Genomic DNA, 71,094 nt, shown 5'->3' with positions numbered 1-71,094 from the left:
CCGGGAGGGCCAGGCTGAGCCAGGACAGAGGCAGTCAGCTGGGGCTGAATAGTGCCTGTATGGGACACAGTGAAGAACCCACCTCTGCAACAACATATTCCACTGCGGGTTGTTATCTCTGGGAGGGGACCCGACTCCCCCACTTCCTAGCCGCGTGACCTTGGGAAGGCTCCTGGGCCTCTCTGTCCGTCGGCTTCCTCCTTTATAAACGGGGATGAGAAGTTTGATATCAAAGGGCTCTCATGAAGATGAAAAGAACCTGATACAGAGTAGACACTCAATAAATGTTAGTTCCTGGGGGCTGAGGGAGGGCAGGTCCTTCATCCCCTGAGAGGAGTGGAGGAGTCCGGGTGAGCCCAAGACCTGGGGCCCCCTCCCCGCTCACCCGTCACAGACAGACAGTGGCCCTCGCCCGGCTGCAGGGACCCGGCTGGGCCCTCCTATGGCAGGAGCGCTGAGCACCCCGCTGGCCACAGGGCCTGTGTCTGTGGGCCTCCCCCTCCTCCCTCTCCTGGCTGCACCCCAGCTCTTGCTCGTCTTGTCTGGGCTCCCAGCCCCTCTCTGGGGCAGAGAAGGTGAGAAAAGCTTAGGTTCTGTTACGCGGGCCAGTGGCTCTCTTAGCATCAGGCCCTTGGCTCAAACATGCGGTGTCTTCCTGTACCCTCAGCTTTCTTTTTCAAAGGCAAGGAAGGAAAGAGAAGAGGAAATGCAGGGAGGGGATGTCATATTTGATGAGCATCTTAAAGCAAGCTCACAGGCATCAGCACCGTGCTTGGCTTCCCTTAGCAAACTCGACGCACTGTAGCTCAAACAAGTGGAGCTTTCTTTTTCTAACAGATCAGAATTCTGGAAATGGGTGGTTGCTTGCTCAGCTGCTGGTGATGCCAACGAGGACTGGGCTCTTTCCAGCTTTCAGCTCATCATCCTCAGCATGGGCCTACTTTTTGCCTCGTGGTGGCAAAACGGCTGCCTAAACTCTATCAGGAATGTAGAGGGTCTCCCCGCATCCCCTGTTGGTGTCTCATTGGCCAGAAGTGGGTCACGTGGCCACTCCTGGCGGATGGTGGGAATGCAAACACCCGAATGTACTTCTCCAGCCTCCAGCAGGGCAGGCAAGGGTGGCATGAGGGAACCATTTCGAGTCATCCAGTCGGTCGCCTGCCAGAGGAGAGAGTGCCACTCACATCCCAGTCTTACAGATGAGAAGCTGGTGCCAAGGGCAGAGAAATACTTACTCAATATGCAGTTTGATTGATTTACTTTGACATTCTGGGCCAGCAACCAGAGATGCAGAGATAAAAGCCACTCCCTTGCCTTCCAGAACGGGGAGGAGGATAGTAATAATAATAATAACAATATAATAGCTGAAATTCACTGAGCATGCACCAAGTGCCAAGTGCTTGCTGGGTACTTTCTAGACTTTATCTTGTCTCTTGCTCACTCCAGCCTCAATCGATGGGCATGATTCTTTCTGCTATGGAGGAAGCCGAGGCTCAGTGACGCCCACAGCACACGGCCCTGCCCCACTGTGTTGCACCACGAAATGGATGTAAGGGCCCAAGTGTGAATGAACCAGGCTGTTGGGCAGCATGGGAAGAGGGTGCCACTATCCCTGGAGAAGACATGGAAGGTTTCTGGAGGCGGGGAGATGTGCGTAGGATCTGGAAGCACCAATTGGAATTTCCCAGGCAGACAAAGTAAGGGAGGTGCCCCAGGTGAGGAAAAACATTAGAAGTGATATCAGGAAACTCTGAGGCACCCCTAGGGTCTGTCCACCCACACTTCCCCAGAAATTTCTGTATTTAAAAGGAGCATTGAAGATAAAATCATACTTCTAACATCAGGGAGCAACATGAATAATAGAAAATGAAAAAATATTGAAAATAAAATCTTTTAGTTTATAGAACTGTCAAAAAATTTTTAAAACACATGAACGCTTTTTTAAAATTAATTTTTATTGGAGTACAGTTGCTTTACAATGTTGTGTTAGTTTCTGCTGTACAGCAAAGTGAATCAGCCGTATGTATACATACATCCCCTCTTTTTTAGATCTCCTTCCCATGTAGGTCACCACAGAGCACTGAGTAGAGTTCCCTGTGCTATACAGTAGGTTCTCATTAGTTATCTATTTTATACGTAGTAGTGAATATATGTCAATTCCAATCTCCCAATTCATCCCACTTCCCCTTCCCCTCTTGGAAACCATAAGTTTGTTCTTTACTTCTGTGACTCTATTTCTGCTTTGCAAATAAGTTCATCTCTACCATTTTTCTACATTCCACATATAAGCGATATTATATGATATTTGTTTTTCTCTTTCTGACTTACTTCACTCTGTATGACAGTCTCTAGGTCCATCCACGTCTCTGCAAATGGCACTATTTCGTTCCTTTTTATGGCTGAGTAATATTCCATTGTATATATGTACCACATCTTCTTTATCCATTCCTCTGTCGATGAACATTTAGGTTGCTTCCATGTCCTGGCTATTGTAAATAGTGCTGCAGTGAACAGTGGGGTGCATGCATCCTTTCGAATTATGGTTTTCTCTGGATATATGCCCAGGAGTGGGATTGCTGGGTCATATGGTAGCTCTATTTTTAGTTTTTTAAGGAACCTCCATACTGTTCGCCACAGTGGTTACACCAATTTACATTCCCATCAACCGTATAGGAGGATTCCCTTTTCTCCACACCCTCTCCAGCATCTATTGTTTGTAGAATTTTTGATGATGGCCATTCTGACCGGTGTGAGGTGATACATCACTGCAGTTTAAAAAAAAAAAAAAAAATCACCGCGACAAACTTTTAACTCTTTTTTTTCTTTTAATAAATTTATTTATTTATTTATTTATTGGCTGAGTTGGGTCTTCGTTGCTGTGTGTGCGGGCTTTCTCTAGTTGCGGCGAGCGGGGGCTACTCTTCGTTGCGGTGCGTGGGCTTCTCATTGCAGTGGCTTCTCTTGTTGCAGAGCACAGGCTCTAGCCGTGTGGGCTTCAGTAGTTGTGGCTCACAGGCTCTAGAGCACAGGCTCAGTAGTTGCGGTACGTGGACTTAGTTGCTCCGCAGCATGTGGGATCTTCCCGGACCAGGGCTCGAACCCGTGTCCCCTGAATTGGCAGGTGGATTCTTAACCACTGAGCCACCAGGGAAGCCCTCATTGTAGTTTTGATTTGCATTTCTCTAATAATTAGTGATGTTGAGTGTCTTTTCTTGTGTCTGTTGGCCACCTGTATGTCTTCTTTGGAGAAATGTCTATTTAGGTCTTCCACCCATTTTTTGATTGGGTAAAAGACACATGAACACTTGACGCTGGTGATGGTGTGGTGAAATTGACACTGTTAACACATTGCTGGTGAGAGGGGGAACTTGTATGAACCTTTAGACAAGCAACTTGAAAAATACTCTTTAAAATGTGCTGGTCTGGGCTTCCCTGGTGGCGCAGTGGTTGAGAATCTGCCTGCCAATGCAGGTGACACGGATTCGAGCCCTGGTCTGGGAAGATCCCACATGCCGCGGAGCAACTAGGCCCGTGAGCCACAACTACTGAGCCTGCGCGTCTGGAGCCTGTGCTCCGCAACAAGAGAGGCCGCGACAGTGAGAGGCCCGCACACCGCGATGAAGAGTGGCCCCCGCTTGCCGCAACTAGAGAAAGATCTCGCACAGAAACGAAGACCCAACACAGCCAAAACTAAATAAATAAAAAATAAATTAAAATGTGCTGGTCTTTCACCTGGACTTTTAGAAACATATCCGCAAGAAATGATAAATAAAAGTAGACAGAAAACTTTGTGCAAGACAGATAATTAACTGAACTATGAATCTGTGTTGGCTCCCTTGTATTTTTTTCCTCTCAGTGTCCCAGATTCGTAGCCAGACCCATTTCTACTCCTTAGTCCCAGGGGCACTTTTAGAACCCAACCAAACGCTACTTGAAGGCAACATCCTTTTCTGCCTTTCGTGAAAAAGGGAAATCAAGAAAGAAAACATGCAAGCAGTCCCAATAAAGGGTGGGAGGAGAGCTGTGAGAAGGCAGGAAGAAGGGGCCCTAAGTTCCAGAGGTGGGACCTGGGTCCCCTCCGCTGCAGCACCCCAGGACGTGGCATGATCTCCCAAAGCTCCCTGTCCAGGGAAACTGGAGTCATAGTCACTCCCCAGGGTCCCGAGACCCCAACCTGGCACATAGCAGCAGCCACTGGATACCAAGGAACATGCCCTCGGCCGGGGGCGGGGGGGCGGGGGTCTCCGGGGCATCCTCCGTGGTGCCTGGCAGACTGTCCAAACCCCAGGGCCTTTGCACGGCCCCAGGAGACAGGGAGTTCTGAAAATGTCTGAGGTTGATTTTCCAGGCCAGGAGTCCAGTGGAATTCAAAGGAAACTTTGAATGTGACACTCTCACATATCTACATTCTCGAGAAAAAAGGTTTTTAAAGGCAATGGAGTACAGAGTGATAATCTTGTTTTGATTTCTTTTTTAGCTAGTAGCTAAATATTTTCCATAGGAAGATACCAAAGTCCCTGCCCTGTGTGTCCTGAACTCTGGGCACATATGTCTACCCTTGTACAGACCCTGCTGGGAGGGTCATTTTCTATATTTAGTGCTCACTGTTCTTCGAGGTTCTTGGGCCCCGGAGACTCATCAGAACACTGTCTTGTTTAACTCCCTCTCCCCAGGACCTTGCACAAGTCCTGGCAAACACTCAGGGGATGAATGAGGGAAGGATCGAGTACACAAATGAATGAACGAATGAATGGATGAACTCACAGGTGTCTGGTGTCTGAGATAAAGGGCCCGGTGAGGCCTGCCCCTGTCGTTCTCACACAGCTGCTCCTGGCAGCCCTAAGGGCTGTGCCCTCGGCCAATGGAACAAACTGCAAACACACATTTGGGAGTGTAAACAGCCCTCCTCCGGGCCAGGGCCGGCTGGCAGCCTCGCGGGTAGCTTGCACAACCCTGTGGGCTGCTGTGCTTCTCATTTTTGGGGCGTGGAGTCATCTCTGCCTTGGGCCTCTCCCTCCTTGCCTTGGGTTGTCTCTTGGCAACATAAAAGGAACTGCGTGCCTGTTGGCAGTGGGAAGAAGTTCAGACCCCCAGCCCCTCCCGGAAGCCCGTCCTGATTTCCTAGATCTGCCCAAGGACCCGGAGAGGTTGGAGCTGAAAGGGAACCCTGAGATGACCCAGCACCCTCCCTCCCCCTTTCCAGATAAAGGACCCGAGAACTTAAGAGGTGGGGACGCTGAGCCCACTGCCAGGGTGACCAGGCTTGGCAGGAGCTGAGTGTCCTGGGATGGCAGCTGCTTTTGGAACCAGCCAAACAGGGCTGTAAATTCCTTCCTGCCCAGCCACCGTCCAGCCGTGTGAACTTGGATCAGGGCCGTGTCCATCCTGAGCCCCAGTCCTTCGGTCTGCATTGTGCTGCATGCAAGGTTGATGCGGAGACTTAAAAAGATGCTGTCCGTAAAGCGTCAGCACAGCGCCTGGTCCGGACGAGGACTCCCGTCTCCTGCTTCTCCGCGCTTTCTTTCTCGGCACGAGGTGCCGGGGCTTCGTTCTGAGCTCTCCACTGCAGGGAACGTCCCCTCCGTGCTGGACCATGCGTGCTGTGATTGCCTCTGAGATTCCCAAGTATCTGCCTACTTTCTCTCACGCTTTTTCTGTCCTCACACACCTCTTGGTCTTGCCAAATTTGTTCAGATTTCCCTTCCTCCTTCCCTTCCCGCAGACTTTCCCAGGCCCCTGCTGCATGCCGGGCACCTGCTGGGCAGAGATGATCGTGGCCAGCGCCCGCCCTTACAGACCTCATCCACTGCTTGAGAGGCCATGCGGGCCATGACCGGAGAGGACAGCCGAGTGGCAGAGGCAGTGCTGTGTGTCCACGAAACCCTGGGTCCCAGCTCTGGTTTCTGGAACTCCGTGGCGGGCAGAAGAACAGCCCCTTAAAGACAGCCACGTCCTAATCCCCCGAATCTGTGAATGTTGTCTTATAGGACAAAAGGATGTGACTGAGTTAAGGATTCTGAGATGGGGAGATCATCCTCTATTTTCCATGCGGACACAAGGGTCCTTATAAGAGGGAGGAAGGAGGTCGGAGAGGAGAGGGTATTTGCTGGCTTTGAAGAGAGAATGAAGGGACCCCGAGCGTGTAGGTGCCCCCAGAGCCTTCAGCAGGACCCAGCCCTGCTGACACCTTGATTTCAGCCCCTAAGACTCATTTTAGACTTCTAAGCTCCAGAACTGTAAGAGAATAAATGTGTGTTATTTTAAGCCACTAAGTTTGTGTTAACTTGTTACCACAGCAATAGGAAATGAATACATACACAGGAGACCCTGTCCTCCCTGTAGTTAGGTGGCCGTGTGACTCTAATCCTGGCCAATGCAACGTGAGTGCAGGTGACGCCTTTCTTTACCCTGAGGCTTGACCCTCTGGCTTCCCTCTTCCCCTGTCACCAGCTGTTGAGCATATTACAGCCGGTCACAGTACAAAACAGTGATGCTGCTGGCAGCCTGGGTCCCCGAGCAGACGCCCAGCTGACTGTCCCCACCTGTCAGGACTGGGGGTTATTCATTACAGCAACCAACTCAGGCTTTCCTTACCCTGGGAGCCCTGATAAGGCTCCTGCTTCACAGGGGAGGTGACAGTGGCGCCTCAAGGAGACTCCAGGCAAAGGCAACAGTGCCAACAGGGGCCTGGGGGATGGGTTGGAGTCTGTTGGGCGGCCAGGGTGGTGATGGGCGTGGAGGCTGGCTGCAAAGCTTGGGGCCACCGGGCACAGGAGACTCTCAGGCGAGGAGGATGGTGTGTGAGCACGGATCTGGGTGAGCGCAGAGCCTTTTAAAGTCACCAGTGCTGGAACAGCTCTGGGCACGGTGGTAGCTCGGAACATGAGGCTTACCGCCCGGTGGCAGCCTTCAGAGCTGGGTGATGATTCGTTACACTGTGCCCTCCCCGGAGGTGACTAGCTGCTGTGTGAGCCTGGCTCCTCCTTCAGGGCCGGCGTGGGGCAGAGGACGCCCCATCCCGTGTGTCCCTCCACCGGTCGGGTTTGCATGATGTAGTTACTGCCCTCGTTACTATTTTGTTACCTGCAATACATGTAATTCCTATAATAAAGAGCACTCTAGGGCATAGACTTCATCATTCGTGCTCAATGACTTTATCGCAGGTTACAAAGGAGCTGCCCCGGACAGATGACGCGGCCTCTTGAGCCAGGCCCGCATGCCCGAGCCGCTCTCCCTCGTGTGGAGGTTGTGCGGGGCAGTGTGTGGCCAGAGGCAAACATGTTTTCTTGCACGCTTACAGCAGCTGTGAAGGTAACCTTTTGTTTTCTCGGCCCATCTGTGGGATGTTGGAGGGCTGCTGTGCCCCCAACCGGTGTGATGCCCTAGACCTGAGACGGGTGCCTGCTTTACAGAGAGTCCGCTACAGGCCAGGGCGTGGCTGAGGCCTTTCAAGGCTCTTCTCTCTTTTTTTCTAAATTCTTTTTCATGTTCTTTCCCAGTATGGTTTATCACAGGATACTGAATGTAGTTCCCTGTGCTCTACAGTAGGACCTTGTTGGTTATCCATCCTATATGTAAGAGTTTGCATCTGTGGATCCCAAACTCCCAATCCATCCCTTCCCCACTCCTCCCCCTCGGCAACCACCAGTCTGTTCTCTACGTCTGCGAGTCTGTTTCTGTTTCGAAGGTAAGTTCATTTGTGTCATATTTTAGATTCCACATATAAGTGATATCATATGGTGTTTGTCTTTCTCTGTCTGGCTTACTTCACTTAGTATGAGAATCTCTAGGTCCATCCATGTTGTTGCAAATGGTATTATTTCATTCTTTTTTATGGCTGAGTAGTATTCCTTTGTATGTATGTGCCACATCTTTATCCATTCCTCTATCGATGGACATTTAGGTTGCTTCCACGTCTTGGCTATTGTGAATAGTGTTGCTATGAACACTGGGGTGCATGTGTATTTTTGAACTATAGTTTTGTCCAGCTGTATGCCCAGGAGTGGGATTGCTGGATCATATGGCAGCTCTATTTTTATAGTTTTTTGAGGAACCTCTATGCTGTTTTCCATAGTGGCTGCTCCAGGCTCTTGTCTCAAAGCAGCCCCCGGTCCCCCGAGGGTGAGGGCTGCCATCCTCATTTTCCTATGGGGAGATGGCGGCTTCCAGAGACCAGAGGAGCTGCCCGTCCCACCGTCCACCCAGCCAGGCCTGACTCCAAAGCCCAGACTTTTTTTGCTTTCATGCCGCCTTGCACCTTCCTTACGGGCCTGCCCCTCAGTTTTCCCATCCCTCCTCTCCCCACGCAGCCTCACAGGGCCCTTCAGGATCAAGTGAGACGATCTTAAAGCGTTGGCCACGCTGGCAGGCTGCAGGAAGATTACTCATTCTTCTTCTTTGTTTTTCCCATAACTTTTGCATCTTTCATGAATGGCTGTGAGAGTCTCCCCTCCCCCCTCCTCCCCTGCCCCCAGCCCACTCAGCGCAGGGCTGGTGAGAACAGATGTCAGAGCCCGGGTGGGGAGAGTGGTCCAGGGGCTTGGTGGAACTTCTCTCCCGCCCACCCAGCACACACACTGCCTTTGCAAAACACGATTCCCTATCTGGCAGAGGGCAGTGTTTGCCCTGGGATAGGACCTTGCAGCCCTGTGCCAGGCCCTGTTTGTTCTGGCATGAGCCGTGGTGATGCCCAGGCCCTCCAAGTGTGTTGAACTTCCTGGATTTCTTATCGTGCAGCCGGCCCCGCCGGGGAGCAGGTGAGACGCTGCTATGTGCCCAAGAGAAGATATTAAGAAGTTCCACAAACACCACTCTGGCCCCCCCAGCTCCGAAGGGGCGAGCAGCACCGGGCAGGGCTGCCGAGGGCGGGTGGGGGCGAGGCCGCGGGAGCAGCTCGGATACACAGATAAAGCCCGCCCTCTCCTGCACCGGGCCCGAGCACCCCCTTTCCCGTCGCCGAGCTCCCGCCCCCGAATCCTCTGCTATGGTCAGGCTGGTCTCTTCACTCTTTCCAGAGCAGATCCTGCCCCGTCCGGCCTGCACACCTTTGCCTGGGCCTGCCCACCATCTAGAATCTCCTTCCCAGCCGGCTCCCCCGTTGTTGAAATCCGACTTGTTGGGTAGAAGGAACGAATGGCTGGATGGTTTGAGGGTGGGCCTGGGTAAGGACAGTCCATGCCCCGCACCCCTTGTCTGTCCAGCTCCCTCTCCTAGGTGCCCAGGGCCTCAAGGGCACATCAGGATGTCAGGGTGAACCCCCAGAGAGCCCCACAGAGACGCAAGAGAACTTGTCTCTGTCCCATCAGGCTGGCCTGGGGTGGGGGGGGGCTTCCAGGCTCAAGTGTCAACCGGGGTCAAGGCCAACTCGCAGCCTTCTAGCTCCTGAACCTCCGGAGGGAGCTCCAGCTTCCTGGGCCTGAGTATCATGAACGTAAGGGCAGGGCCTTCCTGCGGGGGACCTCCGCTCACCTGGCCCTCCTGTGTCAGGGGCCGGGGCAGGAGCGGCAGCTGCCAATGGGGAGGGTCCCCTCATCAGACCCCCTCGTCTGCCGCGCTCCCTAAACTCCTATCGGTACTCCTGCTGCTGTGGCTCCCACAGCGTGTGGGCAAGACCCCGGGGCAGTGCAACCTTCTATCTGCCTCTGGTGGCGGCTGGCCAGGCTGTCGATGGACACAGCGGCCCCTGGTACCCGAGGAAGGGGTCCCCTGACCAGGGACATTCTGCCGGGGGCAGTGTCCCCGCACTGGGAACGTGGCTGGGGAAGGGATTTCCGCCTTCAGGCGGAGCTGGCTGGCCCGCGTGGAGCAGAGCTTTCCAGAGAGGAAGCGCTGGCCCATGAGTCAGGGGTACGGCCAGCGGCCCCGGGGTGCTTCAGGGGGGTTAGTCATCCCGGCGAGCGGCAGACAGGCACCCATCGAGAGGGCTGCTCCACCCCCCGCGCTTCAGATGGGAAAACAACGGTGCCCAGGGTGCATGACTCACTTCCTCCCTGAGACGCACCCCCTCCGCGGGAGGGGCGCCAGCTCCTGCTAGCCCTGGGGGCCGCGTGTCTCCACGGGGGTGTGCAGTTGGGCTGCGCTGAATCACTCACATCCCCTCACTGGACCCCACGGGGCACCTGGGGGCTCCGTGACATCAGGCTGAGTAGGTGATGCCTCCACCAAAAATAGATGTGAAGCAAGAATAAAGTTATTTGGGTTCACTTTAAAAGTAAACTAGGATCTTTAGAGAAAATTGAGATAAAATAGTGAAATGAAGGAAAGAGAAATAATTGACCCAGAGACAACCACTTCTGCCCAGCCCTCCATACGCGTGTATTTGACGTTTCTCTGTGGCCGCTGTCATCGCCACCTTGACCGTGTTCCGAGCGCCCCCAAGCTTCCCCGCATCTTTCCTTTACGGGCTCCAGCCTTTGGAGGCAGGCACTGTAGCTTCCTTTTATAGATGGACAAGCGGGAGCTTCGAGAGGTTGACAAACCCAGGCCCACACGTAGTAAGAAAAAGGCAGAGAAGGGGTTAAGCTCGAAATCAATCTGAGCACCGAGTCCAAGTTCTTCATTTGCTCTGTAGTCACCGCTGGGTTCCAGCTCTCGGACCTCACATCTCACCTGAAGTGTTTCCCCCTCAGATGAGAAATTCAGTGCAAACACCAGGTTTGATACCTGCACATTATTCCCGCCGGGGGCCGTTCCACAATGCTCACCGTCTCCTGGGGCTGGACCCCTGTTATTTCTAATTTCTCACCATTATTCTGCGAGGAATTGCTTCGGGCCATTCCCTGGGGCAGTGCTCACAGTGGTGTTGCGAGGTCAGAGGGTGGGGACACTTTGATAAGCTTCTGGAAGCACCGCGCCTGCTGAGGCTGAGCAGCCCGGCCCTGCCGGATGGATGAGAAGCCTGCTGCTTCAGAGGCCCCTGGCCCAGCACGGAGCCCCCAGGCTCAGACTCACCAGGAGGCTGAGCTTTCCCTGGGGGGCAGGTGTCGGGTCCTCTATCACACCTCTGGCCTGTTTAAAGGTGAGAAAACTGAGTCTCAGAGAGGCAAAGTCACTGACCCAAGGTCACACAGCTGGGACCAGAACCCACAGAACACAGCATCTCTCGCAGGGTTTGCAAAGCGCCTAGCTCCAACTCTTCAGAAGCTCTAGTTAACTCTCCCGGCAGGCTCCAGGTCCCCGAGCACCTCTTATTTCCTGCAGCATCCTGGGGAGACTGTCACAGAGGCTGGGTTTTGGCTGGGTCCCCGCCTCCTGCCCGCCTCCCTCGGAACTATGTTTTAGACTCTGCCTGCTTGTCCCCACCCCCTCTGCCCGGGACACTGCCGTAGCCTCGGATGTCTCACCTGAGCCCACTCAGCAGGCAGGGTGGTCTTTTAAAGACCCCAGTCCCACCCTGCGGCTCCCCTGCTCCAGCCTCCGAGGGAGTCCTGGCTGGGTGTGAGCTAACTCACCTGCAAGCATGCAGAGATGGGCGGATTCCACACCTGCTCCAGGCCGAGCACAGCTCGGGCGCTGCGGGGGTAATTCACCAAAGACGGGACTTAGAAGGAAAACCAGATTCCTTAGCCTGACCTTCCAGGACCTGCCGCCCCTGCCCCCGGCCTCCCTCCCTGACCTCCGCCCACCCCTTCCCGGGCGCCCCATGGCCTCCAGTTCTCAGCCTCCCTCTGCACAGACAGGCTGAGCTTCCCAGAACAACCTCGCTTGTACACTCCAAGTTCTGGCTGCCTCAGTTCACACACTATTATCTTTTTTAGACGCAGCCCCCGCCAAGAAAAAACACCACACACACACTCACCACAGCTTCCCCAGGAAAATTCTCAACTCAGGAGTTTTAGAGGAACAAAGGTTTGGGGGGAATACACCTATAGCTCCACCCTGATCATTTTTTGCATGATGCATGTTCTTACATTCATTAAAAGAAAGAAATCCAGCAAAGGCATCACGCTGAATGAGTTGACGTAGGGGCTAGCGGACACATCCTGAGTCAGCAGTAGCCGTTCATTTCCGTGGATCTCCCCTCTGGCTGGAAACTCTTCCACACCCACGCTTTCAACAGGATCCTTGTCAATTACCTGGTGAGCTGGGCGGCCTTTTCCTCTTGTGTTTGGTCTTCTACGAATCGGCCTCGCTAACCCTGCTTCCAGACCCTCTGTGGTCCCAGAGACACAGCTCAGGAAAATCTCCTGGCAGAAGTGTGACCTGAAGGCCCCTAGCTGGAGACAGGGCCTGGCGCCCTGGGTGCGGGGGCAGTGCAGCCGGCCACGTCTCTTCCTTCGCCAGCCTCTGCCCCCTTCCGACCCCTGTGCGGGGCAGTTATAAGGCCCCGACTGGTGTCTCCGTTTTCACTGGGCTTCTCAAGGCATCAGTGCAAAGAGCCCTTTTCCTGGGCCGTCCACTGGTCCTCTCTGCTAACATGCCCACCCTCCAGTTTCCTCCCTTCCTTATCCTCCTCAATAAGAAAGTACAGAAGAGCCAGGCAGACGTTCAGTCACGTGCGCTGAACTGTGATGGTGCCATGGGGACATGTGACGGGGAGGGACAGGCCTGCCCGGAATCCTGTGGGACAGAAAGAAACCAGCCCAATCACAGAAACACAATCTTAACTGAGGTGAAAACCATGAATTCCAAAATACTGCAGTCAATGAAGAGGTTGCCTGGGTGAGTGAGCTACAGACGCTTCAGTGGGCTGGCCCTTCGTTCCCGCAAGGTGTCCCGATGGCGAGCCAGCCCTGGGCTCTGTGAGAACCAGACCCGGATTCTGGTAGGTCCTAGAGGCAAGGCAAGCGCGGGTCTGGACTGAGCCCTTGTTCTCAGCGCTCTGCTGGATGCTCCCTGTGGGGAGCTGCTGTCTCGCCCCAGCTGAGAGGGGGGACTCTCTTTGGAGGAGCCTGGCCTCCCTCCGTGAAGCCATCTGTCCTCTTGCCAAGGGCACAGGTGAGGTCTCTCTGCCCTCTCCCATCCTGAAACTCCGTGCAGGACCCCAGGAAGGGCCCCGGGCATTCCAGCTGGGCCCTGAGTTCTGCCTGAGCTGGGGCCCCCCATCTGCCCCGGGGTCTGGGTCCCCCTCACCCACGTTCCAGGTGGCAGGACCGGGGCCTACCTGGAGGATGGAGGGGTGCTTGTGAACAAGTCCAGTGTTCCACGGTGACCCCAACCAAGACCAGGCTTCAGGGCAGGGCAGTGAGGCCCTCGAGGGCAGCTGGGGACGGGGGTGTGAGGGCAGGGGGCGCTGGAGTCACCCCCAGGGCCCAGGGCCAGCAGTGCTGGGTTCCGCCCAGCGCGTGGGTGAAAGAGAGATGCTTTCAGAGCCAGCTCCGCAGGGGCGAGGGGGCTGCTTCAGGGAAAAGGTGCATGGGGGCGTGTGTGTGTGCCTGTGCGCGTGCGTGTGCGCGTGTGTGTGTATGTGCACGCGCGTGTGTCTCTGAACCACTGAGACTTTCACTTCGGAGCCCGGGAGATGCTGCTGAGGGGCCCCTCTGGAGGCCCAGCCGCCAACACAGCACGCGCGCACCCGCCGCAGAGCAGGTACACAGCCACGTTTGTCCTCTGACGGCCCGGGCCAAGGCCGGGGGCCGTGCGGCAGCTGCTGGGATTCTGGGGTCACTCTTAGCGGCAGAGGCCCTGAAGCCTCGTGACCATGGGGCTGTGGGGTGATGGCCTCAGGCAGGTGGGACCCGCTCCCGCCGCTGCAGGACAGGTGGGCCGCGAGCCGGGCGTGGATGGAGCTCTGGCCCTAGGTGGGCCCCCCGGGAGGTCTGATATGTGTGGAAGGACACCCTCCAAGTCCAGCAGAGTGTGGGTTGAAGCCTTCGTGGGCAGGTACCCTTGGTGGTGACTCCGTTCATTTAACGAGTATTTATCGAGCTCCGGCCAGATGCCACGTGCTGGCCTGCAGAGCCGGTGTGAGGCTCGCGGGAGGTGACGCAGTGGCAGCAAGGGCTCGGTGCGTGTCTGCAGGGGAGCGATGCTGCCTGCGGGCCCCGCCCCTCGTGGGAGCCCTGGAGCGGGGTCTCTGCGCCGTCAGAGGAGCTCTGCCTGCCTCTCTGCTCTTCTTGGACCCACGTGGCTACGGGGCTGACAGACCCGAGCTGCCCACGTGGGTGCTCTGGTGAGAAAGACCAACGGCAAAGGGCCAGACGTCTACCCTGAGGCCTTCCTGCTGTCGACAGCCTGTGCGAGGCTGGAACTGACCGCTAATTCTTCCTTTCTCCTTAAATTGCAGCCGGCTTCTCGGGCAAGTGGTAGATTAAACCTCCGGGCCCCCTCAGGGAGCATCAGAGTCGTGAACGACCTTGCCCTGAGCTCAGTGTCTCGTTTCCCCCTGTTCCACTGGCCACTGAGGTTCTCTCTCCCACATTTCTGCCAGGGGACAATCCGTATTTGAAGACCCCCAATGACAGGGAACACCAAGGTGGGCTTAGTAGGGTGGCCGTCCTGCGGCCGGGAGGCTGGGGCATGAGGAGCCCGTGGGGACTCAGGAGATGCTGGTGCCCCCCGAGAGGCCGCAGGAGGCAAGGGGAGGGAGGCCCAGGGCTGAACCTCGGGCTCAGCCGCTCGCCTGACCAGCCTGAGGGCCAGGGCGCAGGACAGACGGACTCACCATAGACCACCTGCTGCCTTGCGCCGTCCACGACGGGACCCCTGGCGTGGGGAGGGGGAGGACAGACTCTCCACGACCCCCGGCACAGCACACGAGTGGGAGCCTGCTCGGACACGCAGGAGCCACGCAGAAGGCAGAAGGACAAACAGCCGTCATGCCCACCGTGCAAAAAAGGCCAGAGAAATGTCGAGGGTCCATCCGAGACCCTGGTGCCCACGTGGGCCCGTGTTGACCGAGCCATGGAGCAGATTATCAGCTCCTGAGCGCCTCTGATGAGGAATGAAAGTGACTAAATTGAGTTTCAACAAACAAGCCATTGACCTTAAGAGCAGCAGGGCAAACAGGACCCAGAGGAGGAATTTGCTCTTTGTTCTGCCGGAAGGGACCGACAGAGCTGCTACGGGGGAGCGCGATTAAGCGTTTCTTTCTCACGTTCCTGCCCTGTCTTCTACTGGCAAATCCGGTAGGACGAGGGCCAGTTTTCTCAGGTAACCAGATTTGCTCCGTGGCTGCTAGAGCCTGCTCCTGCCGATGGCTTCTAAGACTTTTGAGGTCAGTGACGCTCTCGGGGACTTGTGAGCGGCTTCCTGGCATACACACGAGGCATGTCTGGTTCAGGAGTACCAGTTTGCTTTCCAAAGTCACCTTAAAAATGTCCTTTCTGGCCCCCCCTTCCCCGGCCCTGCCCCATGAGGCTCTGTCTCTGTCCCAGGCCATCTGTACGGTGGGGAACCAGGAACTGCAGGGTCTCAGGAACGGGGCTCAGATGGAGGTCCCCTCACTTACTAGTTGTTTGCTATCAGGCAAGAAAATGTTTGCAGACATTGTGTTTGTAAACGGGGATAATAAAAATGGCCGGGCTGTGGGCTGAAAAGGGGGCCGAATGGGCTAAGACGTGAGAGCCTTCACCCGGCTCGGGGTCTGGACTGCACAGGTGCTGGTTCCCTGCATGCGCCCCGCCACTGGACCACGCCAAAGCCCCAGTGTGTCAGGCACCCACCTGGCCACGGACCAGGTGTGCCCACACCTGGTGCCCCCATTCTAGGTCTGCAGTCAGCCGGAACCAGACATGGGCACCACACCCCACTGCCGAGCTTCCCCTGGAGATGCTATCGCCCGGGCCGCCGGAGGTCCCTAGGGCAGCTTCAGAGCAGACCTGGAGCATGTCCACCCACCGTGCTCCACCCGCTGGGCAGGAGATCACAATTTGCCTGAGCCGGGCAGACGCTGGTCCCGGCACTCTGGTTCCCTTCATGTCAGTGTAACCAAGAATTCTGGCCAAGTCTGACTGGGGCCCAGAGGAGCCCAGAGGAAGAGGGAGTAGGGAGTCGGCCTCCACTTTGCCACTTCCTGATCGGCTTAGCACCCGGGAAGCAAGGAGGGACCCAGATCATCTTCCATCACAAACTTCATGTGCTTCTGAGCCGCAAATCGAGGGTCTTGGCTTGCTCAGCTATTAAAGGGCCGAAGTAGTTCAGTCGTTTCCAGGCCTCACTTCCCAGAGCCTGGGAGCTCAGCGGGGTAGGCCTCGGGGTGGGGGAGGGAAAGGGCCAGTGGGCAGCAACCCAAGAGCCCCCCATGGCTTAACTCTTCAACCGGAATGGATTAGCATTATGTTTCCTTTATTGGGATATTACGTTTAATTTGGAGCAGATTCATAACCACTGGATTATTTGAAATCTCAAGTCTCCAAGCTATTCAGAGGAGTAACATTGAACGTGCTTTGAACGTAAGAAAGGTGATGCGTGGGGTCAGGAGACTCAACCTGCCCCAGACGGGCGGCTTGCTCTTCCCACCGTCTGTCCATCTGTCGGTCCCCACTTGCTCCTCCAGGGGGTCTCCAGGCTCGTGCGTCTCTCAGTTCGAGGCGCAGGTCTCTGTGTGTCCTGTCCCCCGACTGCAGGCTGCCTGTTCACCTGCTGCGCCTCGGAAGGTCCGGCCATGGTTCTCCTGCTGAAGCAAGGCTGACAGGATGGCACCGAGGCCACCCGCCCAAGCTTGAAGGCCCATTTTGACTAAGGGTGTCTTTACTTCTAGTTCATTGTAGCAAAGAACAGCCAAAGATGGTGCGGAGACCATGCTGCATAAAATCTGTGACACATCGTTCCGTGGTGAATATGGCACACGGAGCTGTGCACGGCCTGGGCGCCTGATAGACGCAGGCACGCACCCTCTCTTTGTCCCCTTGGGGTGGGGGGCGGTCTCAACCATCTCAGCCATCTTCCTGCAGCCCCGTGAGGCAGGAACTGCCGCTCTGAGAGAGCGAGTGGCCTGCTGAGGGTGTCAGAACCTGTCTTGGACCCAGGACGGAGCCCAAGCCCTTCTCTTTCTAATCACCACCCTGCTTCTCTCCACACAGCAGCCCCCGAGCTGAGGCTGGGAGTAGGAAGGAGCTGGGCAAATGGGGAGGTGGGGGCCAGCACCCCCTGATTTGCATTCTGAGGATCAAAATTCCAGACGCTTGGGGTGAGGGCAGGGTAGAGCCACGCTCTGGAATCCAGGAAGTGGCTGCAGGGTTTGGAAAACCCTGGCAGTGGCGACTTAGCCAAAGAGGGGCAGAGGAACAGGTCCAAGGGATCTGGACAGCCCAGGGTCAGGCGAGGCAGGTCAATACCACCTGGAAGAGCTGACTCAGGGTGAGAGTAACATCGATCAGCTGGAGTCCCGACTTCCACAGTGAGAAGCACAGAACGAAGTACAGAGAAAATGTGAGATGCCCAAGGTCGCCGTCTCCTGCCCGTCTGCCCCTCTCTCCCCAGATCCCGAGTCCCTTTGTGCCGTGCATTGAGCTCTTGTGTCCACTGACGGATTGCGCCCTGTCCTGGCGTCGATCTTTTGTACATTCCGTGTCTCATTTCTCCAGCTTGAAGCCTGTTGAAAGCAGGCCTGGGGGCACTCTTTTCCCGATCCCCTTCCTGCAGCTCCCAGTCCCAACTTGACCCACGGAAGCTGCTCAGTAAACACTTGTCAGTTGTGTCCAGGAGAGCTTGTACAGTGTCACCTGGTCCATTGACATCAGGTCCCCAGAGCCAGGTCGAGATTCCCAAGGCATCCTGGGAGACGGTGGGAGAGACAAGGCCCCTAAGGCAGGTTCTGGGGAACTGAATCCCAGCACGGACACTTGCTCCAGATGTGAGCCTGGATCTGACTTCTTCGGGGAACCTGTTTTCCACGTGCCGAGGGGGCGGGATGGTGAACACCACGTGACCCAGGGAGGGGCCTCCGGATGGCTCTGGCTCCCTGGACGTGAGAGCCACTTCTGTGGCCTTGGACACACTGAGCCCTCACACAGTCGCCTACAGACAAGGGGCTCGCTCTTCCTTGTTCTCAGAGCAGCCTTTTAAAAGCCCAAATCAGCGGGCATCCCTCCCCACGGGCCTGCACTTCCCTCTCCTGCTTCCTCGCCGGCCTTGAGCTCACCAGCCGTTCCGCCCCTCCCCTCCTGTGGACCTGCCTCTTCGCCTGCAAACTCCGAGGGAGCCCTGCTGATCCCGCCTGAGGAGGCCTCCTGACCTCAGCATCTCCCACCAGAGGAACAGCGGCTGGAGCGGGGTTGTGGCGTGTGCAGGCACGTGGGACGGGGCGCCGGGCGGTGCCCTCATCCCCTCCCCTGCTGACTTTATTCTGGCCTTTGGCTTGAGTCCTCAATGGGGGCTTCCATCCCCCTTCAGGCCCTCTCACCTCCCCGGACAGTTTTCTTCCCAGCCAGAAGGTCGGGAACTGAGCCAGCTCCTGGAGCCCAGAGTGAGGCCCTGGCCACCCCCTGGCTCTCCTGCTCTGGGCCTGGTGGGAGCCAGGGACCCAGAGGGCTTGGGGGGCAGTCCCCTCCCATTCCCCAGGCTTGGCCCGGGACCCCTTCCAGGCCACTCCCTGAACTGTGCGTGGAGAAGGCTGTCTTGAGGGCTTGGCCCTGCTGCCTGTCAGGTGGGGAGGGGTTCCTCTCCAAGACCACTGGCAGGGAGCCCAGGGAACCCCCCATCGCTAAGGTGCAGCGCTCAGGGGCGCCGCCTGGTGGAAGAGGGTCCCATTTCTCCCTGATTCCCACCCCCACGCCCGCCAACCCCGCAGCCGCCACCCTCCGGCTCCAGGCTGTGAAGCCCAAGCCCAGGGCCCTGGATGGCTCTCGGCGTACACCAGTGCCCTTGGCCTTCTGCCCCCCGATGCTCTGTGCTGCTCCTTCAGGTCAGCTGACTCTGTGATAAGCCCTTTCTAGTGCTGGGAGCTGATGAGCTTTTAAATCTTGGATATAATGGTGAAAACCTGGAGTCAAGCTGTTGGTTCTGGCTCTGACACTCAACAATTAAGTCTATGTAGGCAAATCTCTTCATCCCCCCGGGCCTCTATCTTCTCATCGGGGAAAGGGGTGACCACAAGGCTGCCACTCCCACAGCAGGGGTTCTGGTGAATGCCAAATGAGATGCAATAATATGCTACACGAAGGCCCTTAGAAAGGTTTTAAAAAGTACAGTGAGAGATCCCACCCTCCTCCTCCTCTTCATCATCACCCACAGCATCCACGGCCAGAGCCCAAGGACCGGAAGTGAAATTAGCAAAGGTGTGAAGGCTCTGGTGCAGCCAGGCTCACGGCCGGGCCTCAGAACACATTGCTTCTTGGGGCTTCCCTGGTGGTGCAGTGGTTAAGACTCCGCGCTCCCAATGCAGGGGGCCCACGTTCGATCCCTGGTCGGGGAACTAGATCCCACATGCATGCCGCAACTAAGAGTCTGCATGCCACAGCTGAGGAGCCCACGTGCCGCAACTAAGGAGCCCGCCGGCCTCAACTAAGGAGCCCACGTGCCACAACTAAGCAGCCCGACTGCTGCAACTAAGACCTGGCACAGCCAAATAAATAAATAAATAAATAAAAGTTCAAAAAAGAAAGCATTGGTTCTCTTCCCTTCTTACCCATTCAAAACCTTCTCAAGCCGGTGGGTAAACAAATACTTGCCCGGTGACCCCCGAAAGAGAAATCAATACATAACATGATGTTCCTGGGCTTGGAGATCCAGCTGGACTTCCAGAAACATTCCTACTCATCAGCCAGGTTCGTATACCGAGTCGTGATCCACCAGGGCGTCGTCTACCAGGGCACGCACTGCCGGGTCCGGAGGTGAGCTCAGGTCACCGTGTTGGTCACCAGGCCCAGTTCTGCCCCTGGGGCCTCTGGCGCAATGATGCCTGCTGACACACAGTGTCACCCTAGGGGACGAACCCCGGGTCCCCAAACAAATGGGCACGCCTGGCAAGCCTGTTGTTTGCTCTCCACATCGTTCTGAAGACTTATGTTTTTATTTCCCTTTCTTTTTCTCTGACTCCTCATACAAATATCATCATGAACCATGACATGAGCTAAATTGAAATTCAGGTTCCGGCTGTGTGTGTTTGTGTGTGTGTGTGTGTGTGTGTGTGTGTGTGTGTGTGTGTAGCTTTCTTGTAAGATCAAGAATCCCTTCTAAGATGGAAAGATAGAAGTTTACACACAGGCACCCTGGACTGCTGGCTGTTTGGTTTGCATGTGTGTGTGCCATGGCCAGCACATGCCTTCCTGTTCTTGGAACCTGTGTGTTTGCAAGTCCCCGAGCACTGTTTTTGGAATTGTCGTTAATTTTGCCCTTAACGGGAAGGAGGTGCTCTAAGTCACCTGAGTGCCATTGCTCTCGATACCATGTGAGCCCCTGCACCTGTGAGGTCAGCAGCCTGGGCGGGGCCCCTGGAGGGAGCAAAGGCAAGGTCTCCATCCAGGGAGCATCTCCCGGGTCTGCCGAGTCAGCCACATGCAGAGGGGCCGTACCTTCATTCGGAGGCCATAGTGCCAGCCAGAGGGGTTGTATACATCTCTGCCTCTCATACACGAGGGATGAGCAGGGACTTCAGGTGTTTTCTCTGGGACTCGAGGCTTCACGTTCGAGGGGAGTTGGTAGGGGAGGGTCAGGAGGACACACCTGCGTGTATCAGGAGGAGACACTTGGCTTGGATTTGTGGAGAGACTTGTAATGGAAGAGAATTTGCAGAGGTGCCACTGAGGTCAGGGAATGAAAGGGACGTAAGGCACCCTGGCCACCACGGGAGCTGTTCCCACCCTAGGACCTCAAGGGGCAGGGGAGGAAGCTGGCTTCAGAGCTGGAGATACGGGAGGACGAAGAGCTCAGAAGGGCACAGCCAGTCCCAGAACAAGACAAAGGAGGGCACGCAGGACCCCCTGACCTCTCTCTCCTCCACCATCCGGTGTCCTGCCAGGGCTTCCCATCCAGCAGGCTTAGGCTTAGGGTTAGGGTTAGGGTTAGATGTGTAGATAGAGAGTGTCCTCCTGGAGCACAGAGCAGGGCAAGAAAGGCAAACAGGGATCCAAGGAACACACAAAGCTCTGGGCCAGACTGGGGGACAGGGTTCCAGCTCCCGCTCAGCCACAGATTCCCCTCGTGATTTTGGCAGTTGCTTTGCCATGCTCTGTCTCGGCTTCCTCCTCGGGGGCATGGAGATGGCGGAGCAGTCAGCGTTTCTCGGAGCTCGTCTCACCTATTGCTTGTGTCCACGGGATAATTTTTGCAGCACACGACTTCTGCCTGGATAGCCAGCCCTCCCTTCTGCGTGAGTGCCAACACCATCAGCAGATGGGAGCTCTCTCTCCACCGTGTGGTCCAGCCCATGGCACACTTGAAGCTGGACCTGACAGCTGATGGGGACGGAGGGTCCTCTGTGGGTCCAAGGCCCAGGGAACTTGGGTCTGGGGTGAAGCAGCTCTAACTGATGCTCTTGGTCTGTCAGGGTGAGAGGTGCAAATGCCACTGGCTTCTATTTATGGTGGGGATGTAAAGTTTCCTCACACCTCTATTGGAGTGTTTAAATAGTGAGTCTATTTAAAGAAAAACACGTGGATGTGGATAGAGGATGTGAACTTGGCAAAAGCCGTGGTGGTCGTAGTAGTGGTGAGCAAGTGATCAGTGACTGAAATTTAGGGAAGAAATAATGCCAGTTCTATGCAAACTCTTCCAGAAAAGTGAAGAACCCATTCTGCAACTCATTCTAGGAGGCCAGCATTACTCTGATATCAAAACTAGACAGAAATATTCCAAGAAAAGAAGACTTCTCCCTCAAGAACATCAATGCAAAAATTCTTAAAATTTTTGAATCAAATTGAATCCAACAATATAGAAAAAGAGCAAATGGGCTTGATCACAGGAATGTGTGGTGGTTTAACCTTAGAAAAATCAATCAAGGAAATTCACCATATTAGCTGACGAAACAAGAAAATCATACGATCATCTTGATAGATGCAGAACACACGTGATGAAATCCAACACCCATTTACGACAAAGACTCAGCAGTCTAGGAACAGAAGGAGATGTCCTCAATCTGACATAAAGGCGTCTGCAGAAAACCTACGGCTAACATCATACTCAAAGGCAAAAGACTAAATGCTGTTGCCCCCTAAGATAAAAAATAAGGAAACAAATGAATAAGGAATAATAAGGAAACAAATCTTTTGTCAAATGGGCAAAAGATTCCAACAAACATGTCACCAAAGGAGGTCTGTATATGGGAAATCAACATGTGAAAAGATGTGTAATTTCATTAGTCACTAAGGAAACACACACCTAAACCACAGGATACAATGTATATACACCTTTTAGAATGGCCCTTTCTTCAGGCAGGTTCTATTTTATTTTAAAATATCTGCCTCAGAGGAGACACTTGGGTACCTCTGATTTAACCTGGAAGACACATCCTACCCCTCCAGATGCACTCGTTTAGTTTCCCTCGGAAAGCTCCACATCATGCTTCACTTTTTTCTTCGGCATCTTTAGGAGTGAAAGAGTTATCTTCAATGTGTATAAGCAGTGGGCTCTATATAACAAGGCAGGGCAGAGTGTGGTGGGGGGAAGGTCCAGGAGAAGTTGCTGGGAGGCTGGGCTTCAGCCCCATCTCTCTGCCCTGACTTCCGGGGATACCTGGTCTGACCCTGGTATTGTCCCTCATGTGACCCTCTACCCCGACCCCCGCCCATGAGCACTCCAGCTCCCATCTGCCTGTCCAGCTCCCTGGGGCCTCCCAGACCCGTCCTTCCTCATCCCACCGCATCCCTCTGAGCAGACACTCAGGACTTCCTGCAGCATCTTGAAGATACAAACACTCCGTCCTCAGGACTCTGTATTTGCAGACCTGCCTCCTGAAACGCTCTTTCCCCAGAAAACTGCACGATGGACCCATTCCTTTATTTGTTTGTGGCCCGTTTCCACTGAAATATGAACTCCGGGGAGGAGCCCCCAGCAGCGGGCGCCACGTGCTCGGCGGCATCCCAGGCCGTACGTACTGTCACTCGCGGCCCGAGCCTGGCCCAGGGCTGGGTCCCCGAGCCCGCTGTGCTCTCCGGACCCCACCTGGAGCCCCGCGCACGGGACAGATGACGGGCACGTCTCCTCGGGTGCCACGGACCGGCCCTGGAGGATCCCACATTGTTCCCGGAAATTGGCAGCGGTCGCTGCCGTCAGGGGAAGCGCTCCACCCCGCGGGCTGCGGCACCGGGGCGGGGGGGGGAGGAGCGGGGAGAGAAAAGAAAAGCAAGATCCCCGGGCAGGCCAGGGCCGGTGCCTTTTCCCTGCCCGCGACGCACACTTCATTTAATTTTCATAGTGCAGGGAGACGCGGGGTCTTTTGAGCGTAGCTGTCCTCGTGGGCGCGTCTGAGTGTCACACAATACGCGGAGGGGCGAGCGCAGAGCTGTCAGTCTTGCCGGATTAACGACTTCATCCGAGCCTTTGTTGATATTGACACTCGGTTGCTAGGTAACATGTTTACTGCCCGGTGAATAGGGACTTGAGGGCCAGGGGGCACAGTCAACAGATTGGCAAATCAGGCGGACGTGCTGGGACTTGATGGGGCCTCCGTGGTGCCCGGAGCCGTGCGGGGACCAGATCTTCCTCTGCCAGCGGCCGGGGGTCAGAGTGGCCTGGCCCGCGGAGGGCTTTCTCCCGGAGTCCGTCCCCATGGTGACGTCGGTGCTCCGGCCCTCTTGACCTGGACTGTTGCTATCCAGCAATCCCGTCCGACCATCTCCCAGCAGTAATCTCGGGCTCTGGGCAGCCCCTCCCCCACTTCACCCCGTTGGCGGCGGGGAGGGGTGCCGCCCTGATGAGGACCCGCTGCTGGGACTCGGAAGGCCATGGGTCATGCTTTAACCCCTGGGCCTGTAACCTGAGAACCTAATGCCCGCCTGCCCACACCACCAGGGTGTTCAAAGGACGGGGCAGGGGCAGGACCACCTGCCTCTTGTGAAGTGCCAGGCACTTGCTAGGGGCTCCCTTTAGGTCTTATGACCGCCCCCAGAAGTGGCTGTTCTTGTCACCTCCTTTGGAATAGATACAGGGGCTGTGGCCCCATTGAGTGATCGGCCTGCGGGTCCTCAGTGAGCATTCAGGCTGCAGAGGTTGGAAGACACTTTTCCCACCTCCCTGCTCTCAGGACACGGTGATCAGGGCCTCCCATCCAGACCCCAGGCAGGATGTTGACCCACTGGCCCCTCCTGGAACTACCGAGTGACTCAAGGATATGCAAGGAAAGGTCTAGGTGGTGCACAGACAGCAGAGCCGTCGTGGGTGCAGGGCTACACCGTCGTGCTGAACAGGTTGGGAAAGCAGAGCTGCTCAAGGAGATGGGGTGAGAAACCCAACAAAGGGAGATGAGAACAAGCTCAGAGACAGACTCTGCAATCGTGACCTTCCAGGCCATGGGGGGAGGGGGACGAAACTTAGCAGTGGGTGTGGGAAGACGAGGAGGAGGGAAACCTGGACCAGCGGAGGCTGGGGGCTAAGGGCTCTCACATCCTGGAGCGAGAAGAATCCAGGCACGTCTACGCCAGACTTGGAGATCCGCATGGTGTGCGGCCAGGCCTGAGCCAGTGGAAGTCCAGCCATGCTCTTCCTTCACCTCTGCGGCCTCCAGAGGGTCTTGATGAAAGAGCCTTCATTTATTCACACATTCATTCACTTGTCAATGAAAAAATGTTGCTGCCATATCAGTAAACAAAGGATGTTGCAGCCATCAAGCCATCACATTAAAGCCTCCCCAACGGTGGGCCCTGAGGGAACTCAGGATGGAAACAGGGTGCCCCCCACTCCCAGCAGTCAGCCGCTGCAGCCACCCCGTCCGTGCACCCCGAGGGGCCTCAGGATGAGAAAGCACAGGATGCTGGCCCCAGAGAGCTGAGGTGCAGATCGGAGGAATGATTTCAGTGAGCCCAGACGCTTGCCTCTTCCCATACATAGAAAAGTGCTAAATTCCTTAACCTGAGATGTCTGGTTTTCTTTGATTAAAACAGTAATCTTTTGATATTCTGACCACCTGGTCTTTGTTGCAAAAGCTCCTATAGATCCTGGCCCCTCCCTTGCCTCTTCGGAGCTGTCCCTCCAAGCGACCTGAGATGCTGTCTCCTGGGCTTAAGTCTTTAGTTTTGTCCGCTAAACAAAGCATAATTCTCAGCTTTTAGTTTGTGCATATTTTTTGGCCGACACCTCCACAAGTATTGGTGCCTTCTCTTTGCCAGGCTGTGTGGTTATCGAGGCTGGAGCTGCAAAGGAGACATTGGGCCTGTTCCCTACGTTCACGGGGCCTTCAGTTTGGCGGAGGATGTAGAAATGAGACCTAGGGCTACACACCTGATTACACCTGATGACAATCGTGCCAAGTGCTGCGAAGAGGTTGGGGGTACAGTGTGCATGGTAAGGCGAGGGGTGGCTCACGTCACCCAGGGGGCCCAGGAGGCTTGCTGGGGAAGACAAGATGCAGCTGAGATGGGAAGGATGACCTGGAGGTGGAGGTGATGGTGGGGGGGATGGTGACTCTCAGGCCAGAGAGAGATCAGAATGTCGGGGGAACTGGAAAAATCCAGTTGGACCAGAGCTGAACTTGAGGGAGAGATTGGGTTAGAAGAGATTGGTTGGGGGCTTGTCAACTCTGATAGGCACTTGGGTTTTGTTCCAGGAATAAAGTAGTAACAGGGCACCACTGCAGGGAAGTGACATGGTCAGGTCTCGGTACTTTTACAGACACCGACTGATGAGGTTCATCACGGCCGGGATCCCAGCACCAGGATGGGCTGACCAGGTGGGAAGCCCCCTTCCACAGGCCTATTTTGGGGAGCTCCTCCGGACAGGGGACCCCCAGCCTTGGTTAGGTCTCTGTTTATTCCCAGTGTCTGGCTCAGAACCTGGAACAGAGAAGGCACTCCATCCATGCTTGCTGAGTTGAAGGGAACTGTTTTGGAGACCCCTGCACTTTCCACACACCATGCAGCTGTATGATCTCTGAGGACATTGCTTTCTCTCCTCTCCTGTCTTCCAATCCATGCTCCTGGCCACTGTTAAAACCTGCCAGACTCCCTATCTCTGGGACCCCTCCGCGATTCTCCTGACATCTTCACTCAGGGAGCTGTAGCACCCCAACCTCCCGGGACGCTTGGAGGGTAAAGTGTTCTGGGTAACTGACATTTATATATAATGGATAATTGACCCTCTAAAGCCAGAAGTTTTTCTCGTATCTGTTTTGCGCCAAACACTTTCTAAAATATACAATTTCCTGACCTAAAGGTAATTGAACCGGACCTATGAACTGTATGTCATTTTAATATCAATTATTGAACTGAACAAAGACTTCATTGCTGAGAGTCAAGGAAGCTGTTGAACTGAACCTGAAGTGAATAAACCCCTTAGAGTCACAGTGTTCCTGTTGCAACTCAGCAAAAATATGGCATAGACGCCCCCATGCCTCAGTCCCTCACCAGTGGCAGACATTGCTAATCAATGACCGGCCTCTTTCCTGCTGAGTCTGGGCCCGGCTTCACACCTTAGGCAGCCACAGCTAATGGGTGGGTGCTGAGGTTTGAGATGCACCTAAATTAGTTGTGCAAGTGATTATGTTTGAGGTTCTTCTTTGCAGTCATCTCCGCCCTGCCCCTGCCCTGGTTTGGTCTTATGCTACTGCTTACTCCCCTTTCTACCCTCTCCCACGCCTCCTCCTTCTCCCTCTGGTCCTCTTTCACCTACTTCTTCTTTACACACTTCTTAGTCTCTGCCTCTAGAACCACCAACAACCTTGAGAGATGGCAAATCACCCTATGTCTCCCTGGACCATCCAGGGTTCGGACCCTTGGGTTGGATCAGGGCTTCTTGTAAGAGGACATCCAACAGCTGAGCACTAGCTCAGAGGCTTACTTTCCTGGGAATTTACTCAGTAGAAATGTTTCTAGTGCTTTCACATCCTGCCTCTTGCTTCCTTAGTTGGTCTATATCCTCTCCGAGGAGAGGAAGGAAAAGTAAAAGGAATTCACAACTATTGAGGGTGTACTTTCCCGTTTCATTTACTGCTCAAAGCAACTTTTCCAGATGGCGCTATTTGACAGATGAGAAAGCTGAGGCTTGGAGAAGTCAAGTGATACTAAAGGATACTTACGTCGCACATCATCGCTGGAAAAGATGTGCAGCCAGTCGCAGCCCACATGCCCGCCTACCGTCTTTCTGGCCCTCCTCTGGCTGCTTCCACCGTCTCTGACTCACTGGCTCCCAGCCTCATCCCCCAATCCCATCAGGGCAAAGAGGCTCGGCTCCTGTTGTGGCTATTTGAGCCCTGGGAATTTTTCCAAAGGCAGAGGTTTTAAACTTTGACGAAATCCAATGTGTCGGGTTTTTTTCTTTTATGGACTGTGCTCTTGTGTTATATCTAAGAAATGACAAAGATTTTCTCTTATGTTTTCTTCTGGAAGTCTTATGGGCTTAGGTTTTACATTTAGACCTGTGATCTATTTTCAGCTAATTTTTGTGTAAGATGTGAATAAAGATTTCTTTGAATGTGGACATCCAATTGTCTCAACACCGTTTGTTGAAGATTGAATTGCCTACGCTTCGTCAAAAAACAATTGACCATATCTCTGTGTTACTATCTCTGAACTACTTTTCTCTTTCAATTGATATGTGTCTATCATTTTATCAAGAACATCCTGTCTTTTCTCCCCAGTTTTATTGAAGAATAATTGACATACATCTATGTATAAATTTAAAGCATACAGCATGATAGTTTGATTTACATATATTGTGGAATTATTAACACAAGTTCGGCTAAAACCCAGCTTCTCATATAGATACAATAAAGAAAAGAAAGAAAAAAGGAAAAAAATTTTCTCCTTGTGATGAGAACTCAGGATTTACACTTAGCTTTCCTATATATCATCCAGAAGTGTTAGCTATAGCCACCATGCTGTACAGTACATCCTGAGGACTTATTAAGTTGCCTATTTATCTTGTAACTGGACGTTTGTACCTTTTGACCACCTTCATCCAGTTCTCCCTCCCCCACCCGATACCTCTGGTAACCACAAATCTAATCGTTTTTGTCTGAGTTTGGGGTTTTTCTGTTTGGGTTGTTGTTGTTTAAATTCCACATATAAGTGATATTATATGGTATTTGTCTTTCTCTCTCTGCCTTAATTCACTTAGTCTGATATTCTCTAGGTCCATCCATGTTGATGCAAATGGCGTTATTTCATTCTTTTTTATGGCTGAGTAATATTCCATTGTATATATGTACCGCATCTTCTTTATCCATTCATCTGTTGATCGACACTTAGGTTGCTTCCATGTCTTGGCCATTGTAAATAGAGCTGCAATGAAGATGGACGTGCAGGTATCTTTTTGAGTTAATGTTGTCGTTTCCTTTGGATATATTACCAGCAGTGGAATTGCTGGATCATACTGTAGTTCTATTTTTGATTTTTTGAAGACCCTCAATACTGTCTTCCATAGTTGTTGTACCAATTTACTTTCCCACCAACAGTGCACGAGGGTTCCCTTGTCTCCACACCTTTGCCTTCACCTATTATCTCTTGTCTCTTTGATGACGGCTAGTCTAACAGGTGTGAGGTGCTAGCTCATTGTGGTTTTAATTTGCATTTCCCTTAGTGACTAGTAATTTTAAGCATCTCTTCATGTACCTGTAGGTCACTTGTATATCTTCTTTGGAGAAATGTCTATTCAGGTCCTTTGCCCATTTTTATTTTTATTTTTTGATTTATTTTTTTAAATTTATTTTATTGAAGTCTAGTTGATTTACAATGTTGTGTTAATTTCTACTGTACAGCACAGCACAGTGATTCAGTTATACATTTATATACATTCTTTTTTATATTCTTTTCCATTATGGTTTATCACAGGATATTGAGTATAGGTCCCTGTGCTATACAGTAGGACCTTGTGTTTATCCATTCTGTATGTAACAGTTAGCATCTGCTAAACCCAAACTCCCAATCCATCCCTCCTCCACGCCCCCCCAACCCCCGGCAACCACAAGTCTGTTCTCTATGTCTGTGAGTGTTTCTGTTTCGTAGATAAGTTCATTTGTGTCATATTTTAGATTCCACATTTAAGTGCTGTTATATGGTATTTGTCTTTCTCTTTCTGACTTACTTCACTTAGTATGATAATCTCTAGGTCCATCCATGTTGCTGCAAATGGCATTATTCCATTTTTTTTTTATGGCTGAGTGGTATTCCACTGTATATATGTACCACATCTTCTTTATCCATTCATCTGTCGATGGACATTTAAGTTGTTTCCATGTCTTGGCTATTGTGAATAGTGCCGCTATGAACATTGGGGTGCATGTATCTGGTTGAATTAGAGTTTTGTCTGGATATATGCCCAGGAGTAGGATTGCTGGATCATATGGCAACTCTATTTTTAGTCTTTTGAGGAACCTCCATACTGTTTTTCTTAGTCCTTTGCCCATGTTATTTTGCAATTGAGTTGTATGAGTTCTTTACATATTTTAGATATTAACTCCTTGTCAGATATATGGTTTGCAAAGATTTTTTTCCCATTCTGTAGGTTTTTTCACTTTGTTGATGGTTTCTTTTGCAGAAGCTTTTCAGTTTACCGTAGCCCCATTTGTTCATTTTTTATTTTGTTGCTTGTGCTTCAGGTGTCATTTCAAAAAATTCATTACCAAAACCCATGTCAAGGGGTTTTTTTTTACTCCTGTGGGTTTTTTTAGGTGTTTCACGGTATCAGGTCTTAATTTAAGTCATTAATACATTTTAAGTTAATTTTTGTGAGTGGTGTAAGATATGGGTCCAGTCTCATGCTTTTACAAGTGACTACTTTATCCCAACACCTTGTATTGAAGAGACTGTCTTTTCTCCATTGAGTATTCTTGGCTCCCTTGTCAAATATTAGCTGACTATATTTGCTTGGGTTTACTTCTGGGCTCTTGGTTCTGTTCGATTGGTCTATTTGTCTGTTTTTATGCCAGTACCAAACTGTTTTGATAACTGTAGCTTTATAGTATAGCTTGAAATCAAGATGTGTGATGCCTCCTGCTTTGTTCTTCTTTCTCAAGATTGTTTTGGCTATTCAGGGTGTTCTGTGGTTCCAAATACATTTTAGGAGTTGTTTTTCTATTTCTGTTAAAAATGCAATTGGAATCTTGATAGGGATTGCATTGAATCTATAGATGGCTTTGGTAGTATTGATATTTTAACAGTGTTAATTCTTCCAGTCCATGAACATGAGATACTCTTCCATTTCTTTGATTTCTTTCATCAGTGTCTTGTAGTTTTCAAAGTAGAGATCTTTCATTTCCTTAGTTAAAGTTATTCCTAAGTATTTTATTGGTTTTGATGCTATTAAAAATCAATTTATTTTTTAAAAAAATTGTTGTTAGTGTGTAGATATGCTACTGATTTTTGGATGTTAATTTTGTATCCTGCAACTTTACTGTATTCATTGATAAGATCTAACAGTCCTTTCATTGAGTCTTTAGGATTTTCTATATATAAAATCCTGTCATCTGCAAACAGAGACAATTTTGTCTCTTCCTTTCCAATTCTGATGCCCTTTGCTTCTTTTTCTTGCCTGATTGCTCTAGCTGGGACTTCTAGTACTATGTTGTATTGGAGTGGTGAGAATGGACACCCTTGTCTTGTTCCTGATCATAAAGGAAAAGTTTTCAACCTTTCACCACGGAGTGTGATGTGAGCTTGTCATATATGGCCTTTATTATGTTGAGATATGTTCCTTCTATGCCTTATTTGTTAAGAGTTTTTATCGTGAATGGATGTTGAATTTTGGAAATTGCTTTTTCTGTGTCTATTGAAATGATCATATAATTCTTTTCTTTTATTCTATTAATGTGGTGTATCACACTGATTGATTTGTGTATGTGGAACCATCCTTGCATCCCAGGGATAAATTCCACCTGATTATGGTGAACGATCCTTTTAATGTGCTGCTGATTTTAGTTTGCTAGTATTTTGTTAAGAATTTTTGCATCTATACTCATCAGGCATATTGGCGTGTAGTTTCCTTTTCTAGTTGTGTCCTTTTCTGGTTTTGGTATTAGTATAATGCTGGCCTCATCAAATGAGTTTGCGAGTACTCCCTCATCTTCGATTTGTTGGAAAGGGTTTGAGAAGAATTGGTGTTAATTCTTTTTTAAAATGTTTGGTAAAATTCCCAGTGAAGCCACCCAGTCCCGGGCCGTTCTTCTTCGGGAGACGTTTGGTTACTGATTCAATGTTATTACTAGTAACTGGCCTATTCAGATTTTCTATTTCTTCCTGATTCAGCCTTGGTAAGTTGTACATTTCTAAAAATTTTTCCATTTCTTCTAGGTTGTCCAGTTTGTTGATATATTTACCAGTGCCAAGGGGAAAGGACCACGCAGCAAATTCTTTCCTAGCTTTTAGCAACTCAGCCACCTCCATGCCTCTAAGCAGCTCCCTAGCAGGGCTCGGAGGAGAGCAGGTGTTGGTTGGGGCAGGACCATGGGTTTTGGATCCTGCAGGTCTGGGCTCAGATCCCAGCTTGGCCTCTATTCACTGTGTGACCCCAGGCAGGGCATCGCATATCTTTGAGCCTCGGTTCACTCAGCTATACACTGAGCTGCAACAATCTTGGAGGATTATTATGATGACAGGCTTGGGACACAGAGATCTGAAAAAAAAGGAGCTTGGGGTGTATGGGCCTAGGCAGGTCCACTCTGCTGGGGTGAGGCCACAGAGCAGCAGGAGGGCCCTGGTGAGTCATGGCTCCTTGGATGAAGCTTTTAAATGTTTTGTTCAAGGGTACTTGAAAGAAGAGAGCAGGGGGCTTATGGGGTCAGGATGCTGGCTTTGACCTCCCAAGCCTTCATTCAACTCCCATCTACTGAGCACCCATTACCTGCCAAGCCCTGGGGCTTCTCTGGGGGCCCAACATGGCCGAGAGGCAGGCCCTGCCCTTCAAGGCCCCCTCGGCCCAGTAAGCAGTGCTCCTATGGAGAGGGGCCTGAATGCTGTAAGACCCAAGTGGACTGACCGAGGCTGTGTCCTTGGGGACGGCTTGTGCGACGGCTGTCACACACAGGGGTTGTTTCGCTGTAGTCACAAAGGGCCATCAGTTCATCCAGGAGGCAAGTGGAGGAGGTTCCCCCAGGTGGCAGGAATGGCAGGTGCGGGGCTTGGGGTCCCACATGGGCTTGGAGGGCTGGAGCTCAGCCTGGGTGATGACATGGCCTGAGGTGTGCATGGCCAGAGAAGAGGGTCCAGGGTACCGGCTGAGGGGTCTGATCACCTGGACTATGGGAGGTCATGGAAGAGGCTGACACAGGAACGGACAGGGTGAGATCCTTGTGACGGAAACATCAGCCCGGGGACTATGTCAGGGGAGAAATTAGAAGGGCCCAGAGAATGGATGCCCAGGTTCCCAGCCCAAGAAGGCCACCACCTGGCTGTGTGTCCTGGCCTGAGTTTTTCATCTGCAAAGAAGAGAGATTGCGCCGAAGGATGCTAATGGTGACTTCTTGCTCTGAGACTCCGTGAAGCTTCTCCCTGGCCCTCAGAGCTTTGTGTGCCAGGCCAGGCCTGTGGCAGCCCAAGTCAGCAATGGCAGAATGGAATCCTCAGAGGCTTTCAGGAGGAAGGGTTCCTGCGTGTCCCTGCCAGCCCCTGGCATGGCTGGAAAGGCTAAAACTGAGGTGCCGTAGAATCCGGGCTTCTGTGAGCCACCCCATTAATATTCCCTCCAGAAAGCCTTGCCAGACAGGGGGGAGCCAGGGGGCAGATGGGGCACTGAGAGGCCAAGTAATCTGCTTAAGGTCACCCAGCAAAGCAGCAGCAAGCTGGACCAGGCCCCAAGCCTCCAGATGTCCAGTCTGATGCCCTGCCCACTGGACCATGAGGCCTTTAATGAGGCCACCTCCGCAGGGGCTGTGAGCTGGCCCACCGCCCAGGGCCGGTGACTTGCCAGGCGTCCCAATCAGCCGTTCTGAAAGGCCCTGCCCTTGGCCGCCAGGCTCACCGAGACCGGCAGTGAGCGCGTCAGCCGAGACTGGCGTTTCTGCGCGGCGGCCCCTGGGTCCAAGCACGCCCGGCCCTCTGGCCAGGATCCCCAAGGAAGAGGGCGCTGTCCAGACACCCGCCTGTCTCAGAGGTTGGCGGGGTCACCTGCAGGCTCTCTCTCCTTCTAGACCCCCCAAGGGCCCCCTTCTCCTGAGCTGCGGAGTCCACAGTCAATGTCAGCGGCATCTCTGGGCAGCACAGCCTTGATGCCTTCCTCCGTCCTGGAGCCCATGGCCCTTCAGGTACAGAAGGGAGCACAGAGGTTGGGTGGGGAGACCAGGCCTGGGTCACACGGGGAGATAGTGGCAAAGGCAAGATTCCCGTGGGGTCTCCCGACTTCCAGGACAGCCCTCCTGTCCTGCCCCGTAAGATCTGAGCTTTGTCCCCACCGGGGTGACCCCTGCAAAAGCCACCCAAAGCGGGCAGAGGGGCATGGACCCTGGGCTCCTGGGCGGGCGTTGGCGGGAGAAGAGAGAACACCTCCCCAGCTGCCGGGGCAGAGGCCTGGGTCTGAGTCCCGGCCCTGCCACCTCTTCAGCTCTTAGGGGCCCTGGGCCTTGAGGAATTACTGGGTAACCCACGACAGGAGCGCCCTGAGGACCCCTCTGTCTGAAGCTGAGTCTCCCGGGGGCTCCAGGGCAGCCGCGAGTACGGCTGGCAGCCGGGCCCAGCCGGGGAGGGGCGGAGGGGTGCCACTTTCTTCCCAGGGCTTAACCTCCCCCTCCCTCCCCTCCCCTCCCCTCCCTGGGGCTTCCACACCCTCCCCCCACACACACCCCTCAAAGAGGCTCAATTCATGTGGGCCCCTCCCCCAGCCCAGCCCAGCCCTTCCCAGAAAGTGCCCGGCTCTGTCCCCCACTTCCCCCGGGCCAGCCATTTGTAGGGGTGTCACAGAAGGAGGGGGCCGGGAGGGGCAAAGTAGAAAAGCACATGCCCGACGAGAACAAAACCTCCGACACCCCACATTGCGTTCCACAAAGCTGCAAACACACAACAGCGAGCGGCATCTGTGCGGAATAATAAAGCGGGTGTGGACGTGTGGTTCTCACAGGGCATTGGGCCGAGCCCGGGCAACGCGAAAGCATGCATAGCTAACGCTCCTGTCTGTGTGAAAGCCTTTGTCGCGCCCCGCTCCGCCAGGGACCCAGGGCCCACGGCTTGGCAAGGGCCCGAGACATTTCTTGGAATGGGTTCCTGTTCATCACTGACACTGGTAATGAGAAATTTATACACCATCCTAAGCGGATAAATTAATTTCAAACACTTTAGACTTTGGAAGACAATGCTTCCTGGCAGGACCCTTTATCACCCCTTTTATTAAAAAAAAAAAAAAAAAAAAAAGGAGAGAAAGAAAGGAAGGAAGGAGAAACTCCCCACCCCGTCCTGGGACCATCCAAACACAACCTGTGCGCCTGGCCCTGGCGCTGCTTCCCTCGCTGGGGGAGCCCGTTCAGCCCCCTGTGGGCCGGGGCCCTGGGTCGCTTTTTCGACTTGGTTTTGGTGTGTGCTGTCTCCCTGCCCGGGCGGAGCATGACTTCCGCTCACCCCTGGCTCCATGCGAGGTTGGCATCGGGGCTGAGGACTGGGGTTTCTCAGGCTGCGTCGCTGAAAGGTAATTCAATTGTGATAATGTTTCCATTCAGACCCGGCTCCGGAGGAGGCTGGGGACTCATCCCACGGGCGTGTCCTTGCTGTCCAGCCTGGCGAGAGCCCCTGCCGGGGGCCACCGCGTCCTGAGCCATCCCCACCGGCGGGGGCTGGCCGTGCCCTCAAGGTCCTTGTCACCCCCTCAAGATGACACCGTCTGCAGCCGGGGCTGTGGCAGTGGATCGGCGTGGGTGTCAGAGGCAAGGAGGTGGGATGCTGGGCCCCAGACCCCACAGACCCTACCCCGGGGAGCTGGGCACATTTGTCCAGGCAGGAAAGCCTTTCCTTCTTGGCTGGAGACCTCTTTTTTTGGCCAAGGCACTTCGCTGGTCAGAGGAGTGTCCAAGGGCTCCTCCGACGTGCAGCCCCCTGGCCAAGCTCGCCTTCTTGCTGCTGCCAGCGGCACATCTTTCCTCCTGGTGGCACCACCCCACCCCATGACTATATGTTCTCAGTGTTACCCAAATGCCACCCACCTTTCACGTCCAGGCCCACTGAGCCCCTCCTCTGCAGGCTGCCCCGCCCTTGGGCTCCTTGGAACCCCTGCCGGGAGCCTCCGAGAGGTCCTGTCATCCCCTGACCTGGCTGAGGGCTCCCCGAGTCGAAATAGTCCCACCTCCCAGACAGCGACTCCCACCCTTTTCCAAGTTGGAGCCCATGTAGAAAGTTAGCAATTCACTGAATGCACTTTGGAGCAAAGGGACGTTAAGTACAGTAGAGTTAAAAAAAAAAAATTACATTTTCACTCTATTTGATAAAATTATGCTAAGAAAATAAAAATAAAACTTGTAAGGTAGTGTACTAAATTTAAATAAGCATCCGAAAAGCAATCTTTAAAAAATTAATTAAATGAGAAACAGCTGCTCCCATAACAAAATTTGTTTCTGTGTCAGATTTAATGCTCGAGGTGGCTGTGCGCAATTCCAGAACAAGAGGGTTTTTGTTTGTTTTTTAATTTTTATTTTGAAATCGTTGTGACTCACATAATGTTGGGAAAATAGCAGGGAGCGGTCCTGTCCACCCGTCACCCAGCTTCGAGCCATGGTGAAGGCTTATACAACCACAGCGCACCTTCCAAACCAGGAAACCAGGTCTTCACGACAACGATCGATATCCTCAAACTCGCGATAGCCCCCTTGACAAGAAACTCTTCACACAAATAGGAGATGAAAGTTTAAAACTACCTTACAGGGGGCTTCCCTGGTGGTGCAGTGGTTGAGAATCTGCCTGCCAATGCAGGGGACACGGGTTCGAGCCCTGGTCTGGGAGGATCCCACATGCCGCGGAGCGACTAGGCCCGTGAGCCACAGTTACTGAGCCTGTGCGTCTGGAGCCTGTGCTCCGCCTCTCACAGCTACTGAGCCTGCGTGTCTGGAGCCTGTGCTCCGCAACAGGAGAGGCCGCGACAGTGAGAGGCCCGCGCACCGCGATGAAGAGTGGCCCCTGCTCGCCACAACTGGAGAGGGCCCTCGCGCAGAAGCGAAGACCCAACACAGCCAAAAATAGATAAATAAATAAATAAATAAATAAATAAACATTGCCGTCTTTGCAATGCTTGATGCCAAACTAAAGGAAAATGCAAATTAAAAAAAAAAAAAAAAAAAGAGTGGCCCCCGCTCGCCGCAACTAGAGAAAGCCCTCGCACAGAAACGAAGACCCAACACAGCCAAAAATAAATAAATAAATAAATAAATAAATAAAATAAAATAAATGCATTGTTCCAACATCATCTTAAAAAAAAAAAAAAAAAACTACCTTACAACAATTGAAACTATATTTTAAAAATCTAACAACTGTTTTTCTCTTTCTTTCATGGACAAATGTGACGTTGAAATGCCTTGTGATTATACAAGCAGAGGTCGTACCCTATTGAATTTTTTTCCTGCAAAGGGTCTTTCCGTCTTGATTAAGCAGCTCTGGCTTTTGTGGTTGGCTCAGTCACCAGTGGTGGGGATCGACAGAGAGGCCCCCTACTTGAGGCGTGCGAAATGGGGTCTGAGGGCTGCTGCGGGGCTGTGCGCCTACGCCCGCATTCCTGCCTGTGTCTGAAGCAGCAGGAGCCCGAGCCCCTCCGGCCATGCCTTCTGCAGCTGCCGGGCAGCTCCTACTGTTTCTCGACACCTCCTTCAGGAAGCCCTCTGTGATTTGGCCCATCTCTTCCCCAACGCTGGGAGCACAGATCACACTCCATGACGTTTCCCGTGTCCTGGTCTCTGTCTGCCATGGAAGCTCAGCATCCTGAGGGCAGGGCTGGCTCTGATTCCTCTTGGTGCTCTGGGCACCCTGCCCCGTCCGGCCCACGGTTGGGGCTCAGTGTTTGAAGAAGGCGGAAAGCTCCTGCCCGGGCTGTCTGTGATCTCTCCTCCTCCACCCCAGCAGCCCCAGCGCACAGGCTCCCTGCTTCGCCAGCCAGCCTGTTGCGATGTGCATGACTGTCAGAGTATGCTGCCCCCTGCCCTCTGCCCGCGTCCTGCCCCAGCGCTGCCCGCTGGAGCTCCTGCCCTGCAGCTCCCCCGGCAGACGTCCTGAGCCTCAGCCTTGCTCAGCCCAGAGCCCTCGGACGCCACCCTCGGGATGCTGCTCCTGGGGGAGCTGCCCCCGCCTCCTCGGGGACCAGGTGGGAGCCGAGCGCAGCGGGACATCGGCTCCGCCAGCTAACACGCATCTGCACCGGGTCCGGGCCGGGCTCCTTGAGGCCGCGGGGCGGGAAGGCCAGCTGAGCCCCAGGTCGTGGGGACAATCGGGAACAGGCAGTAGCCCGGCCTGGCCACCCTGTCGCCCCTCCTACCTCCTCAGGCCTTTTCCTTGAACTGCGTTGCTGGGCCAGCCCCCTCGCCTCTGCTCACCCACCTTCCTGGCTCCCCCTTCCCTGCCCCTGCTCTCTGGTTCCCAACCCTCCCTGGGCCACCCCCTCTTTCCTCTCCCCACTCCCTGCCCCTCTGACTCTTCTGACTACTTTTCGGAATCCAAGGGCAGTGCCTCACATTTTGTTGGGAAATCCCATCTTGCTGGGTCTGACTCCTTGTGCCGATGGGTCCAGCAAGGCCTCTGGGTCTTGACTGGTGTCCCTGACTGTGTGTCCCCCGGCCACCCCGCCCCGGCATCAGGGAGAGTCCCCAGTACACCCTGAGCTCGGGGAGGACCAGGCTCGGCCCTGGCCTGTCCCCACCTGGGCACTCAGCTCGGGTCTCGGAACCCAGCAGGCTTGGGTAGGGTTCTGAGCTTCGGAAAGCTGAGTAGGAAGAGCAGAGAAGGGCCAGGGAGATGCAGCAGCTCTGGGCTGTGGGCTGGCCCAAGGCTGTGCTCAAGTCCCGTGGCACCGTTTCCAAGCCATGTGGCCCAGGACTCCCTGGGAGATGGACCCCGATCGCTTTCCTCTCCTGCATAAACACCCACTTGGACTTTTCTTCACAGTAGGGAAAAGAATCCAAGCTCTTTGCCACGACCTACAAACCCTGCACGTCCACCTGCCCTTCGCGTCCCTGGGACCACTGGCCCCTCAGGGTGGGCCAGCCGGGCGTCTTTCTGTGCCTCACCCTGCAGATTCCTGCCTCTTGCTGCACCCCTGCGGGTCCCCCTGAGCCTCACATGGCTCTGGGCTCCTCCTTCTGGCTCTGACGTCACCCCCACTTAACGGCCTTCCCTGATCACCCTGCTAGCGTTATCTGTGTCTCCCCGACATCCCTCCAGCCGGCGTCCTCGGCCCTGCCGTGTGGTGGGATGGCCGAGCAGCGCTCTGTGCAGGCTCCAAAGGTGAGAGCCCTGTGACCTCAGGCACTTGAGCTCTCTGTGCCTCAGTTTTCCTCATCCGTAAAGTGGGAACAATGACAGCCCAGACCTCATAGGGTCATTGAGTTTAGAACACTGCCTGGCATTTAATAAAAGTTTTGGCTCTATGATCATCTTCTACAATTGCCTAATTCATCTTCGTGTGTATTTTTTAACGGCTCTCCTCCGCCAGCCCCCTCCTCTCCCTGGACTGTGAGGGCAGGATGCCTCTGGATGCTCTTGCTTCCGCTGTACCAGCAGGACCCAGAACGCGCCTGGTGCATACTAGGCGTTCGCTGAATATCGTTTGGACAAAAGGATGAACAAAGCCTGAATACGACCCCTGCCTTGCCTTCTTCTCCACGTCCCTGAGTTTCAGACGCACCCAGAGGGGCTGATGTTTCACGGGTGGTTTGAGGATGAGCTCCGTGGGGCCTCTGTTCAAATTTGGGTCCTACTACTTCCCAGCCTCGTGGCCTTGGGCGAGTCACCGAACCCGTCCAAACCCCGGCTTCCTCAAATGTATGATGAGGATAATTAAATCGTCCCAACCTCAGGGGGTGGCTGTGAGGATTAGACAACAATAGGTTTATAAAAGGGCCTCATCATTTTTGCCTCCTGCTTGGAGGCTTTCTGTCACCTGATTACTTGATGAACACCTTTTCTAGGTCTTGACTGAATGCACGTGTTCCGGGACGGAGCGGGCCACGGTAACCGCGCCCTGTGTCACTCTGCCAGAGACCTCCACCTGGCTGATCTGAGGCCAGCGGTCACTCCCTTGGGAACACAATCGTTTACCCAGTTGAGAGTCCAGCAACCTGTTGTAACATGGCCTCAGGCTCCCCGACATCCTCTCCGTGTCGGCGGAGCCGTGAACCATCCAGGTGGGGTGTCACCGATTCCAGCACCCCAAATACTAGAGATGCTTGCAAATACTTTCTTAAAACAAACACACTTTTTGTTTGTTTCAGAGGCGACTTCCTCTGACCTCTGAAGCCCACAGGTCTGAGAGAGAGGAAGAGATGAGTTTGTCATAGCCTTTTCTCTGGAGGGACACATTCCTTCCCAATTCTTTCCAAACCCTCCTCCAAGTTTCAGAAGAATGTAGGTGTCATCGAATGCAAGTCTATGTGCCTGACAGACAGTGAGGCTAAACAATACTGAAACGTTGGAACCTGGAGCAGAGAAAGGTTTATTACAGGGCCAAGCAAGGTGACAGGTGGCTCGTGCCTCCAAAATCCCCGGGCTCCCCAGAGGGTTTCATCAAAGCATTTTTAAAAGCCAGGTGAGAGAGGGGGTGTGGTTGGTTGCTGCAAACTTCTTGGTGCAGGAATCTTTTGTCCATGAAGGTCAGGTCACGGTGTTCCTGTAAACCTCCAACAAAACAAATGTCGTTCCCTGTTCTGCAACGTTTTATCTCTGTAGGAATGGACCTTATCCCCTTAAAGGTCAGGGCCTTGAGAATGGGCTCTCTTGTGTATTTCAGGCTAGAGGCTACATTCTTAACTGGAAGCAAAAGCAATAGAATACAGAGGTTACGGTAAAAGAAACTGATCTAATATGGAGTCAGGTTTGCTCTTCCCTATGACGTGGCTGGTTTATAGGGGCAGGGGAAGGAAAGTGACGTATTTATCAGCCTTCCTGGAAAGTCACGTGCAGCTCTCTCCTGTACCTGTCAGTATCAGCCTGCAGGCAACGTGAGATCATCCCCATTTCACAGAGGAGGAAAGTCGGGCGTCACCACGTGTTCAAGCTCACACACACCGGCTCTCTCTAGATCCAAACCCCGTCCCCTTTCCCCGACACCACGCTGCATCCCACCAGCTGGAGTTGCTAAAAATGTACTTGCTTCCCACCTGGGAGATGACAGATTTGGTCCTGTGTCCTGCGTCCACGACTTCCGCAAGAGTCCTGAAAGGAAGGTCTGAGTTCACATCTGCGAACCGCCCTGGTAGACTGGGAGCTCATCTGTCTGAGCCAAGAAGCTGGGGCTTTGTTTGGGGCCACCAGCTGCTCTCTGGCCGTCCCCTCGCCTGTCCTGGAGCTGCCTTCCCTCTCTGGGATGCGGGGCCAGCCCCTCCGTGGGACGACCCTTCTTCTGGCTGACACAGGGAGCCTCAGCCTTCTCTGCCTTTCATCCCCACCACATGAAAATGATTAAGCCTTCAACATGCTCTTACTCACCGCGGGGATGCCCAGGAAATGAGAAAGGCCTCATTTCAAATCAACAATGACCAGTGTTGACAATGGAAGATAAACATGACCTTAATACATGAATCGCCAATCATCAGCCCTGTTAATAAACACTGTCTCTGTCATACACACGTGTGGTTCCAGGACGATGCTTGCATTGGCTGGGAGGGGCAGCTAGGGCTTGGGACCACCCGAAATGCAAATCAGAGAAGAGGGGCCGCATTCCCTCAGCCCCCAGCACCGTCCTGTGGGGTGACCGAGCTGACTTGCTGGGTTGCTCAGAAGACCAGCGGTCAGGAAATCTGGTCTGTACTCGCAGCCTGGGAGAAAGCTTTCTCTGTTTAGTTCAGGACAGATGGGCCCTCAGAAGACCAGCACACAGCCGCACACGCACAACTGTGCAAGGCCCACGTGTATTCTTCCAGGGACCCCATCCAGTTGTGTGAAGTGATTAGAAGGCTCTGGAAGCCTCCTGTTTTCACACACCACGTGACTTCTACGCAGACAATGCAGACTTCCATCAGGTCATTTTTTTAGTTTTGGTTGTAAAGTAACAGAGACCAAAATAACCACGCTTAAGCAAGATAGGATTTGATTTCTGTCTCAGAGAAAAGTCCAAAGGGACGCGCTCTAGGCTGGCTCGGCGGCCCTCTCCGTGAAGTCCTCAGGAGCCCAAGCTCCTTCTAGCTTTTTGCTCGGCCATTGTGGCCTCCGTTCCCAAGGACACCTTCATGGCCAAACGGCTATTCCAACCAACAACCCCACAGTCCAGCCCACTGGGTAAAGGAAGGGATGGAGGGGAAGGGAGTAAGAGTCCACAGCTGTCTCTTTTTTAAAAAATTTTATTTGAAGTATATTTGATTTACAGTGTTGTGTTAATTTCTTCTGCACAGCAAAGTGACTCAGTTATACATATATATTCTTTTTCATATTCTTTTCCATCATAGTTTATCACAGAATGTTGAATAAAGTTCCCTGTGCTCTACAGTAGCACCTTGTTGTGTATCCATCCTATAGATAACAATTTGTATCTAGTAACCCCAAACTCCCAATCCATCCCTCCCTCACCCCCCCACCCTTAGCAACCACAAATCTGTTCTCTGTGTCTGTGGGTCTGTTTCTGTTTTGTAGATAAGTTCATTTGTATCGTATTTTAGATTCCACATATAGGTGATATCATATGGTATTTGTCTTTCTCTTTCTGACTTACTTCACTTAGTATGATAAACTCTAGGTCCATCCATGTTGCTGCAAATGGCATTATTTCATTCTTTCTTATGGCTGAGTAATATTCCATTGTATCTATGTACCACATCTTCTTTATCCATTCCTCTGTCAATGGACACTTAGGTTGTTTCTATGTCTTAGCTATTGTAAATAGTCACAGCTCTCTCTTACGTTCCCAGAAGCTGTCACATGACACATCCTTTAGCCAGATGTTAGTTCTGTTATCACCTTTTGCTGTAAGGGAACCTGGGAAATGTCCTCAGTCCAGGTGACCCCTTGCAATGGAAGAAAGAAGAATGGGTACATCGAATCAGGGTTCCATCCTGTGCAGCTAGGTCACTTTCTGGCCTGGTGAAAGGATCCACAACCAGTATTCACTTCTCCTGCAGCCAGAAGAGAGCTCAGGAACTGGCCAGTTCAATCCCCTTCCCTCCTGTTTCACAGGTGCTAAAACTAGGCCGAGAAAAGGGAAGTGACCCTCACAGATGACGTATAACCAGTGAATGGAAACGCTGAGAGTCGTCCTTTGGTCTCCACGTTCTCAGCCCAGAGCCTCGCTCTCTGGCCCCAGGTGCCCTTGTGTCCTGGTTCCCGGCCACAGCCCCTGAGTGACGGAAAAGGTAGGTCAGCAGAAGAGGGTCTGGTGGCGGTGAGGAATGGGGGAAGGGCTCCTGAGAACCTGTCAGAGGCCAGACAGCAGCCTAGACGTTTTACATCCACCACCTTAGTTAAAAACTCCAACAACCGGTAAGGGGATAAGGACTACTGATTTACAGATGGGGAAACTGAGTCTTGGAGAGGCTAAGGCCTTTGCCCAAGGTCACAGCTGCTGAGCAGCAGGGCTGATGGGGGGGGGGGGCGGTTACTCGGGTCTGTCTCGTCTTTCTGCTGCACTTAGAAGCCGCTCTGTCACCCCCAAGCCACCCTTGTCCCCAGGTCCGAGTGGCCTTCTTGAGGGGCACACGGGAGGGAGCAGCGGTGTCCAGCGTGGGTCACGTGCCTCCGGGCGGGGCCAGGCTCCCCCTCTCTGAGTCCCTTCCACCCCCTCCCACGCACATCCCCACGCTGCCTGCTCTCCGTGGGCCTGGCCACGCAGGAGATGCGCAAACCGCAGCCCCCTCTCCGTCTAGTCGGTCAAGGGATCATGGCTGAGCCCAGAAACATTCCAGGCACTTTGGACAGGCAGCCTCACTGGGCTCAGCATCCTCATCTGTAAACTGGGCCCGACGGTACCTGCCTTGCGGCACAGCAGGGAAGAGTGGATGGGTGGGAGCTCCCCCTATAAATGCTCCTCCCCTCCCCTCCCCCATCAGCCCAGGCCCAGCTCTGATGACGCCTTTGGGGCCTCAGGGTCCTCTCCTTTGTCTGCTGTGCCCTAGAGACAGGCTGGGAATGTCCTGGAGAGCCTGCCTTACCAGTGGCTTTCTCCCTGCGTCCCGCACCCCCTTTCTGAGCACCCCTGTACCCGACACTGGCCATGTTGAGGGGAATCCCTCCTGGGGTGCCTCGAGAAGCTCCCAGGCTGGCACACGGCTGCCTGGAGGTGTGGGTTGTCCAGCAGGGTCAGCTGGTGGCCAGGGGCACCCCTCAAGGGCCTGACCCCAGGTGGCTCCCCCTGGCTCTCTGGGGAGCCTGGTGGGTGTGCTCTGTGATGAGACCCCCCAAAGCCCTGATACCATATGAATGTCACCTCAAGGGGCTGGTGCGGGAGCAGTCACGGCCACTGCCCTGGGCCGCAGGGCAGGGGTATGTGTCAGAAGAGGGCCTGCTGCCTGCCAGGACCCTGCTGGGGATTCTCGTGTGGGCTCGAGGACCCTTCCCCTCCTTTCTTTGCTCCCTCCCTTCCCTCCGCCTGGAGTGCCCTTCGTGACTGCTTTCGTCCAGATGAATACTACCTGTCCTCACGGTTTAGAACAAGTGCTACCTCTTTCAGGGAATCCCCCAATCCCCAGGTGATTAGACACCCCCGACGGGGCCCTCCCAGCTTCATCAGAAAAATGCCCATCATCTGAGCTGTCATTGTTCGGGTCCCTCCTGCCCATGAGCACCTTGGGAACAGGGACCAGGCTCGGTTCACCCCTGGGGGCTCTGGAAAAGTCTGCCAAATGAGTGAATGGACTTCTCAGGCCTGGAACAAAGTTGGTCCTTAGCAAACGTTGGCTGGAAGCCTGAATGAGTGATTGTAGGAATGAATGAAGTTTCCGGGAAACGGGGGTGGGAGATGCACAGGAAAGGTAAAGACACAAACCTCACCTTCATTCCAGTTTTATCTGGGACCACCCTATTGTCCACAGTAAGTGAAAATAACTGTGGACGCTCACATATTGCCTGCTCTGTACCAGGCACCACTCCCAGCACTTGGTATGCAACCTATTTAATCCTCACAACAGCATTATGAGAAAGGTGCTTGCGTGAGTCTGCTTGGTCTGCCACAACCAAATGCCGCACATGGGGGGCTTAAACAACAGAGATTTATTTTCTCCCAGTTCTGGAGGCTGGGTGTCCACGTTCAGGGTGCCAGCAGAGTCAGGCACTGGTGAGGACTCTTCCTGGCACGTAGACTGCCGCCATCTTGCTGTGTGCTCATGTAACCTCTTTGTGCGACACAGAGAGGGAGGGAGAGCGTGTGCTCTGGTGTCTCTCCTTGTAAGGGCACTAATCCCATCACGGGGGACCCCACCCTCACAACCTCATCTAAACTGAATTATCTGCCAAAGGTTCCACCTCCAAATACCATCGCGTTGGGGGGAAAGGGCTTCAACATATGAATTCTGAGGGCATATAATTCAGCCCATAACGCTGCTAAATGTGTCCATCAATTTAGGCTGGGTTATGCCATGGCAACAAAGAATGCCAACATCTCAGTGGCTGAAAGCAGCAAAGGTTGATTTCTTGCATTTGCTACCTGTCCAGTGCAGGTCGTCAAGGGGCCTCTGCTTTTCATGGTCACCAAGGGAGTGGTGACAGGGGAGGGTGTGGGAAATCATTTACCATTTCATTGGCTAAAGGAATTCGCAAAGCTATTTCTAGGTTCAAAGTAGGTAGGGAAACAAAACTACTGTTCTGAGTGTTCCAAGAATGTCTAAAAGAATATATTGTCTTTAAAAAAAAAAAAAAGTAGAGAAGTACAGTCCTACCATGTGTCCAAAAGGAGAACTAGAGTATTTGTGAACAGCCCAAATGACCCCTGTAATCTTACCCCCATTTTATAGATAGGTAAGCTGAGGCAAAGAGAAGTTAAGAAACTTTGTCCATGGTCACTCAGCTAATAAGTGGAGCTGGTGAGCCTAACGCTGCTCTGTATCTCCTGTGCTGTCCTAGAGGAAGGCCAGGCCACATTCCATGGGCCCTAAGAGGAGCCCAGGAGAATGCCACATTCACACACCACTTGCCCTGTAACCTCTCCCACCATGGAGCTGCCACAGTCCGCCAGAGCACCACAGGAAGCATGTGATTCTTTGGACTGGACCCAACTGGACTGAAGACGAGCCACTCATCTCATAGCTTTGCCACAGGCCAGCACTGATACGTACAGCACCGAAGCATCTGGAGTTTCCCATCCAGTCGCAAATTCAAGCACACCTCTGTTCCCACAAGTGCCCCACAGTCCTTGACACGGAAGACTCCGTCGCTCCACTCCAGGGTCCTTGAGATGCCTGGCACGTCCTTTTATCCATTGGCACCAAGAATGAACCTCCAGGCAAATCCCTGTGAACATGGAAGGGCTGGGCCCTGGTTGCCGGGTCCTGTCTCCCCGCCCCGCTGCCCCTTGCAGCTTGGCATTTCTGCCCTCAACATTCTGCTGGTCTTCTTGGTGGCTTCTTCTTTGGACGGGTCCCTAGTGCTCAAGACGAGCCCGGACAGTCCTTTGTTGGCTCCTCCAGGGACCCAAGCATCTCCTTGGTGGAAGCGAATTTCATTAAAAGTGTGCGTGGAGTTGACGTGAAGAGGACTGAATGAGGAAGAGTTCTCGTCTGGATGCCAGTTTCCTCCAGGGATGGTTGCTCAGCACAATCTGGGTGGATGTGGGTGAGGCTTGCTGCCTCTTGACATCGGTGGCTGGTCAGTTTGGAAACCTACTCTGTGGTAGACGGACAGACAGACGGATAGATGGACAGACAGATGGTTGGAGGGATGAGTGAATGCATGGACGGATGGATGGATGGATGCACAGACAGCCAGATGGAGGGATGAACGAATGCATGGACGGACGGACGGATGGACGGATGGATGGTAGGGCTGTAATCCTATGCGGTTTCCTACCAAGTCTTTTCAGGACTGTGAGCCTGTGTGATCCTGGCACATGTCAGACCAGTACATGCTTGTGGAATGAATGAGTGAGTGAATGAGCGAGGCCAGAGACCAGCACAAGGTCTGGGCAAGACTCACCAGGAACTCCAGCGGGCCCTCGGGTTCTTGCCCTGCTCCCATGGCAGCCCCGGCAAGCGGTCCTGTCCCCTGACGAAGGGGACCCCACTGTGCCCGGCATTCCTGGCCACAGCCCTGCACGTGAGGCAGGCGGAAGCCACGGGAGCCTCGGAGAGCGAGCGCCTTTTGGACAGCTTACCTCTTGGCAAGATTAAGCCGGCTCTCCACAGAGGGGCCCGTCCCGCAGGCCTGCGGGGAGGGCCAGGCCCGCCGAGTTTGCACCTTTTAGCCGGCATCTGTCCCTGGGATCAGGAGAGCCAGGAGGCTGGATTAGACGGGTCAGTGCCCTGATTGACAGTGACACTTCCTCCCGTGCCCCCAGCTGCCCCCCCGGCCTCTCCCGCTGCTCCTCTCCTGCCTCACCCGGGCCCATCCTGTTCCCGAGAGCGGCCGATGCTTCCTAATCTCCTTACCAGGAAATTATTTTCCTGGGTGTGAAATCCCTGGCCCGGGCGGGGGCAGGAGGGAGGGCAGCAGATCAGCCCGCCCCGGCCTGCAGGCTGACCGCAGGGCCGTATCCCAGAGACATCTGGCACGGGGGCGGAGACGGGCACAGCTTGGGCAATTCTACCCCAAGTGTGACCCTGCCCCCCAGAGTGGGCTGTCCCCAAACTGCCTTCCTCTGTCTCCATTCAAGGGGCTTTTTCAGAATGGTACGTGTCTGCCAGTCAGCGACTGTCCCCTTCAGGAGAGAGCAGTGTGGAGATGGGAGTGGGGCACCGGGAGGAACCTGGCCCCCCGGGAGGCCGCCTGGGACCCCGCCCTGGCCCTGCGCCAGCTGCTCTGTGACCCTGGACACGCCCCAACTTCTGCGACTCAGTTTCCCCCTGACGTAACCATAAACGGACTCTGAGGTCAGGCGTGGGATCTACACCTCACATCCCCATACCTGGGTGTGAACGATGGAAGAAACACAGCTGGGGGAGCAGGGGAGCAGCCCTCCGCCCCAGAACATTCCTCAAAGGGGCTCAGGTGCAACTGGCCACACGTTTTGAGGGAACGTGTCACTAATATAGTTCTTAAGACCGTGAAGAAAAACCTTAGAGGAAGCAGTGTGGAAGCCGGGGCCCCTGTGTGATTCACAATATCCCAAACCGGTGGCCAGACCACGAGATGAACAGGTCCGAGGACCAGGGGGAGGGGCAGCTCTTTAATGCACGCGCTGGCACCCACCTGTCAAGGCCCCCGCTGGGTGTCTGTGGCTGAGGAGGTGGAGGAGGGTTGGTCCGACTACACCACGGGGCTGTGTGACTTTGGACCATTGGTAACTTCTCTGTGCCTCAGTTTCCTCAACTGTGAAGTAGAGATACAGCAACTCTTAATCATAGGCTTGTTGTGAGGATTTTGATCCACGAATATGTGTAAAATTCTTAGGCTGGTCCCTGGGATGAGTAAGTGCTTTATGATTACTACTATTATTATATTATATTGTTATTGTCACAGAGAAGTGCTCAACCCATTTCTTTCAATATTTTTTTAATTGAAGTATAGTTGATTTACTATAACAGTGTTGTGTTAATTTCTGCTATACAGCAAAGTGATTCAGTTATACATATATATATATATATTCTTTTTAATATTCTTTTCCACTATGGTTTATCACAGGATATTGAATATAGTTCCCTGTGCTCTACAGTAGGACCTTGTTGTTATCCATTCTACATGTAATAATTTGCATCTGTGAATCCCAAACTCCCGCTCCATCCCTCCCCCACCCCTTTGCAACCGCTAGTCTGTTCTCTATGTCTGTGAGTCTGTTTCATAGATAGGTTCATTTGTGTCATATTTTAGATTCCACATATAAGTGATGTCAAATGGTATTTGTCTTTCTCTGTCTGACTTACTTCACCTAGCATGATAATCTCTAGTTGCATCCATGTTGCTGCAAACGGCATTATTTCATTCTTTTATATGGCTGAGTAATATTCCATTGTATATATGTACCACATCTTCTTAATCCATTCATCTGTTGTTGGACATTTAGGTTGCTTCCATGTCTTGACTATTGTAAATAGTTCTGCTGTGAACATGGGGGTGCATGTGTCTTTTTGAATTATGGTTTTCTCCAGATATATGCCCAGGAGTGGGATTGCTGGGTCATATGGTAGTTCTGTTTTTGGTTTTTTAAGGAACCTCCATACTGTTCTGCACAGTGGCTGCACCAGTCTACATTCCCACCAACAGTGTAGGAGGGTTCCCTTTTCTCCACACCCTCTCCAATATTTGTTATTTGCAGAGCTCAACCCATGTTTTCTTTTAACTGCTGTGGGTTGAATTGTGTCCTCTAAAAAGATGTGTTGAAACCCTAACCCCTGATACCTGTGAATGTGACCTTTTTTGGAAATAGGGTCTTTGCAGATGTAATCAAGTTAAGATGAAGTCCCACTGGAGTAGGGTAGGCCCTTTTCCAGTACGACTGGTGTCCTTATCCAAAGAGGAGGGCGACAGACAGACAGGCACACGGGGAGAAGCCCTGTGGGGACAGGGGCAGAGATCGGGGTGATGCAGCTACAGCCAAGGAGCCCCAAGGCCACACTGAAGCTGGGAACAGGTGAGGAAGGATTCTGCCCGGAGCCGCAGAGGGAGCAGGGCCCTGCGGACGCCTTGATTTGGGACTTCTGGCCTCCAGGACTGTGAGAGAACGCCTTTCTGTCTTCAGCCACCCGCTGGCGGTACTTTGTTAGAGCAGCCCCTGGAGGCTGTTGCAATACCCAAAGGGCTGACGGTGGACCCCGGAGGCCCAGCAGACGGTCGGTGCCCATCAGGCTGGCTGATCCGCCCAGGCTTTGGCGTGGCTGACCGGGGCCCTCAGGGCTGCTGGCCGGGAGGAAGCATGGCTTTTTGATGTGGGTGCCTGACCTCTTGGCCAGGTCAGCCATCAGAGGTGAAGAGGGTGCGGCTATGGGGTCTTGCTGGCAGAGTCAAGGGTCCTGGGATCAGCGACACCTTCGACAGGTTGCAGCTGCCTTTGAACCAGGCACTCTGGACGGACAGACAGAAAACAGGCCCCGGGGCAGGACTCCCTCCTCCTCTCCCAGACTCACCCTCACAGGAGCCCCTGTGCCCCTGCGACACCTCGAATCTTTGCGAGACCCCCGGAGAAGGGGCTGCCACGCTGCCTGTCCTGGGAGACCCAAGGGGCAGGTGCTGGGGTCCCAGGAGAGAAGGAGAATTTCCCACATCCTCCCAGGCTGGGGGTGGGGTATCTACACAGGGCATCTCTGCCGGGGGGGCACAAGCACATCGTCCTACAGATGTGGAGACTGAGGCTCAGCCGATCGTGCACCTGGCCCACAGCCACACATGGAGCAAAGGGGTGTCCGGCTCTGACCCAGTCCCTCGGGCCCCACGGCCCGAGCCCTCCGTGTGCTGTTTCCTTTTTTAAGCAGGAAAATTTCCCCTCTGGCTCTTCTGAAAACTTCCACCCACCCTGTAAGCCCTTCCCTTGTCCAGTACCCTGGAATACCAATGCCATTAACTATCCCTTATAGGTACCGTTCTGATTCCCCTCCCGCATCAGCATTTTCCTCCTGGGCCCTTGAAAGTTCAAGCTCTACAGAACGAACAGACACAGGGCCTGGGGAAGGTGGGAGGGACCCTGGGGGCTTGAGTCCTACACTTGACGAAGCCATTAACTTTCTCTATCATTCTGGGCAGAATACAGGACCTTCTTGTGCCTTGAATGCCCTATGTGTCAGTTACCTACTGCCAAACTGTCCCAAACTTCATGACTTCAAAGCTCTGCTCGTGATTCTGCTGCCGAGGGAGGCTCAGCTGGGCTCCGGGTCCTCCGTGGCTACTCGCCTGTCCGGCGCGCAGCTAAGACCGGTGGCTGGAGCGGATGGCTTCCTCCCCACGGCTCCCCAGCAGGATAGCCCTGTCTCCTACGGGGCGGCAGCAGCACCCGAAGAGGGCAAGGCCCGCTCTGCAGGCACTCGGCGACCCTCTGCTGCCTCCCTGACCAAACAAGGCACGTGGCCAAGTCCAGGGTCAAGGTGGGCGGGGACCCACAAGGGCAAGTAGAGCAGGAAGTGGGGTCGATGGGGGCATGTACGTAATCGTTTGCCACATCCTCTGTGTCTTAAATTAAAACATTTTAAAGCCAGAAAACCACGCTTAGAAGATCAGGTTGTCAGCTCTCTTTGTCTGCCATCACACAGCAATCACGTAGGGCTTTACAATTTAGGAAAAAATCACTTTCAACATAATGATGCTGATTGATTTCTCCACCAACCCTCTGAGACAGGTGTCCTTAGAGAAGGGGGATTCAGAAAAGCAAGAGGCTAAGAGGTGGTGAAGGAGGTGGGACCCAGGCCGCACAGCACCCGAAGCCCTACGTGAGGGCCACGTCTGTCCCTCTGAGCCGTCCCCCTTGGGTCCTTCCCAGCGGCAGGGCTCAGCCCAGCAGAGGATCTCTCCCTGGACGAGGCAGCTCTAGAAACCGTTTTAGAAAGACCAGGGGCAGCGGTCAGTTTTTCCAACAGCCCTGAAGAGGGGGTGAGAAGCGTGATGGTCGCTGCTGCCCTGGGGGCCGTTCCCGGGATGCTGATGGGTGCCCCCCTGCAGTACCCTGAGCTGCTGCTGACTAAGAGGGCGCTGAAGCTCAGGCTGAGGCCACGGAGACGGGGGAAGGGCAGGGATTCCCCAGCCTCGGCGGCCGAGACCTCGTGGCCTGGTTTCCCCGCAGGGCGTGTTCCGGCAGCGTGGGCTCTAGCTGGCCTTGTGCCGTCACCGGCCTCAGAAAGTCCCCGCCTGGACCAGGCGCTGCTTCCTACTATAGACCTGGGCTCCCGCCTCGTCCAGGGTCTCCTCGGGGACGCATTGTTCCTTCTGGCTGTGACGCCACCAGCTGCCCATTCACGCAGCGGCTGCTGAAGAGGGAAGATCCGGTGTTCACAACTGTTCGTGTAAATAACGTGTGTGCCCGCTGTGCAGGAGGGGAGGCCACGCTCCCGTGATGCTTCTCAGGGAACAGAGTGTGTTCTGCTCTATCGTCCTTTCTGAATGGACGTTAGGTCACCAATACCTGAAAACACATAGGTCACACTGGAGTGGGTGCACGTATGCACGCCTGCTGTGTGGGCATCCGATTTGCAGTGTACCCTCTGCTTCCAGTGACGTGTGGTACGTGGGTACCTCGCTATGAAGTCTGTTTCTAAGCACCACACGTGCACGCTCGTCTCGTATATGGATCTGGTTATAGACACACACCCGCAACAGTGATGTGCCACCTGTGGACTCGTGTACCCACGTGTACTTCACCCGCACCCACACATGCATAGCGCATGTTCGTACGTACTGTACGAAGTTTGTCTGGAAATGTACACTGGGGAGCCCGTATGTGTGTACCCGCTGTGTGTGTGTGTGTGTTCCCATAAACACGCAGTGCGTTTACTCTGAACCCCTCTGTGATCAGACCACATATGGGCGTGGCCACACAAGCACGTGGGTTCGTGGGGCTCTATGGACACCCAAGTGCCATCTCTGTCTGCCGAGTCAGCTGTCACCTCCTGGCCACCCTCCTTGGTGCCCAGCTCCCTCCTTTCAGTGTTTACAGACAGTCCTGGCGCCTAAACCTCCCGTGACTCACTCCCCTGACCACAGGGTCTGGTCTCTCCGGAATATCCGCCTGGAAAGCAGGGGCATGTGGCTGGTCCCGTGGCTGTGGTGAGCAGGGAGGGGACTCACTTCCGAACACTGCCACTCCTTCCCTAGGCGTCCCCACCCCTAGACGCCTAGGACCTGGGGGAGGCGCCCAAGGGCCAGGCCCAGGGTGTCCAGGTGCTTCTAGCTGGGCTCACCTTGGCTGCCTCTCCGGAGCTGTGCTGCTTCCCTCAGGACACACCAGGCGCCTCCCCCCCGCCTGAATTGACCCACGGCTCTATCAGCTCATGTCGTTCACTCCCTCAGTCTGCATGGGTTTCGTCCAGCATCCGTTTCTCATGTATCGTGAGGGTAGAATGCACCGCCCTTTCCTCAGGTCTCAGGAGGTGGGATTTTCCCCAGCATCCCTGGCCTCCTGCCCCACTTCTCACCCCAGAGGGGGCACGGGCCACCTGCCTGGGGGACTTAGCATGAGGAAGGGGGCAGCCCAGCCACAGGGAGGGCACACACGGCTAAGCTTTTCAGAGCTGCCAGTGACCGGGGCCGGGATGGGGGGTAAGTCCAATTTGAGTCTGTCACATACCTAACCACAAACTCCGGTCCACCTCTTCTCATTAAAACTGGTAGTTTTATCTCCATCTGCCATAATTTTAACCTCCCAGTTAGTCCCAAACTTGAAAGTACACAGTATTTTTTTTTTTTAATTCAGTCTCCTCTAACCCCAGATTGCTGATCCCCCATTTTGTGCCAGGCGCTGCATCAGGTCCTGGGGACACCTAGACGATAATGCAGATGTGGTCTCTGCCCTCATGGAATGCACAGTCCACGGCGGAGGACTGCACGCATATAAATGGATACCTGGGGCATAGTGACCCAGTGGCCAGGGCTTTAAAGAAAAGGAACAGGTTGCAGAGGCAGACAGTACTGGTTTGGTCAGGGAGGGTTTAGACAGAGCAGTCAGTGAAGATCTACCCAAGGAGAAGTCAGAAAGATGAGGGTCAGTCTTGCAGAAACAAGGGAAAGAGCGTTCTGGGGTGAGAAATAGCATGTGGAAAGGCCCTGAGGTTGAGTGTGGCTGGAACGTGGTGAGTGAGAGAAGAGAAGCAAGGATTGAGTTTGGAGAGAAAAGCTGGCTCATCTCTCACAGGACACAGAGAGTAGACTGGCTTCCAACTGAACCGGGCTGGGGAGCCTTGAAAGTTTGGGGAAAGGGTAGTGGCAAGATTCATGAGTTTTAACGAGTGATCTGGCAGCTGTGAGATGTAAAAGAGCAACCCCTCTGGGCAACCACAGAGCAGGCAGAGTGCAGGCAACAGCTCAAATCCTGGGCTCAGCCCAGCAGAGCAGTGCTGATGGCTGGAGCCCTCCCCCAGCCATCAGCTATTAATACTAATACAGGCACTTCCCTGGCGGTCCAGTGGTTAGGACTCTGCGCTTCCACTGCAGCGGGGCACGGGTTCAATTCCTGGTCAGGGAACCAAGATCCTGCACGCCGTGTGGCGCGGCTGAAAAAAAAATGACTAATACAACAAGAACAGCAACAAGACAGCTTCTCGTTTGTGGGCATCATCTCATTTAATCCTCGCCCCCAGGAGCTAGGCATTATTTTGTATCTCCATTTGCCAGATGCGGAGACGAGGCTCAGAGAAGTTAGGAAACTTGCCCAAGGTCACCCAGGCTTTTGGGCGCCGAGCACAAGGGCATACACCGCTGCAGAGTTGGGGTGCCTATCCTCGATCTCCAGAAAGGGATAGATTTTGCTCCTGGTGAGAACTTTTCCTTGGATGTGTTACAAAGCTTGTTCTCAAACCTTTTTAGAAGGCACGATAACTTTGCCATAGCTTTTGCTTAGTTCAGAAAAATATATGGACTTTTTTTGGGGGGTGGTCCAGGGTGGGGCAGAATCATGACTGACGAGATGGGGGCACAGTTGCTACCCCTCGCCCAGCAACCTTCCAAAGTGGTGCTTCTCCATGGCTGTTAAGATGATGACGGAAAGATGAAAATCGGGAGGCTGGAGTGTCGGGGAAGCAGGTGAAGCGGGAGCCGCAGGGGTGCCTTTCTGATGTGCTCGTTTTCCCATCAGCCAGCAGTGCCCTAGCCCAGGCTCGCTCCCTCGGATGCGAGAATAGGGCAGGCCACTAACGGGGGCCCTGAATATCCCCAATGTCCCAACATCAGGTCCTGACCTCCCAGGAGGGGGGAAATATAATTGCTGGAGATTTGATAGAATTCTCAAAAATACATCAAGTCAGCTACCTAAATTGTGAAACATGCTGGAAAAACGTCCTACTGTATAAGAAATCATCTCAAAGCAAGGTCACGACTGTCGTCTCTTAACAGATGTCCACCACTGTATCCACATTACCTGTGCCACCCCCAACACACACACACACACACACATACACACTCACACAAAGACCTGCATTTTCCTTTCTTAGCCTAATATTCTGAAACACATGCATTCCCCATGTCTGATTAGGCTTCCATGAAATGAACATTTTTCTACCTATCACACTTTTTTCTTCCAGTTCACCAATTCTCTTTTCAGCTGTGGCCATTTCGAGGACTGGCTTTTATGTTAATTTCTCGGCTTAGGGTTCCTGCTTGAGGCCTGCTGCTGGCATGCCTTTAAGGCCCAGACTTCAACCTGGCACAAGTTTGAGCTTTCAACTTCTCCCGGAGGCTTTAAAAATCCCATTCAGAGCCTCGAGCAAAGGGAATGCACCCCCTTTTCTGGGTTAGTCTCATTTTCAGAGACAGTGGCTGCCTTTCCAGTGGTCTAGCTTTCTGCAAAGTTCCCCTCTCCAGCCTCCCACCTGCTCAGGCCCCAGGCCATATCTCCTGCCCCAACCTGGGCATTAAACCCCAGCGCCAGCACTGCACCCCGCCCCCCGCCTCTAACCCCATGGGCAGCTGAAACAGCTGTGGTCTCTCTTTGTTACTGGCCCTGGACGCTCCCTTTCCTTTAAGGTCGGCTCTGCGCTTGAAATCTTTTTTAAATGCCATGTTGGCTTGTGTGCAGGATTTCCCTATGCTCGCATCAGAAGGTGGTGGGCAGGGGAGCCCACGTTCACTCAGTCTGCCATGTTGTCAGAAATCCACATTCTTAAATATTTCCCCTCTGTGTGTCCCTGTCAGTTTTTAAACGATTTATAAGCATGAGTTTTAGTGGCTACTGTTGTGGTCTTATTTATGGCAGGAAGAGTCACAAAGTCAGGGTGTGTGAGCCATGGCAAGTAAGCAGATGCTGTAAGCCCATCTCACAGATGTAGAAACTGAGTCAGCAAGATGATGTAATGTGGTCCAGACCGTGGGCCTGGCGGGGGTGGAGGGGCCACGGTTCCAATCCAGGATGTTCCAGTCTACGTGTTTCCACCCACCAGAGGCCTCCTTGTCCATCACATGGAAGACTACGAACGACAGTCATTGGTGGAGAAATAGACGAATCTGTGAACAGCGTGGGTGGGCCTCCACTCAGGAAGCCTTCCCAACAGGAAGGGCATCTATGTCTTGGTAAAGTCCTCAAACGGCCAGAAGTCTGCTTCAGAGGGTCCTCCCTCCCGGTGACTTGGTGTCCCGCACTCCCCAGCCGTCCCCCTGCCGTGCCCCAGAGGGAACCATACTCAGTCAGCTGAGCGGCTATGAAGCCCCCCTGCCCCCACCAGGACATTCTGTCCACCCGGCCGTGGAAGGCCTGCCCGCCAGTTCAGACGGGCATCTGGCATCTGTGGGCGCCTGAGTTTGGGCAGCTGCCCTGGACAGGGGCAGCTGAGGCCACTCCCTGACCCTGAGTGTCCTGCGGGGAGGGTCAGCCTCTCCCTCAAAGCCCTGCAGACCAGAAAGTCCCCGGGGAGGGACGACTGGGAAACTCACCGCTGGCTGGACCAGAGCTCCCGGAACCAGGCTGAGACAGTGCGGACCAGGGAAGTCCCCCAGCTTAGATGGTGGGGGAGTGGATCTGAGTTCAAATCCCAGCTTTGCTTTAACCTCTGTGTCTCAGGTGGGTTCACAGTGCTGCCTCGTAAAGATGCTTGAGAATTACAGAATAGCGTATGTGAGGTGTGTCACTGCGCCTCTCAGGGACAGAGCAGACGCTCTGTGAATGGGGGCCTGAGCTCTCGGGGCACCCTGCGAGGTCACAGAGCCCCAGGGAGCGGAGGAGCCTTGACAAGCTACCATGGGCTTCAGCCTCGGGATTCGGAGAGGGATAGATGGGGGATGGGGAGGGACAGAGGCAGGGAGAAGAACGGCGTGCCTCAAGTCCTTATGTGCTCAGAATCACCGTAGTGGAGACGGGCTGCGGGGTATATGGGAACCCTCAGACTCCGTTCTGAAAATCCCGTACACTTTTCTGAAACTCGAACGCTGCCCTGACGTAAAAAGTTTACTTCATGGGCACAGATCTTGTTAAATGCTTGTTAGTGGTTCAGCTGGCCTGCGTGGAGCCTAAACGCTTGCATTGCTCAGACATCCGCAGGTGATGCTTACGCCGTAAGTCCCCGGACCTCGCTTACGTGGGGCTCGGGGCTCCCACTGGGCCCCCACCGGAGGGGAGAGTCTTGGACTTGCTGCACCGCCTTCTGGGCGGCCGTTTGGCCCGGCAGCACTTTCAGTGGCTGAGTCCACTCTGCTGCTGCCGCTGGTAATGATGCTGGTGACAAGACGAAGACGCGGGGGCGGGGCGGGGGCGGGGAGGGGCGGGGCTCGTCCCTCACCCCTGGGCCCTGCGGCAGTGCTGTGCGGCGGGCTGTCCCTCCGCCTGGCCCTGTAAGAAGGGGGTCACCGGCCGGAGGCCAGAAGACCCCTCCCCCAGGTCATCCTGAAGCTTTAAGACCCCCAGCTGACCTCGGGATTTTCTAAGGCTGGGGCCCCTGCCGCATCACAGGGGAAGCTGGACGCAGTGCCGCGGACTCCCCCCCCCCCCAGGGACAGGGCCTGTGATATGGCTGCTTCTGCCCTTGGGACTCCAAGGTGAGTCCTGAAGGCCCTCGCAGGTTGGGCTCCCCAGAGAGCCGCGGAGAGCAGGGCCTCGTTCCACCCCGAGGTCCTGGCGGTGAGCGTCCCACGGCTGCTGCGGGGGGCTGTAACCCCTCCTCCTCCCTCGCTCTCCCTCCCACCCTCTCTGTCTGCTGCCCCTCCCCACATCACCCACCTGCCTCAAGGTGGGCTCTCACTCCTGTGGGCCGACTCAGATGGCCGCCAGACGGCGGGGGCGGCTCTGGCGGGGAGCTGGGGTGCTTGCTCCTAATCGTCCATCTTCTCCCTTCTGTGCCTCAGTTTCACCAGCTGTGACTGCAGAGGTGGTCAGGAGGGATTCCAGAGCCCCTCCAGCTCTAGCATCTCTGGTCTAGGGCGGTGGGTTGGGAGCTGAAGGTGGGGGGCGAGGGCTTCCTGGGCTGCATCTGAAATACAGAAAAAGCTTCATACACAGAGCTGCTTCCCAGAGCATCACTTATAATCGTGAAACACGGAAGAAACCGGCAAGTCTTCTGAAAGGGGTTTCGTTCAATAAACTAAGACACATTCCTTAGACCAAATATCAGGCAGCCATTAACACGATACTTCTCAAGACTTGCTAACAATACGGGGGGCAGTTGGAATGGTCTGCACATAGCAGGAAAGTGTGCTGTGTCACAGAGCCGGCGGGAGGGTCGTGTGGACCCCCTGCTCTCAGCTCTCCACGCTGATGTCCTCTGCTGCTGGTCTTGGGTTGCGAGATGCACCGGCTGTTCTAGAAATCAAATCCAGATACAACCATGCACACAGGAGAATGACTTTCTCCTCCAGGATCAGGGAAACCCAAGTGGCCCCAGTGAGTCCCCCTTGCTCTCACGGCCTGCAAACGGGTGCACGCCCATGTGTACACTAGTAGATGGCCGATCTGGGGCTCACCAAGACAGGCTGAGGCCAGTTCCTGGGGTGGCTGCTGGCGGGGTCTCCCATTCACACGGGAAATCATGATACCACGTGAAGGGGAAAAAGCAATCCAAAAACTGTGTATAACAAGAACCCTATTATTACATTTGCCACTCTCCTGTAAATCTAAAATTGTTTCAACGTAAAAGTTTTCTAAAAATCTAAGACCGTTTTCCTGGGCTAAGCTTTCAGAAAATCAGTGAAAGGTGAATACACCTTACTGGTGATGGTAATATATATTTCCCTCACTGTTTCTTCTCCTTGACTGATAAAGAGGAATCAAATGTGATAATGACCCTACTGCCACTGGAGCGTGATACTGAAGCTCAACCTATAGCATCTAAATAAGCATATGACAAATTTTTAAAATTTTAAAAAAAGTTTTATATATATAGTTAAGATCACTCACTGTCTTAGCCTGGGGTCCCTGCATGCAGAGCCAAGAGTCAGCACGCAGGTGGTGGTTGGTTTGGGAATTGTCACCAGTGGCTAGAGTGAGGGGTCCAGAAAGTGAGAAGAGAAGGGAAAGCCAATTCAAGATACATCCTTGAGTTGACCATCACTGCGGGCAAGTGGGGCTCCACCTGACCGGAGCCTCAGGTCCCGCTGGGCGGGAGCGGCAGACACAACCGCCAAGACCTCTGACGCTTGGGCCCCGGCCCATCCCCCGCCCTGCCCGGTGCACAGGCCAAATGCCCAAGGTTCTACCGTGACTGTCAATAAAGCAGCCGAAACAAGCAGACATCCAGCTCTATTCCTCCTCTGGGAATTAGGGGTAATAACAAACTCTTCCCCAGGAAACTGCGAGGACCCAGAGAAGTGATGTGCGTGGGGGGTGCTTGGTGAACGATGATGGTTCGTCACGGGAGTGTCCTCACCCCAAGCCTGGGGGGCAGGGGGTACCTAACTTGTCCAAGGTCACACAGCCGAGAAGCAGCCAGCCTGGGAACTGAGCCTGAGCCCTGATCCCCTAATGCATGTTGCCATCTATCTCTGCTTGTTCGCTTCTGCGGCTGTAGCTGCGGTCGCCAGCACCCTGTGCCTTCGTAAGGCTGGGCCCAGCTGGAGCCGGGAGGCTGTGAGCTGGCCCTTTAAGCCTCGCAGTGTGGGGAGCCCGCCCTATGGTGCAGTCATGTTCCCTGGAGCTGGCAGCATTACTGCTGCAGTGAGGAGTGTCCTCTGGGGAGATTTAGTGCCTGGCAATAGAGTGTGGTCTTGATTTAGCCAGGCAGCTCTGTTTGGCCCAGAGCAGGCATTGCATGGCTGCAGAGTGGCTGAAAAACTAGGGGAAACCAGAGGGGTCCACAGGGAGCTGGGTGAGGGGGCAGGAAGCTTGCATTTGAAGAGCATTTACCTGTGCCAGGCCCGTGATCTCAGGGGTTATGCAAAGCAACCCCATCGGGTAACCTACCCATTTTACAGAGGAAGAAACAGAGGCTCAGGAAGGTTAGGGAACTTGACCAAGGGACTAGTCAAAGAAACTAAGGAAATCTTTGCTTACTGTAAGGAAGGGCCTCCTGGGGCCATAGCATGTGCCGGGACCAAGCCCTGGGGGCTCCATGCCATTGCCCCTGGCCCTTAGCCCTGCCAGCCTGCCTGTCATCAGAATCCAGGCCCTTTCACGGGGCTCTCAGCTCTGCAAGCTCCCTGTCTCCAGTTGGTGGGAGACCCCCTCCATTAGCCTGGCCAGGGGCTCAGCAACCTGCCCAGCTGACCCTTGGGCCCCACAGGCTGAGCCTTTGGAATGGCTGGTGTGATTGACCCAGCGTCCTCCACCAGCTGTGTGTCTTTCCGCCTCCTCCCTGTTCCTTCTGCCCATCCTTCCGGTCCCGCCCGGGTGCTGCCCACTCCCAAGGCCTTTGTGGATGCCATGGCCCTCAGGGCGTCCCCCCACCCCCGTGTTCTACTGCCTTGGAGCCCGGGTGGCCCCCAAGGGTGGCGAGCTCCACCCAGCTCCGTGCGTTTGGCCTTGCTCCTTAAGCATCTCATCTGGCTGCCTTGTCAGCAGGGCTTCAGGAAGAGACCCCTTCAGGGCACCTGGAGAAATCAGAGAGGCGTCACGGCTCTTCCTCTCTCCTCTGGCCCCTCCAGTGCGCTCGGCCTGGAGGAGTGACTGTGGGACCCGGGGCCCTGGTCCTCAACAGCTACAGGATGTTGTAGGATGTGGCGACCCAGTGGCCTGGAGGGGAGCCGCGCTGCCGCAGTGCGGGCGCCTCTGCCTGCTGTGCCCGGACGGGAGACGAGAGGGCTGACCTCGCTCTTCAACCCGTCCCTCTGGGGGACTGAGGCCCGGTGCTCTCCGCCACACTGTGCTAATTAAGGCAGCAGGCGGAGGGCTGGTCGTGGCCAGCTGTGGCCCATCGCTGGGCGTTTATTGAGGGCAGAGTGCCCTGAGCTGACCACGTACTGCTCCCTCCCGGTGGCCTTGTGAAATCTCCAGGTCCCCTCCCAGTGGTGCTGTCCTCCGTAGACGCTCTGCCTGGGTGAGGCCACCTGCTGTCACCGCTCTAAGTGGGGAGCACTACAATGTCACAAGGAAGACTCAGGCCCGCCTTTTCTGGCCCTGACAAGAGAGCAGTTGGAACGCTTGATTCATTCACGATGTAGTAATAATGCACAATCTGTTAGATTTGCTGTTGCTGCCATTGATTTACCACCATACCTATTACCAGCAGCATTACTTCAGACGAGTGATTTCAAAAACTACGTATCTGGGGGCATTATGGCAGGGTTATTGCTGTGGCCACTGGGTAGGGAGTCAAGAGACCTGCCTCTGTGTGTCTTTGAATTATTTACCTTACCTTTCTTTTTTTTGTTGTTGGAATTTGTCCATACCATCTATATTGCTAGGAACAGAAATTTCCAAACAAACTGGCTTCAATAATAACACCTTTGAGAAAGAGAATTTGTTGGTCCACATAACTGAAAACTCCTGTGGCTATGTAGGCTTCAGGTACGGGTTGATCCAGCAATTAACAACAGCTTCAGGCTCTGGTGCCATTCTCTGTCATGATCACTGCCAGTACACTGGCTTGCTCCGCAAGCTCAGTCCCTGCAGGATATCAGGAACGGCTGCAGCAATCCCACCCTGCATGTCCTCACATCCCTGGTCCCAAGCAGAGAGTGTCCGCCTCCTCTCACGCCTAGCAAAAGCCTTGATATTCACCCTGCTTGGCCTCTCTTAGGTGTCAGGCTGGCCCCCAAATCCATCACCACGGCCAGAGAGATGGAACATGCTGAGAGGTAGGGGCCTGTGATCCCTGGACCCTGTGAAGAAGTCGGGAAGGAGGAGGTGGTGATGGGTGGAGAAGAGGCGACAGCTCTGCACTTGGTGTTTTGGATGAGTCCCTTAGCCCTTCTCGGTCTCTACTCCTTCATTTAGGAAATGAGAGAATCTGTCTAAAGTCCCTTCTAACACTAGCGTTCTGGACCTACCAGTCATCTTTATTTTCCACATTGAATCACTGAGGCCAGAGCAAGAGCCAGAACGGGCCTTGTACTACCCACGGAGGAGGGTTTTCCTGCCCCAAATGCCGAAAACCAGGTCTTCACCGGCAACCAATAGTCACTGTGTCCCTGTTCCAGGCAAGACCACGTGCTGCCACCGTGTGAGATGCCCGGAGGGTAAGACCCAGCCCCTGGCCTCGCGGGCCTTATGGGTAAATCAGCGGCATTCAACAAGAATTTACTGAGCACCTACTGTGTGCGATGCAAATTAAATACAACAGTGACATCTTCCAGTTGTGAGCCTTCCAGTTACAAAGTCAATCCTGTGGGGTTGACATATGTCACTAGAAAAGGACAACAGAGGGAAAGGAGGGACGGCAGCTGATACAGCAATGACAGTCCTCGGTGTCCCGGGCAAGGGCCGTGGCTGGGGAGTGAAGTGATTACAGGAGGGGATGACTTGAATGTGCTCTGCAGGCAGGGCTGGCTACAGCATTTACGGGGCTCAGTGCAACATGGAAAGGCGGGACTCCTGTTTAAAAGGCAGGAAAAGGGACTTCCCTGGCAGTCCAGTGGTTAAAACTCCGTGCTTCCAATGCACCGGACATGGGTTCAATCCCTGCTTGGGGAACTAAGATCCTGCATGCCGTGTGATGTGGCCAAAAAATAAAAAATAAAATAAAAGGCAGGAAAAAGCGTCACTAAGGATACTAAAACTTAAAGCTTTTTCCTTTCTTTCACGGTGCCTTTCTCTCTCAACTTGTCATGGTATCTGCTTGTTGGCCATTTAATGTCATTCTAAGTAATGAAAAGTAAGCATTTTATACGCCACAAATGAACTTACCTATGAAACAGAAACAGACTCACAGACATAGAGAACAGACTGGTGGTTGCCAAGGGGGAGGGGGTGGGGGAGGGATGGGTTGGGAGTTTGGGGTTCACAGATGCAAACTATGATATATAGAATGGATACACAACAGGGAAATCTATTCAATCTTCTGGGATAAACCATAATGGAAAAGAATATGAAAACGGATGTATATATATGGATAACTGAATCACTTTGCTGTGCAGTAGAAATTAACATTGTAAATCAACTATACTTCAATTTTTTAAAAAGTAAACATTTTAAAAGATGAGCGTGCATTTTGCTGCTCATCTCTAGACTGCGCCAGGAAACGTAAATAGAAGAACATTTAACTCAGAGGCGGAATCACCAGGATTACACAGTTCACGCTTCAGAGTTAGTCCACGCATGGGTATTTCGTTCTTACCAGAGCAGCAGAAATGCAGCCCGACACTCACTCGACTGTTTTTATTTCAGTTCTTGTTATGCACACACTCTATCAACATGCTCTACCTTCAGCTTCCTGCTGGGAAAGGCAAGACCGAAGGCAAAGGAACCCCGGGCCGCCTTATCTTTCCCTGTCCTTTGGCCCCACATCCGGCGCACGAGGTTGGCAGGTACAGGAAAGGGAACACGAAGGCTCCTCAGCTGTCCGTTTCCCGGATGCCGTGGCCTACCCTCTGCATTGGGAGGGAGTTCTGGTCCAAGTGGAAAGCATGGCCTTTCAGGGCTGTCCACGTGCCCACTGATCGCCCCTGCCCCGGACTTCACCTACAAAACTCAAGATCAAAGACAAAACTACTAAGCACTTCCAGATGGCAGCCCAGAGCATTAAACCAAGCGTGGGAGCCTGCGGTGAGGGGGCCTTGGGTGACTGCACAGATGCCCATGGCCGGGCGCTGTGGGAAGGACAATGGGATCTGTCCTGGCAGAGACGGAGAGAGGGCATCCCAGGCGGGCGGAAGGAGCGGCTTCGGCAAGGATGCAAAGGTAGCAATTCTCCTGGTTGGCGGGGAGAGGAGGGAAGAGCGGGGCTTAGGGGCGGGGCTGCACGCTTAGGGGCGGGGCTGCACGCAGGCCTTGCGCAGTCGGCAGCGCACAGGATGCCGGGAGCGAGGCTCATTCACGATCTTGACCTTGACGGGGAAAACCTCAGTATCACTTAGCCCTGGGCCCTGATGGTGAATGATGCTGCTCGTAAGCCATCCCTCTGGTATTGCATGAGCTCCTCCCCCGCGGATGGGGGCGTGGGGAATGCACCTTCCCCTCCCTGGGCTTTTCGCGCCTGGTGTCATTATTTGTCAAATGGGGGCTGACCCCACTTAACTCTAAGCTCCTGAACAAAGGGGTAGATGTTACACTGTATTTCAGAACTGCCCTTCAGGGCCTGACATTAGCACTTCGATAAAAATGTTGTGGAAGGAAGAAAGGAGACCTCACTCCTTGGGAATTAAGCTTTTTTAAAAAAATTGAAGTATAGTTCAATTACAATGTTGTGTTAGTTTCAAGTGTACAGCAAAGTGATTTAGTTATATGTATATATCTCTACATATATCTTATTACAAGATGTTGAATATAGTTCCCGTGCTGTACAGTAGGTCCTTGTTGGTTATCTATTTTATATATAGTGGTGTGTATCTGTTAATCCCAAACTCTTAATTTATCCCTTGGGAATGATGCTTTTTTAAGTGTTGCAATCCAAGTAACTGATTCCTTCGAATGTTAAAATTTCATCCCGAAAATGGTCCAGTCGTCCCGTTTTCCATTCATTTCAATGGGCTTTCCCTTCGGTAGACAGAAGGGAGCCGCACCTGGGCAGAGTGACTGCTAACGATGCACGCGTGGGTCTTTCTGCTCGTGGGTGACGTCTTCCCGCAAGGCTTAGGAGAGTCACAGACGTGCGGCCCTCCCGTGAAGGTGGCTGAGACATTGGCTCGGGTCGCCCCTGGACATCTCTGGGAAGGAAGGAAAGAAATGTTTACAAGCCTCCGTGAACAGAGTCGCGTGGTTAGAAAGAAGGCAGGGAGGGACAGCCTTTACCAGATGATATGTTGGCTTAGCGCTACTCCCCGCCAAACAATTAGCTAAAGATGTGAAGTTTCCCTGATTTGGTTTTCACAGTTCCAGTGCAGAATATACACTTAAGTTCTTGGTGGATTTTTTCCCTCAGTTTCCCTCCAGATGTTTGGAGGGGTGCAGATACCACAGTACGTAAGCATGTTCGAAAGGCCAGTAAATTAGGCAAGAGGGTGTGAGGATGTGCCCTTCTGCCGGGCTCCCCTGGGACAGAGACACAGCCTGGACCAGGAGGTGTCTTGCACCTTCAGTATGGTAGGGGGAGGTGGGGGGCCAGGCAGAAAGGTTCTGGAACAGCCAGGCGCTTTAGGCAGCGAGGAATGTACCGGTGAGGCCGCCACCCACCTGAGCTGTCAGAGTCCACACCCCGGAAATGCAGGCAGGAGGTGGTGGGGGGCGGGGGGAGGGCCTGTGTACGTAGGAATTGTGCAGAAAGACGCTGTGCGTCCTGGGGGCGGCTGTGGCCTGTGCTGGGCTGGAGCGGCCTGGAGCCGGGCTGGCTCTGGAATCCACCTGTCCATTCCTCACCCCAGATGTCAGCTCTGGAGCATCCATGCTGCTGGGCCGGGGAAGCCGACAAGCGGCGGTTACGTCACGGTCCGGAGGCTTGATGGAAATTGACTCATGCTGCCCACTAAGTGCCTTTTCTGCCTTACGGCCCGCCCTGGGGCCAAACGACTCTGCGTGGTGATGTGGTACCCAGACAGCCTGGCAGTCCGAGGGAGGAAGAAAGAGTTGTTTTGTGTGGTTTTAACTCTGAGATTGGGGAGGGGCAGCAGAAGAAAACTGCCTGGAGATTGAACGAAACTAACTCAGCCCTGTTGGGGCGGGAGAGAGCTTCCCTCCCCACCTCCTCCTGTCAGGTGGGGCCCAGAGCATCCTCTCTCAGAAGGTCCCTGGCTGCTGGGGACGCAGAAGCCACTAAAAGTGACGTCCGGCTGTCAAAGGATGCACTCAAAGGCAAGCAGGACCTGGGAATGCCCCGCCAGCCCGGAGGACCTCCTTTGCCATCCCGCTGTCCCTGGCTGTTTCCTGGGGTCGTTTGCTGGCTTGATATCCCGGAGGTAGAGTTACTCGGGTTGCCAGCTTTGAGACTGGACGCTGGGGGGCTATCGGTACATTTACGACTGCTGGGCCCCAAGATAAGGTGCCCCCAGATCAGGATCACTTCCCCACATGCCAGGGCCCCTGAGTTGAGCATAAATGTGTCAAACGCCTGCAGCCCAGAGCTGACCAGCCCTCGGAGATGCTGACCCCTGGCCCGGGGCTTCACCGAGTTCAGCTTGCCTGCTGGGAAGTAGGATTTGCCCTCTTGCAGGTGGGGAACTGAGGCCCAGAAGTAGTCACCACTAGAGAATGGCGGTGAAGAGCATGGGCCTTGAACCTGGAACTGAAACCGACACGACCCCCCCCCCCCAACTCCTGAGCCAAGTGACGATCGATCCTTCTAAGGTCCATTTGCCCATCTGTGGAATGGGGTGGTGATGCTAACATCGTCTCAGGACTCGGCTGTGCGCTTCAGTAGGGATTCCTGTGTCATGGGTGACTTTCTGAGAAATGTATTGCTGTCTTAGCCTTTTTACTGGTAATGAATTGGTCTCTGGGGCAGCCACACACCTGAGCCCCAAGCTCCGGCTTACACCCTGAATTTGGGATCCAACAAGGGGAATTTGCCTGTAGCGTCTCAAAGAGAGATGGCTCAGAGGCTTTGGGATGCCCAGCAAGAGAGAAGGCTGTGGTCCCGTCCAGATGGCTCATGAGGAAGGGGAGGGGCAGTTACACAGGGACCAGGGGACGTGGAAACGCAAACGTGGAAACGCTCAGGTGGCCCGACCTGTTGTGGAAATGGCTTCCCTGGTGCCTGGGACTTTGGGGGTACAAGCATGGGGGCCCTCGGCTGGCTGGCTGGCTCGGAGCAGGTATGGCTACCAGCAGGAGCTGCCCTCCAAGGCCAGGCAATGCTGGTGTGGCCCGGAGGCCGCTGGCAGTCCTACCCCAGAGCTGCTTGTCACAGCCTCGGGGACGCCACTGCCCGCCCGCCACACGGCCAAGCGGCGCCACCACCTGTGGCTTCTCGGGAGACCTCCAAAGCCCCCCCAAACGCCCAGAGGGCTTAGGAAGGGGCCCAGAAGGCCCAGCTTGCGAGCCGACGTCTCGAAACTGACTTCATCCTATGTAGATAAATGAATGGGGCATTTCTTGTGTCCAAGTATCATGGAGCTGTTCACATCTGTCACCCACATAAGGAGTTGGCACAGAGTCTAGGACAGACCAGCATTCAGCAAATGTCCTGCACATGACTCTTTTTTTTTTTTTTTTTTTTAGTTTATTATTTTTGGCTGTGTTGGGTCTTCGTTTCTGTGCGAAGGCTTTCTCTAGTTGTGGCAAGCGGGGGCCACTCTTCATCGCGGTGCGCGGGCCTCTCACTATCGTGGCCTCTCTTGTTGCGGAGCACAGGCTCCAGATGCGCAGGCTCAGTAGTTGTGGCCCACGGGCCCAGTTGCTCCGCGGCATGTGGGATCCTCCCAGACCAGGGCTCGAACCTGTGTCCCCTGCAATGGCAGGAGGATTCTCAACCACTGCGCCACCAGGGAAGCCCCTGCACATGACTCTTGATTAAGGGCCCTGAACGACGTCCATCAGCTCTAGGGTATTTCTGGTGGATGAGCCCAGAGTTGGTGCTGCTTAACTCCTTCCCCATAAGCTCATGACCAGGTTACCATGGAAGCAAGTCTCTGTCCAAATGCTGCCTCACAGAGGCCTTTGGGAGACAAGCATTGCTTCTCAAGGTCCTAGTGGTCTGTACAGACTCCTGAGTGGGTGGCATCAGGGCACTCTCGACTCTCTGCCCTTTGAGGAGCTCCCACCCCTGCACGAGGTTGCCTGTGGTGGTCACACTCTCCCAGGGCAGGATTCGGTGGTCCTCATTGCCCTTGTGGTCAGGCAACCGGAAATTCTCCCAACCAACAGACAATGGCACGGAGGACCGTTGCGGGGGTCAAGCTTTAGGGACCAATGCTACAGGCTAAGCCTCCGGGCATCTCTGGATTCCAACCCTCAGTTCATGCAGCCTGGAGAGTGTCTCTAAATAATGCAGAAAGTCTGCAAGTCTGGAATACCTTTATTTTCACCAAGGAAAGCTTATTTCTCATGTCATCAGGCTGATTAATGGGCAACTATTTTTACCAAATAAAGCCACACAGCAAAACACACCATTTCTGACATTCTCTGTGTTTGTTGGCAAAATGCGGGGTGTATTTTGAGGCAACAGAAGCACTTACAGTAAGGTTTCCTTGCTTAGGAGTGGCCTCCAGGCCTGGGTGTCATGATTTGCAGCTTGTAGCACCTGCTCTGTGGTTTAATCTAAGTGGCATCCCCAAATGTCACATCAGAGCAGCCCCTTGGGAGGTTTGGGGCAGAATCAGGACCAGAACCTGGGATGTGAATTGGTGCCTCGATTAAAATATGAACTAAAGGGTTCTTTTCCTTTTTTCCTGATATCTTAAGTCTTGCTCCCAGTTAGCTTATGAGCTTCTTGGGAACAGGGCCAGAGTCTTAGCAACATGATGCTAGATTCACTGTATTCGCTGTTTCTTTAAATAATTATTAAGTGGCTTTTGGGAGAGTAGAAAAGTTGGCTGAAAAGGCGTTTTGGGAAAGGAGGGTCTTGGTGGCCAGGTTAAAGAAGCTGGATTACATTCAGCTTCTTTTGAGAAGGGAAGTGATTTGACCAAAGTGACAAGGAACGCTTCGTGGTCTGAGCAGCCATCCGAGGGTCCCTGACGTACACAAAGCATCTCTCTCCCCAGCCAGGCTTCAGTTAAGCGACTTCTTCCTTTTTTTCTTTTTTTTAAATTTTTTGGCCATGCCGTGCGGCATGCAGGATCTTAGTTCCCCGACCAGGGATTAAACCCGCGCCCCCTGCAGTGGAAGCGCAGTCTTAACTCCTGGACCTCTAGGGAAGTCCCTAGCGGTTTCTTAAGAACAGGAACCACGGAGGGTCTGCTGAGCGCCAGGCTCTGTGCTGGGATGAATCCTAGGCGCCCGGATGATTCCTCCCTCTCCCCATTTGCTAGAAAAGGCAGCCAAGGCTAAGAGTGGTTGAGTGACTTTGTCAGAACCCCAGACACGGAGCGTGGAGGGTTTCTGCCTGATACAAAGCCCTCCCCACGTTAAGCCTCCACTCGCCCCCAAGCCGAGGCATCGGATTCTGAGTCGCGCAGAGATATCTGGAATCAGAGACAGACGCAAAGCGGGCCGGTTCCAGCTCTAGCTTGGGAACAGAAAGCAAAACGCTTTCAAGCCACAAAACCCGTTCTCTGCGTCGTAGCCCATCTGTGCTACGTGGAATTCCGCGGGGATTATGGTCCTCTAGGGGTGGGAGGAGGCATTTGATGGGCTGCGGCAGCCGAGACAGGACCTTTGCCGATGACAAGTCCCGTTAGACAATTACATCCTTAGCTCCTGGGAGCAACGCTTGCTGGGTTGCTGGTATTTCTTCTGGTTGCAAGATGATAATGCTTAATTAGGACATTTTGCATAATAAGCCCACGTATTGAATTGAGCTTGCAGTATTTGGCACATTAAAAATTATTTTTCAGTTGAGATTTAAAAAAAAAAAACAACATACTTTCCTGCCTTAAATTTCCTTCAATCCAGAGACCCTTAAGTTATTCCGGGTGGAGATGGATTATTCATCCCGATGGAAGACCAGATAGGAGGCGAACCATTTAAATTTTAAAAAAATTTCCTAACACCCAGCATGTCACGAGGGGAATCTTATGGCTCGAGATAGCTATTTATACCCTCCCCGTCTTAGGCCCTGGGAAGCCCACACATTGCAGGGGGTCAACAGGGACCCTGGGACAGACAGACCTGGATTCTGGCCCCAGCTCTGCCATTTCCTAACTGTGTGACCTTGGGCAGGTTACTCAACCTCTCTGAGAATTGATTTTCTCCTCTAAAATATAAGGCAAGTAATTGATTTCCTGAGGGATTAAACGTGGTAACAGATACAAAAGCACTTGATCCACCGCTGCCCGGGGCATGTTAACTCGTGGCTGGTTGTTGACACTTTTTCTTTTTCAGGAGTTCCCAGCTGTGGAGACGGTGAATCGGGATTAGCTGTCAAGTGGAAAAGGGTGGAGTAGGGGGGAGTCACGGGCTTCGGGGTCACTCAGATGTAACTTGCATGCTACCGATCACTAGCTCCACGTCTTGGGCAGTTAATACAGCTCTTGGGGCCTCTGTGTTCTTATCTGTAAAATGGACTCATCACACGACCTGCCTGGCAAGGTGTGTTAGGGGAGCTCATGCCTGAGGAAGGGCAGGTTTATATTAAGACTCCATTGGGAATTCCCTGGCGGTCCAGTGGTTAGGACTCAGCGCTCTCACTGCCGAGGGCCCCGGGTTCAATCCCTGGTCAGGGAACTAAGACCCCACAAGCCACATGGCGCGACCAAAAAAAAAAAAGAGAGACGCCATTTGTTGGAGACCACACAGGTCCCCAGCCTGGAGGCCTCCAGCTCAGGTTTCCACCGAGTCTATCAGGGCCCCAAGCGTTGTCTGCGGGCTGAATAGACCTGTCTCAGCCATACATGCTGAAGAGTGTTCTCATGTACACAGATGCTGTTGTGATCAGTGCAATCCAAGTTCTAAGGCACTACTGAAATTATTTTCTCTCAGACAATGGATGTGGAGAAGGCAAAAAGGAGGAGCAGAAATTTTATCTGGCGCTAAAGAGCGTCAGCCAGAGAGGCTGGACATTCTGGTCCCCAGACCAACTAGTCGCATGTGATGCCGGACCTGGAGACTGCTGAGGGCAGAGGGGGGCTGCGAAGGAGGCCAGTCCTGGGGTCACCCAGCCCGCCACCCACCAGCTCCCTCACTAGGCTCCCTGGGGGAGGAGAAGCCCCCCACCTCACGACCAAGAGCTCTGGGGGCAAACGTAAGCACTTCATTATGGGGACCAGTGTTTCCACCCGGGCCCACTTCACAGGGGAGGAAACTGAGGCACGGGATGGTTAAGTGGCTCATCCCAGGCAGCAGATTCAGGATTCCAGCCCAGGCAGAGCTGCTCTCAGAGGCCAGCTCCCGTCCCCGCTCTGTGGGGACACAGAGGCTGTAGCAGCAAGAGCGGGGGAGAGAAGCAAATCCCCGAGAGGCACGGGTTCGCAGAGGCCATTTCTTCTGCACACCCGTCACTGCCAGCTCCACAGCCCCATCCAGGAGGCTCGGAGCAGCCAGAGAACAAAACTCTGCGGCTCGCTGAAGGCCTAAAGTTCCTTCTCCCTTTCTCTACCCTTCAGGTCAGGAAAGCGGGAAAGTGGTGTGAATTGCTCCTGCTATAAATGTGGGCGCCAAGACCCACAGACCTGCACATGTCGGGTGCCCTTGCCCGGCAGCCCGAGCCCTAACCTTAACCCGACCCCACAGAGCAAGGGCTCCGTCGAACACGAACGGGGCGGGGCCAAAGATCTCGTGAAGGATGCACACAGAAGGGACCGGCTGTTCAAGGGCGGCTCCGCTCTGGGTGTGACCAGCCTTGGGCCTAGCGTGGCATCCAGAAGGCTGGGGCAGCAGGTGTGGAGGGGGACTGAGCTGACCAGGCCATCGCAGGACTCCGGGGAGGCCTTCTGGAAAAGGCCAGCCAGCAGGCCTTGAGTTCTGTGAGCGTCTGGGGAAAGGGCCATGGAGGGAGCAGGGCGGGGATGCTGTGAGCCCAGGCGCGGAGGCAGATAGGCAGGGCCTGTCCGGGAGGCATCAGCCCACAGGCGGCCTAGGAGGCTGTTTCCCGGTCCTCGTGGCCTCTGTGGGCCAAGCTCTGGGAGCCACTGACTGAGACGCAGCCCCGGCCAGCAGGGAGCTCACGGCCCAGCCGGGCTGACAGGTCATCCCAGAGGTTCTGCAGCTGTGTGCATGTCAGGACCCCCACGCCACCCCCGGGGAAGGGCTTGTTCACGTGCAGATTTCTGG

Source organism: Balaenoptera borealis (genome assembly GCF_965194805.1).
Source record: "Balaenoptera borealis genome assembly, chromosome: 6".
NCBI classification, from domain to species: Eukaryota; Metazoa; Chordata; class Mammalia; order Artiodactyla; family Balaenopteridae; genus Balaenoptera; species Balaenoptera borealis.
This window is presented reverse-complemented; position numbering follows the sequence as displayed.